The sequence below is a fragment of the Salvelinus namaycush genome, chromosome 15 (genome assembly GCF_016432855.1).
Source record: "Salvelinus namaycush isolate Seneca chromosome 15, SaNama_1.0, whole genome shotgun sequence".
Lineage (NCBI taxonomy): Eukaryota > Metazoa > Chordata > Actinopteri > Salmoniformes > Salmonidae > Salvelinus > Salvelinus namaycush.
The window spans coordinates 22929953-22997076 of record NC_052321.1 but is presented as its reverse complement, the minus strand read 5'-3'; the positions used below and the strand labels follow the sequence as shown (position 1 = coordinate 22997076).

General features: G+C 44.8%; 2 protein-coding genes across 3 annotated transcripts; one reads left to right on the top strand and one right to left on the bottom strand.

Annotated features, from left to right (window-relative positions):
• The first annotated feature begins 6616 nt into the window (after positions 1 to 6616).
• Positions 6617 to 38475, top strand: LOC120060317 (transmembrane protein 260-like). Its single transcript, XM_039009519.1, has 17 exons — positions 6617 to 6681; positions 7044 to 7159; positions 11709 to 11740; positions 13412 to 13575; positions 25020 to 25197; positions 25451 to 25564; positions 25685 to 25864; positions 25985 to 26025; positions 27099 to 27185; positions 29427 to 29535; positions 29675 to 29847; positions 30563 to 30734; positions 30941 to 31080; positions 33558 to 33734; positions 35917 to 35970; positions 36271 to 36355; positions 36450 to 38475. Exons 2-17 carry the CDS (start codon positions 7054 to 7056, stop codon positions 36702 to 36704), a joined length of 2067 nt encoding a protein of 688 aa, XP_038865447.1. The 5' UTR covers positions 6617 to 6681; positions 7044 to 7053; the 3' UTR covers positions 36705 to 38475.
• A 25094-nt stretch (positions 38476 to 63569) lies between these two features.
• On the bottom strand, positions 63570 to 65241 carry LOC120059890 (homeobox protein OTX2). 2 transcript variants are annotated; one of them, XM_039008958.1, is made up of 4 exons: positions 65122 to 65241; position 65060; positions 64554 to 64705; positions 63570 to 64193 (listed from the first exon to the last, which is right to left on the bottom strand). In XM_039008958.1, the coding sequence occupies exons 1-4, from the start codon at positions 65239 to 65241 to the stop codon at positions 63570 to 63572; spliced, it is 897 nt and encodes a 298-aa protein (XP_038864886.1). The 2 variants fall into 2 exon arrangements, with proteins under 2 accessions (XP_038864886.1, XP_038864887.1); XM_039008959.1 differs by lacking the exon at position 65060 and having other exon boundaries at positions 65145 to 65241.
• Between the last annotated feature and the right edge of the window lie 1883 nt (positions 65242 to 67124).

Below are 67124 nucleotides of genomic sequence, written 5' to 3'. Positions count from 1 at the left end.
CCCAGAACAGACATCTGAGTCTTTGTCATCTCCCTTCTGATAACCATGACTACATCACTCCTCCCTTTTCTGTTGCACCAAAACATTTTGAAGTTATGAGGTGAACAGTGTTTGATGAGTAGGGAGTGGTGTGTTTTAACAGCTGTTGGACAGGTAGGTGAGGAGAAGCTGGCAGTAGGTGAGGAGGGTGGGGGCAGTTTTGAGAGGAGATCTGTTACACGGAGTGGAAGAGGGAAACCCAAGAGCAGACTCAGACGAGGAGACTGGGATGAAGTAACAAAGGTATTTATTGAAACGCAGGGGGGAGATGGAGTGCAGGCCAGGGGAAGCTCAGGCGGGTTGCAGGAAACCAGGTGCAGAGGCTGAGGCTGGAGCGAGAGGGGTTGGGACAGGGTAAGCAGGTCCGGAGGGAAATCCAAGGGAGCAGTAGAGTGGGGAATCCAGGGCAGAGTAGCAGGATGAGGAGACGTGAGACAGGGACCAGAGTCAGAGAGGACAGAACTGTAGCGGAGAGGCAAACCGTGTCAGGCAACGAAAACGGGCACAACAGGATCTAAATAGTAACTAACAGCTAGAAACATAGACTGACTGAGCAGAGATTACAATCTGGCAGTGTGGAAGTGGCAGGACTGAGTATTTGTAGAGGTCTTGATTATGGAACAGATTGCAGCTGGTGGGGATCTGCTCTGACTCCAGCACACCTGTCTCCTCCCACACAATCACACACACAGAGAGAGAGGGAGAGAGTACTGGGGGAGTGGCGGCAGGTCAAGGAGACACCGGATGAGCAGTAGAGGGCATGGCAGGAGCAGATGTAACAAGATCAGAAGATGTCAATGTAACGATCGTTTTTGGGTGAGAGAGTGGACCAAGGCGCAGCGGGTGATGAATACATAATGATTTATTTGACAAGACGAACACTGACACGAAATACACTATATAATTACAAAATAACAAACGCACGTAGACAGACCTGAACTAACGAACTTACATATACACGAAGAACGCATGAACAGGAACAGACTACATAAAATGAACGAACAAACCGAAACAGTCCCGTGTGGTGCATAGACACAGACACAGGAGACAACCACCCACAACAAACAATGTGAAACAACCTACCTTAATATGGCTCTCAATCAGAGGAAACGTAAACCACCTGCCTCTAATTGAGAACCATATCAGGTAACCCATTAACCAACATAGATACACATAACATAGAATGCCCACCCCAACTCACGCCCTGACCGACTAAACACATACAAAACAACAGAAAACAGGTCAGGAACGTGACAGTCAACTTCAGTGAATGGTGGGTAATGACACTGGGAGGATGGTGTGGGTATCATGAATTATCATTTGCAGTCCATTACAAAACCACTCAAATTAATTTGATAATATCCATCTTATTATAGAAAAATGTGAGTCTAAACAAGATATCAATTGATGCCACTGCTACATATTTAGGAGGAAAATAGGTGGTGGTGAATGACAATAATCAAATAGTAGGGGAGAGCGGGAAAATGCTAGGCCTTACTTGAAAATGGTTTAGAAGATGACCATGTGGCATGGTGAGGGACAGCATATGCAATGTATTGCCATTCAGCTATGTTGTCATGTAAACCTTATTATCCCAGCAGGAGACGGCATATCTCTTGCTGTGTCTGAACGGTGTAACCGTCATTTATCTTTTTCTCCTCATCTATTTTCTGTCCAAGACCCGGTGAACTGGCATGCGAAATGCCACAGGTGGCTGGAGGCTGCACGCCAAGCTATCAATAGGACACCTTAGCTGGCGACTTGAAGGCTGTGATATTTACCTATGTCCCAGCGTGCTACCGAGGCAAATAATATGCAGATCGTCGTCTGTAAACAAGAGATAGGGTTATCCCCTTCGCTTTAAATGAAGTAACAACACGCGCGCACCGTCACACGCACAAACACAACAAGACGCACGTTTGTTTCCCCGCTTTTTAATTTAGTAAACTTGGCAGTCGTTTTAATCTCCCGGCAAATTGAACCGGTAGGGGATCATGGCAAGCGTTGGATGAATATTATTAATTGCTGGCTATATCTGTCTTGCGCAATTAGTCACTGTTTGCCGCAGAAAACGTCTCATTAATTATCCAAACCCGTTATTCAGCTATAACTGAAGTTACATTTACCTTGAAATAGTGCCAGGCAGAGGTCCACGCTTCCCTGGGCCCCATGGTCGAGCACCTCTGCAAATAAATCAGGGGTAGAGAGGGTATTTGAAATAATGTTTTAATTCCTGAACTCTCAACCTCCTATTTTCCTTGATATATGCAACAGCAGAATCCTGGTTCCCAAAAACAGGCCTACTCCAGGTGTAGTTTGAATGTTAAATATTGCATATTGCTCTAGGACTGTTTTTTAATGTCACATTTGTCCCTTGTTACATTTGTCCCCACTCTCCCCTATGACCTATGCCTGTTGGAACTCAAAACAGGCCCAACCTGGTGAAGAAGACCTTGACTTTGATTATGACCTTTGTGCTGTTACTGGGCATGCTCTGTGCATGTTTGTCATCAACTAAATTTGTTTGTGGGCAGATGGCCTTTCTTCTTCTGATTTACCACTCTCTCTCGCCCTTCTTTCTCTTCTCTGTCACTCCCCCCTTCTCCAATTTCCTTTTTTGTGGAAGCTGTGGCATATAGCCTACTCATCCCAACAAGGGGACAAATTACTTTAATTACAGAGTAATTGCAGAGTCGTGTGTTAATTAAATCTTTATCAGTTTAAGTAAGTGGATTGCTCCCACATGGAAACCATGCTGTGACGTGCTGTCTCTCTCTCCCTCCTGTTATTTCTAAATTCTTCACACCGCAGTCCTAGACCATCTTATTTCCTTTATTCTCACTCTCCCCCCATTCTCTCTATCTCACACACTCCTCTCTCTAACTTCATTGTGTAGGATTAGTGCCACGTTGGAGCGGTAGTTTGGACCTACTCTGTCAGTAGCCAGCTGCTTTTCTAAAATGCCATAACAAACATGATAGAAACCAAAGTGAGGTAGTGGCCTTCACTGCAAACCGAGATACAAGATTTATCTTCAGGTTCCTGTTGTTTTGCAAAATTGAATCCTCAAATGTTAATTGGTCTCCATTAGGTGTACTGCTCTGGGCGATTGGAACAAGGACTCACTTTGTTGTCCTCTGTTCTCCCAAACCCATTGTGTTCCATTGTGCAAAATGTTGATTATGATTTGTTTATCCTTTCCATCTAGCGGTCTAGTTTAGGAACATTTTCTAAACCAAATGGTGCAAAGGGAAAACGGCTAACGTTAGCTTTAGTCTACAACATCCTTGTTATTCAGTTGATACACAAGTGCGTTGGGAGCAGTGTGTATTTTGTTTCCCCTGTCAACAGACTTATATTGAGAGTGGTAGCTAAATAGCTTTTCAATCACAACCACATCAGTAAGAATCCTGTCTGAAATAGCTTTGCCACCTGCAGTGTTTAGACCACCTATCAGTACCCACTAGGAAAGACTCTGGATCATAAAAGATTAGTTTCTCTGGTGTAGTCCCTGTGCAGCTTTAGTGTTGTGTACGTGATCACTACGTTCACGGTGCTATATAAAAGCAGCAGCAAAGTATGAGGCCGACTTTCTGCTTGTTTGCATTTGATCTCTATGGATATACACAGTGTGGATAGTGTCAGTTAGTCTGTGTGTGCAACTGTTTGGCGGGAGGACGAACAATTCTATTATGACTGTGAAGCATATTTCACAGGGGCTTTAGTGGATTACACAGGGTTTGCAGGATGCTTAAAGTAAGATTAAAATAGATAATATAGTAAATCACAGTAAGAGAGAAATCAGACCAAATAGATATATTTGAGTAGCCACTTCTTTGGATGAGAGTGTGTATATGCGCTCTGTATGTGTATTTGTCAATGTAAGACATACAGTACGTTGTGGATATTAATGGTGGGCTTCACTCTTTACAAGGGCAGGGAGAGCACCAGTGTCATCAGACTCTCCTGAATGCTTACCTTTGCATAGAAAAAAAGCCTAAACATTTTTGAAAAACAACACGACCAAGTACCCATGCAATACTATCAAGAGTGCACTTTCCATTTTCAACATATGGCTCTTCGTCACATTCAGAGGCCATTGATTATTCCATCCTATTGAGATTGTAGAGCAGCTTAGAATGTACCAATGGACATTTTGTACAAGAGAATGGTGCTATAACAAGATTGACAAAAACACACATAATTACAGTACAGAGACAGATGTCAGACATTAACCCGCTAGCTAGCCTACTTTATCTAAGGCCCCTAACCCCCACTACCATTTATGATGGATGCCCTTTCCTTATCACTGCACTTTACAAATCACCATTGCTAACACATTAACTTTCTTTCTGTACACACAGGCTAACTGCAAAGATAATGAACGTAATACCACAGCCATTACAGACTAGTATTATTTGCTAATAGCTTGGCGCCATATGGAACCGGGGATTCACCCATGTGGGTAATTCCCATCGTTGGACAAGCTGTCAATAAAAAAGTATTACATTTTCAGCAAGCATGGGGGGAGGGACAGGGAGGGGGCTGTGGATGCTGTATAATCCCTCAGGCTCTGGGATGAGTTCTCTGTGTCACTAATGTGGCCTGCCAGCCTGCCACATACAGTACAGACATGCCTCTGTATTTTGTGCAGGCAGTTGAGTTTGTAGCTACAGTAGCAGCCTAGCATGGGCTGTCTACAAAGTTCAGAAATGCAGAATGAGACAAATAGAAAGGTGAGTTGTTGTGGTGGCTGGTGGTCCAATCTGGGTTTCCTGGCCTAGAAAGACATTTTAAACTAGCTAATAAAACATGTTTCAAGCTCAAAAAAGGGAAAATACAGAGTAGCAACAGTGCTGTATTGTCCAACGATCCCCTTGGAGGATTCCTCTGTTGACAACCCTCTTGTTCGGTTGTTTGGGGGAGAACTTGAATCTGTGTGTATGCTAAATACACCACGATGCATCTGTGCATCTATAAGGCCTGCCATAAATCCTCCTTTTCTATGTGCCGGGATTTGTGAGAGTAATGGAACACTCCAACTTCCCTCTTCTCCCTCCTCATATCCCTCTGCCAGCGCTGCAGCCCAGCGGATAACCAAGCGTGGATTAAGAGTGACATTACAGTGAAGAGATGGCTGAGCTGAGAGTGAAGAAGGATGAGTGCTGGTGTGTGTGTATATATGCTGGATGTGAGTGTGAGTGTGTGTGTTTAAGACTGATTAGACAGTACGGGTGTTGGTGAGGGGAGAGAGGATTAGAGAACCATCTCTGAGTTCACTCCACCTCGCCAAGGGCTCAATTTACTGAGGGATCAGACCAATTTATGATATAGTGGGATTATTATCAGTTCAATAGGGCAATTTCTTTATTAGGGTAACCCTTCAACTTGGGAATGTGGAAACTTGTGAGACATTTAGGGGTGCATGTACACCTCATTTCAGTATCATTGCACATTAGCCCACATTTGAACATATACTGTGATGTAGCTGGACTTATAGAAGAAGGAATCTATGCAGCTATAAAATATAAGAGAAAGGAGAAGTATATAAATGTGTCCCTACAATTATGTGTCAACACTTCCCTCTCCAGTCATGATTTAATGCCTAAAGTGAACCAAACACTTTTATCATTTTAGTACATTTTATGGACAGATTTGTAGAGCTTTTGAAACAAGAATATCTGCACCATCTACATTCTACACCAGTGAAAATATTATTTGATCTGAGATGTTGACATGATCATCTGCTGTATGTTAGTGTTATTCATATATTACTGAGGATGCTAATCTTTCCTCTCTCCATCATTTACAAGAACCTAACACCTCACAGGTTGACCGTGGCGTATAGCTTCTTTCAAAAGGCTCCAAATCCAATAAGGCGGCTGGCTATGTTTGAGTTTAAGTTTACCTGGTTTGTCAACATTCTTAAGCTGGCCCAGTGTATTGGCTCCCTTGTAATGCATTGTACTTCCTCCTCTGGCTGATACAGAGTAGTCCATCATTGAGCATGTGATTACACTCAAAATCAGGTTAGAAGAAACAACAAAAAATGACAGAAGTCATGGTCCCCTTAGGTTTTTCTCAGCATATTGAGCAGGGCAATTTAATCTTGCTCTATCCTTCCAGAATCACTTTAAAACACCTAGGTTACAAACATATTCAATGTTCAACCAAAAAACATTTTATGGAGCCTTATGATGACCATAGGTCGGGATGAAGTATCAGATTATATCATAATGATGCCTGTCAATCAATCTCGAAAATAGCAGGCAAATGTTACATTTTCAAATAGATGTGCAAGATGTGGATGTTTGTGTGTGTTTGCCAAATGTTCAGACATTTTAACAGGATTACTGAGTACTAGCAGGCTCTGGTAAAAGTGTAGGGTATCACACACGTACTCTATTCCCTCTTGTTGGATGTGCCCTAGACTAACCCTAACCCATTTTTCTCCCCAAATCTCCATCTGTCAAAACTGCAGTTCCCTCTGGTTGTCCCCCTGTCCCTTGGAGAATGCTGCTGATGGGCAGACCAGGAAGTGAAATCACCAGTGTGACTATTGTCATTTGAACTTTATACGGAATAACCTGTTGTGGACTATGCAAGTATTTTTGGAAGCTAGCTATTGATTTGTTTCTTACAGTAAGACATTTAATCAATAATACCTAATATGCACGAGTCAATATGAATGGCGCGTCTTTGTAGCGGAGAAATAGAATGCGCATGGCATGGGTCTGGAGTAGTTACCAGTATCTTGGACATTACTTTCAATGAATAGGCTAGCTAGCTACCGTAGCTGGCTAGGCTACGTTAGCTAGGCTGTGCTTTAAAATTAAAATAGCTAACGTTACTTTGGCACAACAAAAAAACATTTGTAAATAGACGTTGGGGTGTTAGCATTGAAACCTAGCGCTAGCTACTCATTGTTTCAGTGCTAGCTTGGCTTTCCGGCTAATTGTGCATGCTAGCTAGCTAACAATTCGTGTTTTTCCCTCTCTATCTAGCTAACTAGCCATGGTGGTGGAGCAGAGAAGCTGGGTGCTGACTGGCGCCACTGTCGCCTTTGTCGCAGCGCTTTACCTGCCCTGCACGCAGAAGGCTGTCCCCGGTGGAGACTCAGGTAAAGCTTATGAACTTGTCAGGCAGCCAATCGTGTATGGTTTATGACGAGTGACTGACTGGTGGTGACGTCTCATCTACCGGTGATCTGACTAATAATACAGGTACTGTATGTAGTAGCATTGCCCATGTTAAGGATACAACTTAATCACAGTATATCATGGTTTGTGAGCAAATAACTTTTGCATACACCTTTTCAGTGTGCATGCAGAAGTAGTTAATGTCAGTTCCATACTCTTTACATTCAAAATGTTCTCTACTTACCCATATATAACTTGTTACTCAGTTACATCCAAAAACGTTCATATTACATTCAGTGTACACTTTTCTGGTGGCAACATTCCAGTGCATTGAATCTTCTCATTATATGAGGTGCCTGGATACAGCTCTGTTCAGTGGCATTGGTGTTGAATAAGCCATCAAGTCCTTTGTTTTAGTTTGTACTGTACTGTCCATGATGCTGAATGTTTGTTTTCATCCGTCCTACAGTAAACATCTATGCAGTTCTATAGGCCTATTTGATAACATTTGCAAATATTCTTCTATTTGTTTAGTATATCTTGTGCATACTCAGTCTCTTATAGATTGTCTCTTTAACCATCACAAACAAACAGTAAAATTGTATGTAGTTTTATAGGCCTACTTAACAAAATGTGAAATGTTTCCACTATTTTTGGTCAGAACATTGTTCTGTTTCTCTTGTGCTTCCTCTGTCTCTTCCTATCAGAGGAGATTATTTTGGCATGAAGTGAAGATTGGCAGTGCGTATTTATTTAGTGATAAAGTAAAATTGTCATTCAAATTATGACAATGAAGCGACAATGAACTGCGTTTTAAAGTTGTTTAGTAATGTATTCAGCAGGTAGTGGTGTGTCTCTGCTTGCCTGCAGACTGAGACAGGGAATTACTCCAGTGTCAGGATTACTGATTCATAGATAATCATGGATGGGGGACTGTGACATTCACATCTGCCACAATACTTTTGTCAAGCTTTGGTGTCAAAAGTCTCCTCTCCTCCACCATTTGCATTGTTATGAACATAATGTGGGTATATTTCCTAAAGAGAAACAGATCCAAATGTTTCTCTTTAAGAAAAACGGTTTTGTGTTGGCTAGTAGTTTACTAAGTTTAACATTCACTTTTGATGTACAGTAGTTACTAAAATAAGAAATGCCTCATGATATGCCTTGTTATTGCAGAGAGCAATGGTTAATTAGTGTAGGTAATATATAGTTTATATGTTGTTGCAGGGATAATTGCAGCTACTCTTGACCCATGGTAACAAATTTCCATACTAAATCCTCTTTTTATTATGATTTTCACGACATTCATTTAATGCATTTCATGAAGTAATGGCCTGTGTAAGTAGGCTACAAACTGTGCTTAGATATATCATACCGGTATGTACACTACATGACAAAAAATATGTGGACACCTGCTCGTCAAACACCTCTCCTGCTATACCAGCCTCCACTCTTCTGGGAAGGCTTTACACTAGATGTTGGAACATTGCTGCGGGGACTTGTTTCCATTCAGCCACAAGAGCATTAGTGATGTTAGGGACTAATGTTGGGTGATTAGGCCTGGCTCACAGTCAGCGTTACAATTCATCCCAAAGGTGTTCGATGGGGTTGAGGTCAGGGCTCTGTGCAGGCCAGTCAAGATCTTCGACACCGATCTCAACAAACCATTTCTGTATGGACCTCTCTTTGTGCATAGGGGCATTGTCATGCTGAAACAGGAAAGGGCCTTCCCCAAACTGTTGCCACAAAGTTGAAAGCACAGAATCGTCTAGAATGTCATTGTATGCTGGAACTAAGGGGTCTTGCCCGGACCATGAAAAATAGCCCCAGACCATTATTCCTCCTCCACCAAACTTTACAGTCGGCACTATGCATTGGGGCAGGTAGCTTTCTCCTGGCATCCTGCAAACCCAGATTCGTTCGTCGGACTGCCAGATGATGAAGCGGGATTTATCACTCCAGAGAATGCTATTCCACTGCTCAATAGTCCAATGGTGGCGAGCTTTACACCACACTGCGCATGGTGATCTTAGGTTTGTGTGCGGCTGCTCGGCCATGGAAACCCATTTCATGAAGCCCCCGATGAACAGTTCTTGTGCTGACGTGGCTTCCAGAGGCAGTTTGGAACTCTATAGTGAGTGTTTCAACTGAGGACAGATGCTTCAGCACTCGGCGGTCTCATTCTGTGAGCTTGTGTGGCCTACCACTTCGCGGCTGAGCTGTTGTTGCTCCTAGACATTTCCACTTCACAATAACAGCACTTACAGTTGACCGGGCAGCTCCAGCAGGGCAGAAATATGACGAACTGACTTGATAGAAAGGTGGCATCCTATAGTAAGGCCATTCAGTAAGGCCATTCTACTGCCAATGTTGTCTATGGAGGCTGTGTGCTCGATTTTATACACCTGTCAGCAACGGATGTGGCTGAAAAAGTCAAAGCCACTGATTTGAAGGGGTGTCCACATACTATTGTGTATATATAGTGTAGGTTCAGCTACAGTGAAAGTGGATTTGGGGGCATGAATGCTTTGCTCAGTAGGTTTGTGTTGTTCTGGCATACATTCTGCAAAGGGGAAATACATTGAAACTGCATTTTGCAAGATGGAACCATTTGAAAAGCCTGGGCCAGATATGGGGGAGTAGGGGAGAGTACAGGAGAAAAGCCCTGAGTAGCCCTGCTGGTTGTGATGCTGCCGAGCGGCCTGGGCCTTTGAAAAAACGTCCAGCCCCTTCTCCACAGCGTTTAGGGACGGTGCAGGATGCCCGCTCCTATAGTGCCAGCTGAACACCCTTTCCCAATTCTCCAGGTCTCCGTTTCCATGTTCTAATCTCTTTAGGTGTGATGCGCCCCAGAGAAGCTTGAGCACACCCTGCGGGAACGCTGTTGTCTAGGAATGTGGTGTGTGGAAGTGACAGGGATTATGGGAAGGCTGGTGTGGGTGCCTGTGCTCTGCTATAACAAAGACTCTTGGCGTCCACGCTGCTACCCTGTCGACTCATATATTTTCCCATTTTAGTAATGGGACAGCAGCACTGCTGCATCTCTGTGCCTCTGCCACTCTGATGTTGTGGCCCCATATTATTTAGAATTTTATGTTGGTGTGTACAATATGGAATATGTAGTGTGAAATGGAAGATGAGACAGAGTGATGAAAAATGATGACAGGTAGTTCTCATGCCAGGTGAAATGGACCAATGGAAACATTTGAGCTGTGCAATTGAAGAGGTTTCGGGTTTCATGGCCTATTAAACTGATAAGAGGGAGGGCGCTTCATGCGCCAGAAAGTCAAACATGATAATGCACTGTATCACAGAGGTTAAATGCAGAAAATAGAGGCAGGCGGCCAACTGTTTGAAATTATACTGCAATGTTCTGTAATTTTGGTATTGCATCAAAACCCCAGTTCTTGCAATTCTACAGTAATTTTGTATGTTTATGTGCGTTACTGATATTTATAAAAATCATATTTCTCAACTGAAAAATGTATTTTAATTCAGTCAATATGGCCAAACATTAATTATAGCACAGAGCTAGAATAACCATTTCCAACTATATAGCCTACCTTTATTGCAAATTGGCCACATTTAACACCATCAGTACAATTTATATAGACATATTTGCAAATACTCTTATACACAAATGTATCAGTCAAGTTATATTTCATACAAAACCTTGATGCAAAAATTACAATTCTCTTTTCTTAATCTGTTTTTATGTAGAAAAATAATGTCATTGAATTGTACCCCAGAGAAAACAATATCTGATTTATCTATATTCGGCCAGCAGAGGGTGCTGTGTAGGGCACACGCATTTATCAATTACATTTAATCTGAACAAAATTTCAATTTTCATGAGTGGGAGATGCAAACATTGGGTGAAAAATCTGTGTAATTGGAAACGCTTTGGATAGATTCTGGCACAAATGGGTTTGTGCCCAAAATGATCTGATGCATCCTGAAATAGCGTTTAGGGGGATGAATGCAGTTTATGCTGCACCCCACACAGAGGTAGAGACAGTCATAAACCTTGCAACCAGCTCCTGTGTCCTTAAGCTTACCTCATCATGCTCTCATTGTCACCAACACTGCCTCCATCTATGTGTCCTCTCTGGACCAAAGGAGAGGCTGGGAGTGTGGGAACAGAGAGAAAAGGATGGAAAGACAAAAGAGAAGGGACCTGGTGCATGGGGAGGTTTGGAACAGGAGCGATACTCTCAGATCAGCCTACGTGTGTGCCTGTGTGGCGAAGCATTGGGGAGGAAGTGTTATGGTGCGTTTGTGTGTGTGTGGCGGAGATGGGAGTAGTTTTGCTGTGTGTGTGTGGGGAGGGGGGAGAATCGAGAGATGAAGAGAATGAGCGTGCCGCTTAGGAAATGTCACACTGGGAAGATTTGCAGGTTTTGATCCAGGCAAATTAATGCAAAACCCCAGTGCAAGTATTTGATTTGGGAAAACTTTGGAGCAGACTTGTCTCTTAATAATAATTATTGGGTTTACATTCATTTCCTCCCCTATTGTCTTCCACAGGAGAGCTGATCACCGCTGCTTGTGAGCTGGGGGTAAGCGTTAGCCGTATTGTTTAATCAATTCACTCATTAACTCCTTTAAGCATTACGGAAGTTTAATTAAGCATGGGCAGAAAGCAGATTAATTTACTTTCAGTCCACAGGTTTTTCCCTTCTTTCTATACACTTATTTGACTAAGTTGGAAGTAGAGAATGCTATAATTTGCAACCCGTTTTTTAAATCCAATTAAAGTCAATGGTAAGGCGATGGCTTTCTTAGGCTCTGCCTTATGTACGGTATAAGGCTCATTATATATTTTTTGTGTGTGTATAAGCTGGGAAGAATGAACTAAATCGGGTTAACAGTTATAATAAGTTTTATTATTTAATAAAGTTTATTACGCTGCTGTGATCCTTTTAGGGAGGCTGTGTCGGTGTCACTATGCCAGTAATCCTGCCGTTAGTGCCGCAGTCCGTGTGGCCTGCGTGTCAGGCCTCCCCAGTGTACGGAGGTCCTCCCTGGGCCCGGGTACGCCGGCCCTCCCCTCTGATCCCCTGAGCTCTGGAGCTCTCTCTCCCCACAGCTCCCAGTGGCCTTGGTGTCCCCCCGCTGTCCTTTAGCTCTTTAACCATGAGCCGGTCCATCTGGATTTGCCCCCACATCCCGTCTTTCCTACCTCCACCTCATGTTCACCTGTGTGGTGCTGTCTGACCCAACCATCTGTTTATCAAACTGGGATTTTTCACTGTCTCCCTTCACCCCTTCTTTTTCTTTCTCTCTATCTCTCTCGGACTCCTCCCCTTTCACTGTGCATTTTTACTGCCCACATTTCTTCTCCTTCTGTCTTTCCATTTGACCTCCCTTTGACCTCCCGAGCTTTAAAAGCTCCTCCAGTCTCTCCCCACTCTCCTCAGACCTAGCTGAGGCTGGTTGTTGTGGACATACCCAGGGATCCAGTGAGCCTCGGCCGTGTCCGTGATGATTGGTGGTGCAATCGCTCTCTCACCTCTCAGTGGCGGCTCCATTTGAAGGGCTGCCCCTGCTCTACGGCTGACCCAGCCTTATCAGTGTCAGGGAAGGAGTCTGTGTGTAATGACTGAGCCCTTATCGGCCTGGAGGAGACTTAGCGGCTAATTGCAGTGATTGCTGGGATCCCCCGGGTGAGAGTGGCTGCGGCTCTGAGGTGATTTGGGGGGCTTGTGCACCACGTGCTGCAGCACGGACCCCAGAGAGTTGCCTTGTCCTTGGGAAGGGAGGAAGAGGAGGAGGAATGATTTGTGTAGAGAGACGAAAGAGGGTTGGGAGGCCCGCACATAGCAGAGTCAGTCAGTCAGCGGTCAGGTCACAGTAACAGTATGGCTGTCTAGGCCTGCCACTCCATCCCTTCACCTCCACCACCACTCCCCCTGGGACACTCAGGTACAGCACTGGTGGAATTGGGGCTAATTAAAATGACAGGCTTTCATTACCCTGCTACCACCTCTCCCTTTCATCCTGCCTCAGCACCGTGCCCCCACTCTGTATAGTTCCACCACACTTATTTAAACATTTCCCACTCCTCAAACTCTTTAGCCTGATATCCAGGGCCAGGAGTATTTCCTGAACGGGCCAGGAAATCTTCTACCTATACACTGATGTCCTCAGGATAGTGGGCTCCCTCCTGTTGCTCTCCTCATCTTCCCTCCCCCGGTTACTGTCCTCTCTCTCTCTCTCTGTTGGTGCAGGTGGCTCACCCCCCGGGATACCCAGTCTTCACCCTCCTAGCCTGGCTGGCTCTGTCCCTGCTGCCCTATCTCTCCCTCTCCGTGTCTCCGGCCCATATTGTCAACCTGCTGAGCAGCTTGCTGGGGGCCGGGGCCAGCGGGGCCCTCTGCTTCACTGTCTGCAGGTAAGACTACAGCACATCGCTAGGGCCAGGTGACTATCCTGGTCAGGTCACCTAGTCAGGAAAAACTCCAGGTCCTTCTTTCTAATTATAATCAACATGGTTAGTGTCTGCTGCATCCAATAGTGCTGTAATTCTGCTATTCTGCATGTTTGTCAATGATATAGATCAGTGGTTCCCAAACCTTTTATAGTCCCGTACCCCTTCAAACATTCAACCTCCAGCTGCGTACCCCCTCTAGCACCAGGGTCAGCTCACTCTCAAATGTAGTTTTTGCCGTCATTGACGGCCTGCCACACACACATTATACGATACATTTATTAAACATAATAATTAGTTTTTGTCACAACCCGGCTCGTGGGAAGTGACAGAGAGCTCTTATAGGACCAGGGCACAGATAATAATCTAATAATAATCAATAATTTTGCTCTTTACTTAGCCATCTTACATATAAAACCTTATTTGTTCTTCAAAATGTGTGAACAACTCACCACAGGTTAATGAGAAGGGCGTGCTTGAAAGGATGCACGTAACTCTGCAATGTTGGGTTGTATTGGAGCGTCTGTCTTTTTCCACACACAGTCTGTGCCTGTATTTACTTTTCATGCTAATGAGGGCCGAGAATCCACTCTCACATAGGCACGTGGTAGCAAAGGGCATCAGTGTCTTAACAGCGCGATTTGTCAAGGCAGGATACTCTGAGCGCAGCCCAATTCAAATATCTGGCAGTGGCTTCTGATTTAAATTCAATTTTCACAGAACCGCTTGTTGCAATTTCAATGAGGCTCTCTTGTTCAGATATCGGTAAGTGGACTGGAGGCAGGGAATGAAAGGGATAACGAATCCAGTTGTTTGTGTCATCTCTTTCGGGAAAGTACCTGGGTATATTGCGCACCCAACTCACTCAGGTGCTACGCTATATCACATTTGACTTTGTCCATAAGCTTGAGTTCATTTGCGCACAGAAAATCATACAATGATGGAAAGACCTGTGTGTTGTCCTTGATAATGCAGACAGAGAAGAGCTCCAGCTTCTTAATCATAGCCTGAATTTTGTCCCGCACATTGAAAGTAGTTGTGGAGAGTCCCTGTAATCCTAGATTCAGATCATTCATGCGAGAAAAAACATCACCCAGATAGATAGGTCAGTCGTGTGAGAAACTCGTCATCATGCAAGCGGTCAGACAAGTGAAAAATATGGTCAGTAAAGAAAACTTTAAGCTCGTCTCTCAATACAAAAAACGTGCCAATACTTTGCCCCTTGATAACCAGCGCACTTCTGTATGTTGTAAAAGCTTCACATGGTCGCTGCCCATATCATTGCATAGTGCAGAAAATACACAAAAGTTCAGGGGCCTTGCTTTAACAAAGTTAACCATTTTCACTGTAGTGTCCAAAACGTATTTCAAGCTGTCAGGCATTCCCTTGGCATCAAGAGTCTCTCAGTGGATGCTACAGTGTACCCAAGTGGCATCGGGAGGAACTGCTTGCACGCGCATTACCACTCCACTATGTCTACCTGTCATGGTTTTTACACCATCATTACAGATACCAACACATCTTGACCACCAAAGTCCATTTGATGTCACAAAGCTGTCCAGTGCTTTAAAAATATCCTCTCCAATTGTCCTGGTTTCCAGTGGTTTGCAGAAGAGGATGTCTTCCTTAATTGACCCCCATAAACGTGACGGACATATACCAGGAGCTGTGCCAGGCCGGCCACGTCTGTTGACTCATCCAGCTGTAATGCATATAATTCACTGGCTTGTATGCGAAGCAGTAATTGTTTTAAAACATCTCCTGCCATGTCACTGATCCGTCGTGAAACAGTGTTGTTTGATGAAGGCATTGCCTGTATAGTGTTTTGGGCCTTTTCCCCTAGCATTGTCCCAGCCATATCCGCGGCAGCAGGAAGAATTAAGTCCTCCACAATAGTATGGGACTTGCCTGTCCTAGCCACTCACCATATAAGACACTTCTAGCCCCTTCTTATTAATGGTATCTGTTGCTTTTATACATGTCTTACTACTCGAAAGTCATCTTAATTTTTCCTCAAACTCCTGTGGCTTATTTTTCAAATCGTCATGTTTTGTTTCTAAATGTCTGCGCAATAGTGAAGGTTTCATCGAGTTGTGAGACAGTACTTTTGCACATATAACACACTGTGGCTTAGGAAAGGCACTACTCTCAATATAATTGAACCCCAAATCAATGTAGTTCTCATCATATTTGTGCCTCTTCGATGATCCAACGTCCCTGTCTGTTGTTCGGTGCTTTCCCGGTTAAGGGGGCAGTAGCTCTTCGGCTGCATCAGATTCACAACTGTCAGTGTCCATGCTAGCTGGGCTAACAATGAATTACTGATGCTAGCATTGGATGTGCTCGTGGAAGCAGAAAAACTTGTGTCATCGACAGGTGCAGGTGTAGTACCGCTGGTAGTAGCAGTATTACCAGTAGAGCTGGTATGTGTCTCTATGGACACGGGCCTTACTTTTTTTAACCATTTATCAATTTTCGAGAAAATGGAACGAGCAGCAGCTACGTTTGGCTACATATACGGACCCTTAGTGGAATTCCCGTGAGGGAGTAACAGTTAATGTGATTGGATGTTAATTATTTGGCTAGGTTACCTGTATTTGACATTGTGTTATTTCACTGAACACTATATGGTTTAATTTTATTTTTGGCAGTGAAACAAGGCTACTCAGGCGAGGAAAAAAACCTCACCCAAAGGTTGGAAAATATAAATGGACTGTTTGAAAATGTGATTAAAAATATATATACTTTTTTTTATTTAAAAAAAAAAGTGAATCACATTTTTATTTGGCGTACCCCCTGACGGCATTGCCCGTACCCCTATTTGGGAATACCTGATATAGATAATAACTAAATGGATAATTACTAAATGAGCCAACAAATGGGTTTTTAGCACAAAATTTAAACTCTTCATAGCACAATTCTGTAATCCCTGAACATTTTCCAACTGACGTTTGCATCTTGCTGCTTGGTGAAAGGACTGGGGATATTTTTGGGTCGTTTCTGACTGGCAGTGGTGTTCCTGATCCCCCTGTTCTGTATTCAGAGCGGAGTCCCACCACACTCCTCCCCCACAAACACAACCAGCCTGTTTACTCATCGCCTACCCGTTGTGTGTGTGTGTCACACAGTCACAGCCCCCTCCAAGTGCCTGACACCTCCCATCACCCAGCATGCTCCCAATTCTGACATGGCACGATTTCTAATCTCCCCCTTCTGCACTCCTGGGTCTAAAAGGGACAGGATCTTCCCTCCCTCCAATCAGGACCTCAGAATGTTAGCCACTGTGTCTCTGTACATTCCCATGCCACCCTGCATACGGCCCTCCTCCTGCAGCTCTGCCTGCCTGCCTGCTGACCCCACCATGTAAGGAGTCTTTTCCCCCCTCTCTCTCTTTGTGTGCTTTTATCTCACACTGTCGCCTGGCCTATCTTACATCGACCGTTTGCTGATTTTGGTAGTTTCCTACATGTTTGCTCTATGCACCATTGGTGGCAGCTTAATTTCAGACGTTTTCCCCATTTACATGGCCCATTTATGCATGCAGTGCTATGCTATTTTGAGTATGTACTGTGCACCGTGTTAGATTTACCATTCCAACAAATTAATTGTGGCGTATGTTAAAAACTGTGCCATTTGTAGCACAGATACAGAACCAGCAAGCTGTTTTGGGCCGGAGAAAGCAGGTGATACAGGGCTGGTAAAGGGAGTGTCACTGCTCCCATGTGGGCTGCAGTGGGCTGGGTCCATTTCCTGTGTGCTTGGCCGGTGGTGGCAGGTGGGCTGAAGGGGGTCAGGGTACAGGGTCAGCCCTGCTGGAGCAGGACAGGGGCTGGGGAGGAAGTGCTCTCTCCATGTGGACTGGCCCTCAGCCCGGACTGACTGACTTCAGCCTCACTCTCAGCCCCTGTCCTGCCTCCTCCTCTCTTCAGAGGTGACTCATAACCTGAAACCGGCTGGCCTCCCAAGAGAGGACAGAGGAGAGGAAAATCCTTATTATTTCTTTCCACTCTCACTCACTCCAAAAATCCCAGTATGTTAGTGGCTAGCCAGAGCTTAGTGAAATGGTGCGATTGATAGTTTATGAAACAAATTCCAAAACGTAGTTGAGTCCATATCGGAGACAGAGACCGAGAGAATGAGAACCACAGAGGGAACAACTACTCTCTAGCTGTTCCCTCTGTGGATTGTTGCTCTGTGGATCTCATTCTCTCGGTCTCTGTCTCCGATATGGACTCAACTGCGTTTTGGAATTTGTTTCATAAACGATCAATCGCACCATTTCACTAAGCTCTGGCTAGCCACTAACATACTGAGATTTTGGAGACAGCATCTATGCATGCTGTCTGAAGATATTTGGACCACAACACATGGAAAGTGCTGCCCTGTTTGTAATCTCTAAGGATTTAGATCAAATTTTGGATTATAATTAAACTAAGTGAAAAGTCATTATGAGGACCCCCCTAATGGGCTGATGGGCACTGAGGACTTCAGCCAGAGCACCCAGTCATATCCTCTAAGCTTTTAAGTATGAATGTATAATTTACGCTTTTCAATTTGAAAAATAAGCATAAAGGTTTTAGTCATTATCTGTCTGGAGCATGATTTGGGTTGAGGCTGTGGCTGGAGTTCAGCTGGCAGACTTGGTATGGTACTGATAGGGCTTAAGGGGGCAAGGGGGGTAGATGGTTTCCGGAATGGTCGCTGGGGGCACTGGGTGCTTCGCCCGTGCCCGGTAGGGTGGCAGAGATGACATGCCACGCCCCTGTGGGGGTCCCTCCGGCCAGACCTGGCCCTCAGACTAAATGCCAAGACTGACCAGTCTGCACTCCCTCCTGCTCAGCCCTCTCAGGAACATTTTAGCTAATCTCACTAAGTTGAACTGTAGTAATATCTATTCTATGTCTGTGATTGACATTTCCCCTGGTTTGTATGCAATCTCCATATAACTTTTGTTTGTATCACAGCAGTATTTTGAGAGTGGTTATGCAAGTGGTTGCACCAGAGGAATAGTCCGTTTCAAATGCGTAGGGACTTATTGCATTGAAGTTATTACATGATATCCACTTTGATTTTTTTATGGACTTGAAGGCAGTTCCTCCAAAACAGTAAATTGCAAGACCTTGAAATTTGTCTGTAATATTCCCAACATAGCAAGCCTTTGATGTATCAATTTAAATTAGTCGGACAGATTGCTGTTTTTTAATGTGGTGGAATGTAAATTGATAGACTTGGAAGCCATTTCTCCCTAAACTGCAAGTTGCGTAAGTGTAAAATGTAGCACTTAGCTTCCCTTTGATTTGTCAATTACAGCGCACTTGGCTTAATCACATGGTTTGATGGCCAAATTGCCCGTCTCCTATGTTATCACACCAGGACTAAACAAGCCTTTAAGGATGGTGGCCATAATGATAATAATTAGTAAATCAAATGTTTTTTGTCACATGCTTCATAAACAACAGGTGTAAACTAACAGTGAAATGCATACTTATGAGCCCTTCCCACAATGCAGAGAGAAAAATAGAAAAACAATAACACAAGGAATAAATAAATACACAATGAGTAACGATAACTTGGCTATATACACGGGGTACCAGTACCGAGTGGATGTGCAGGGGTATGATTGTACTTGAAACTTCCTAGGAATAATATATGACCCTATCAGTCCTACAAAAGTCCTCTATACAGTGAGTCTCAGGAGGACTTTAAGAACGTGTGTACCCTGTGAAAGAGGATAATCCAGAGAGCTCAGTATTTGGTGCTCCCTCATTTCACAGTTTATCTACTAAAGCTCCTCTGAATCTGTGCTACCTGAGAGGAATGTCTCTCACGCCGTTCCTATAGTAATCCTGAGACCAGAGACAGACGGAGTACACTGACACAGCCAGTGGAACGCTAAAACAACAAAAACACTGTCACCACCAACATCCAACAATCAGCACTTTTGACACGTCGTGTGATCGTACGATTACATAACAACAGGATTCGTGAGGCGCACCAAATATGCCCCATCCCCTCCCTCCCCCATCCCAAAGGCGCACCGGCGAGACACTCACCTGCCAAGAGCGGGCCTGTGTGGACCAGCTGATACGTCAGTGGACCGCAGGACGGGCGGTGTGCCAGACCATGCCTAGTGCCCAGTGATGTGGCCCAGGCTCCTTATAGGGCCTCCACCATATGGCCCTGATGGTGCTCCCCCTCCCTACTCCCCGCTGCTGCTCACTGAGGTGGCTTGTTTTTCCACTGGGCTGGGGCTGCTGGAGGGACATGTGTGGCGGGGTCATCACTGGATCAGTGTGTGTGTGTGTGTGTGTGTGTGTGTGTGTGTGTGTGTGTGTGTGTGTGTGTGTGTGTGTGTGTGTGTGTGTGTGTGTGTGTGTGTGTGTGTGTGTGTGTGTAGTTTTATAGGGATGAATGGGGTGGGGGGAAACAGCTGAGCATCCCCCTTTCTCCATCCGCTACCCCCCTGCCGGTGGCCAGGCAGCCCCTCCCTTTCACATCTGTTGTGGTCAGGTAGAATCTACATCAAGGCACTCAGCGTTCAGAGCCATACTTCTCTCAACCATAGATTGACGAGGGTAGTTGTATTGGTATTGTTTAAAAGCTCCTATGTTTGGACCTTTGCCCTGTCTGTATGATATCCTACTGTGTCCTAGGACATGAGGCCTCCCTGCTCCTCTCACCCCCCATCCTCAGCATGACCAATGGTTCCCCCTAGGATTCATCCTGTAATACAGTTAAACAGATGTTTAATGAAGATGTTATTTCCTCATTACAGGCAGTGGGATGGGGATAGAGGGGGGTATAAGGGGGGTAGATAGACAGCATAACAAAGTACCAGTTTAATATTCCGCTCGCCTGTGGCCCTGAGATTGTGTCTGCCTCGGACGTAAATTTTACATCCCTCACCCACCACAGGCAGTCTTAATAAGGCACCAGGCTAGTAGACGGATCAGACTCGGCAATTACAATTCAGCCAGAATTAGTTAATGGAATCTATAGAGTAACATTTATATATCAGTGGTGGCTGCCTAATGACTTTGTTGAAATAGCTGCAGCAGCAGCATAAAAATGGCTTTCTGTGAATCACATAAGCACAGGATTTCTGTAATTTGTTTTTTTCTGTTTTGTGTAATTTTTGTGTGTTGGGCTGGAGATTAAGATGGCATTCTGGGAGAAATTGTCATGTCAGTGGCTGCATTGTTTGAGCGGGATTGTGGTGATTAATTTTGCATGTAGTCGGGAGCGTTGGGGCGGGCGGGTGCTCTCCTGGAGGAGGGGTGACTGAGGCATGCTCCACTCTCTGGTCCTGATTTACCACTCCTCTTCTCTCCTATCTGCTGCTGTGGTTGCTGCTTCTGCCTGATTGGGGAATTTAAACAGGAATGTGTGCACATTTAGGAAGGTCCGTTTGCTAGCTGCTGGAAGGCTAGGTATTATGAATAAATTCATAACATTTTTATAATGATATATGTAGCACCCATAATATCATGTGTATGATCTACTTGTGTAATATATGCTTTATAGTAGATAGTTAAATTGTTACCTCTATTTTACCTAGCTTGGCCCAAAAACAGGGTTGCATGTCTGTTTCCCAAATGTGATGCAACAGAGCAGTTAGCCAGAAACACTGTCATATTATCTAAAGATCCTCAATGTTCAGCCCACTGTCCTGTCCTGGCCACATCTAAACCCTGGGGTGCCAGTGTTACTGAGCCAAGGCCAGCTGGAACCCTCTGTCACACCAGACCAGGCCAGGCCAGGCCAGGGCACCACTTCATGGGCTTCATCCTAGCCTCTTCAGGAATGTGTGGTTCTTTTCCAGCCATGTCTCTCCCAAAGCGCCACTCACGGAGTGAGAGAACAGTGGAGGGCTGATCTGTGATGGCACGGCTGTGGCATTATATGTGTCAGTCCATCCCCTGGTCTGGCCCTTTGTGTTGCCTCATTCCCTACACATTCACTACAGACAGGCTGCTGATGGCCCTTTGTGTTGCCTCATTCCCTACACATTCACTACAGACAGGCTGCTTGTGGCCCTTTGTGTTGCCTCATTCCCTACACATTCACTACAGACAGGCTGCTTGTGGCCCTTTGTGTTGCCTCATTCCCTACACATTCACTACAGACAGGCTGCTGGTGGCCCTTTGTGTTGCCTCATTCCCTACACATTCACTACAGACAGGCTGCTTGTGGCCCTTTGTGTTGCCTCATTCCCTACACATTCACTACAGACAGGCTGCTGGTGGCCCTTTGTGTTGCCTCATTCCCTACACATTCACTACAGACAGGCTGCTGGTGGCCCTTTGTGTTGCCTCATTCCCTACACATTCACTACAGACAGGCTGCTGGTGGCCCTTTGTGTTGCCTCATTCCCTACACATTCACTACAGACAGGCTGCTGGTGGCCCTTTGTGTTGCCTCATTCCCTACACATTCACTACAGACAGGCTGCTGGTGGCCCTTTGTGTTGCCTCATTCCCTACACATTCACTACAGACAGGCTGCTTGTGGCCCTTTGTGTTGCCTCATTCCCTACACATTCACTACAGACAGGCTGCTGGTGGCCCTTTGTGTTGCCTCATTCCCTACACATTCACTACAGACAGGCTGCTGGTGGCCCTTTGTGTTGCCTCATTCCCTACACATTCACTACAGACAGGCTGCTGGTGGCCCTTTGTGTTGCCTCATTCCCTACACATTCACTACAGACAGGCTGCTGGTGGCCCTTTGTGTTGCCTCATTCCCTACACATTCACTACAGACAGGCTGCTGGTGGCCCTTTGTGTTGCCTCATTCCCTACACATTCACTACAGACAGGCTGCTGGTGGCCCTTTGTGTTGCGTTATTGAGGCCAGCCCAGACAAGCGCAAGGCAGGCAGGTGTTTGGTGCTGGGCTTCAGTGCAGTGCTGGCAAGCCTCTGGCCCATGTTTAGGAACTGAGGGGGTAAATGAGGTAGGTTTTGCTTTGACTCTTCAAAGTGACATTGGCAAGCTATTTGTGTCCTACTGTCTGTCCCCGTAGAGGCACTGGGAACTATATCTGTGTTGGTTTGAGGACATGGATTGTGGACATGGAGTATTTGTGGTATTTGTGTTTACCTTGAATGTATATTTTCTTCTTCTGCTTACTGACCTACAGTTATTACTCTATTTAGGATATTTCTAATTTAGAGCATGAACTGTTGTACGATTTTGGTAGATGTATTTTACTTCAGTAAGAGCTTGATGATTATTGTTCAAATTTCCAGGATTCTTTCCTCTTAAATGGTCTGTATGTTTCTTTAGCAGGGCAATGATCTCCCAATATCTTCATGAAATACATAGAATTTCTGTACAGCATTTCTGTTTAGAATTCCTTTGTCATCCAGTGAATTACCCCAGTGATGAGACTGAGACATTCTGGCACACGAGATCAGTTCAGGGTAAAATAGCCTCACTGAGAACATATTATTCTCCTGCCATGTCTCAACCAGACAGCTATTGTCAGTGAGCCACAACATTACAGCACAGCAGCATCCTGCAGCACACTGAGCTTTGATAACAGGAAACATGGCCAAAATGGAGTCAGAGTCCCTTCCTCTTCATCTCTCTACCATGGGAGCAGCCAGCCCCAGACTTAGCCCAGAGAAGGAGCCACGGAGAGGCTAAAAGACTGACTGGGAACCCAGGTGGTCCTCTGCAGACAGACAGGTAATTTAAACCTGAGAGTACACACATCACTGGGTTGTTACACACTGACAGGCCCTAGGAGAGAGATGTGTCAGTCTCTCAGAAGGAATAAAGGGCCAGGGGACAGGAATGTGGTTGTGTGTATGTGGGAGTGTGGGAGTGTGCTTGTCAGGCAGGTCTGTAGAAGCCAAAGCAAGCCTGGTGTAATATCCACATTACTTCCAGGGACCCCCACTACTGCGCAGCACCCTGCTCTACCTCAAAACCAGCCCCCCTGCTAAGCGTGTGGGCTGGGGTTAATTGCCGCGCAGGGGGGTAGAATTGAGGGTGCGGGGAGTCCCTGCCCTTCAACAAAAGTCCCCATCTGCCCCCCACCCCTTCCTCCTACCCTTCAAGTTACAACTAATTCCTGGATCGGTGCAGTGAGAAAGACGCTGCTATCTCTTACTAAGACTGAACCCACCCCCACCCCCACACCCAGACATCCCTTCAACACCCCCCACTACAACCCTGCATCACATAGAACACAGAGCAAAAAGACTGGAGGATAGGAGAGGTATTTTTTACTCTCCTCTCCCTCTTTTTTCTTGATTTACCGCGCTTTCCTCAGAAAGCTCCATTGTTCCCCTAGCCTAAGTCTCATCAGGCCTTTTGTGGCTGACTATCACAGCGGCAGGCAGCGAGCTGGAAATGTATAAATGGTATCATGCCTTGTGATTAATGGCGGTGCTTATGAGTCAGGTCTGATAACGGGCCTGCTCTCTACTCAATTTCAGATACCGTTAATGGAATCTGTCTTCTGCGATTGTAATGTGAGAGCGCCTAATTTGCTATGGAGCTTGAAGCTGTCACCGGCAAGGGATTGTGGGGTCATAAGGGACCTGGCAGCCGTTTGGCCTGCAGCTTGTATCTGCCGTGCTGAATAGAGCAGCTCTCTGCCTGTCAGTTAGCTGATAGGCTGATGAGGACTCTAAGCCACTCCACACAATGGCGGAAAGGGCCATACTGCCTGACTTCCTTAATTGTGGAGCCCGCTCATATTTCAGAGCCAGCGTGCCGGGGACTAGGCGGCTTTTTTTCTTCCTCTTTCTCCCCCACAACTTTTTCCTCCATTTTCTTCATTTCATCCTCATACTCTCACCCCCCCACTCACACATCTTTTTACTATTTTTCTTTTCTTCCCCTTCTCCTCCTCATCATTTGTTGTCCCTCTTCCTTTCCCTCTGTCTCTCTTTCTAGTAAGTGGTGGGTCTTAGTATATGACGGATTATCCCAACTTTGCTTCAGTTACGACTCAAGAGATGAAGGCAGGAGAGGAAGCAGGGGGAAACTTTTGTGCACACGTTATTGAAGTAAAGGACCATATCTCCCATAATGGTTATTTATGTCAGGCTGCTCTGGTGCTGCTGGAGAGGACGGTTGAAGGATAGGTATGGGAATGGCCTAGATTTTAGATAGTACCTATAGCTACGCAAATATACGATTTATTGCAATGACAAGTACTCCATAATTAACAAAAATGTGCCAATGATTTTTTGAGCAATCATATGGTCAATCCTAAATATGATTTTCAGATCTAGCTTTGGGATAATTACTCATGCCCACATTGCCCGGAGCTGCTCATACCTATGATTGGACAGTTACTCTACAATTAAAAACGGGAAAAAATGCTATGATTTCTTGAGCAGTTAAATTTGTGTGTTAACCCCTGTGCCTCACCCGCTTCCCTCTACTCTAGACTGGCAGGCTCAGGGCCGGGTGCGGTGCTGGCTGGGGGCGTGTTTGCTGTGTCCAGGCTCAGCTGGCAGTGGTCGGTGGTGGCTGAGGTCTTCTCCCTCAACAACCTCTTTGTTGGGCTCCTCTTCTCCCTGACTACCAGCTTCCACTGTGCTGACAGTGCCCCCCAGAGGAGGAAGGTAACCCAGCCCTCGGCACACACTCCCTCCACAGCTTCCACCCTCACACGGGACAGAACATGCATATCAGCCACATCTCCCAGACCAGATAGACTGTTCCATGGTGATATCACAACTGTCTGCCTCAGGAAACTTTACCGTACAACCTATAGAAATATGGTTTCATGTTTCGTCATTTGATTTATATATTTTTTTCAATGACAGAAATGCTATATATAATATGAGGAATTAAGTCTCCTCTTTTTATTGTCAGGTTTCCCATTGGGGGGCGCTGTGCTGTGGCCTGGGTCTGTGTAACCAGCACACTCTGGTGTTGTACGTGGTGGTCATCATTCCCTGGGTCCTGCTCCAACTCTACTCTCACAGAGTAAGTTTAACAACAAGCTCTTCTCCATCTGAGTGGCCATAGAGACGTAACATAACCAGGTAGAAGAACTGGCCCATCTGAAAGGATGCTGAATAGATGTTTATTGTGTGATTGTGTCAGGAGCTGTCTGTCTGTGGGCTGATGTCTCTGGGACTGTGTTTCCTGGGGGGTCTACTGCCCTACGTCTACCTGCCTATCTCCTCCTACCTGAACACAGCTCGCTGGAGCTGGGGAGACCAGACTTCCCTCTCAGGCCTCTTTACTCACCTACTGAGGACTGAATACGGCACCTTCAGCCTGGTACATACTTCTATACATGTACCTGTACCAACGTACATTATCTTTGAGCTTGACCACAAACTCTAGTGTGGGACGTGTAGTGGTGATTGATGTGGTTGTTTCTTTAATATGTGACCCTAGGCCAAGGCAGAAGGTACCGGGAACCTCACCATGATGCTAAAGTGAGTATGCCCATCTTTATTAGAATAGTCATTCACTTTATTTTACACATGAAGTCATTGCTATAGCATGAATTGTTCTGGCGTCTTGCTTTTAAATGTTGTGCATTTGAAGGTCATTCATTGGATGATGTGATCTGTAGAAGTGACAGAGTGGGTTTTCTCATGGTTTTGGCTCTAGACAGACCGGTTTAAACATCACACAAAAACCCATCAGTTCTGTTCTGAAGGAGGGAGCCCATCCATCGCCAGTACTGGTGCCCGTCTCTCTCCTCTCTCTCCAGCTTTTGTTCTTCCCTCTCTCCCATCAAAGCAGAACTGAACCTGCTTAGAGGGCCAAATCCCTGTGTTCTGTTTCTCCAGCAGTTTGAAATGATCACTCTGCTCTGGTGTTTAAGCGTGACAAGCTGTGATGACAGACACTGCAATATAGCGGAGAGATTTGTTTTCCTCCAACAACCCCCTCCATCTCCCCCCTCCGTCATCCAACTTCTGTAATTGTCTATGGCTGACGACGGGTGGGGAGTATGCTTCTTAAGACCCCCCACCACCAGCCCCCCCGTCTGGCCCCCGCCCCCTTCCATCACCCCTGCTGGTTGATGGACAAGCACACCTTCAAGACAAGGGAGAGGCAAGCATGACAAGCATGTCACATCGGGGATGTAAACTCCGCTAGACAAGCTGACACACAAACACACACACTCTCTCTCTCTCTCTCTCTCTCTCTCTCTCGCTCGCTCGCTCATATAGAGACTCAATAAGCCATCAAATAGAGATGGGTATTAAAGAAGATGCTCTGAGAAAGTGTCTCTGTGACTGACAGGCACTCTGACAGGGGTTGAGTAGAGGACACATCCATTGGTGTCTATTGCTCGAATGGAAGGGTGGGGACTGGGGGTGCATAGAGTCAACAGGGTTAGTCTGTTTGATCGAGGGGGGGGGGGGGGGGGGGCACAGTTACTGGTGTATTCCAATCTGATGAGGAGGAAATGAGAGGACATTCAGTAATTGGTGTCCTTCAGTTTGGTGGAGGTTAGAGGGATGCGGCCATCAGAGGTTTTGTGTGTGTGTGTCAGGGCTCAGCTGGACCACTGTATGGCTGACCTGTCCCTCCCTGTGCTGGTCCTGGCTGGACTTGGCCTGTTCCTCGTCTCCTGGGACAGGTAAGGAAACACCTGGCAGACCAACCTTGCCTCAGGGCAATTATTAGCATTTGGGATGTAAATTTGAATCCCTTGATTTAGATATGTTACATTACATTACGAATGGACAATATCATATGAATTGAAGGACATATAGTATCATACTTCTTTCTCTGAGACCAGGCTGCTTGTTGCATGTAGGAGAATTTAAGATGCTGGTTAGGAGAACTAATGACAAAGGTTAAGAGAATTTATGCAAAAGGTTAGGAGAATTAGGTTAAGGTTAGGGGAAGGGTTAGCTAAAATGCTACAGTTGTCCCTTGATGCCACTTGAACATGCAACCTTCGGATTACTAGACGGTTGCGGTATACAGCCAACCTTCCTCCTGACCAACCTGTCTTAAATAACCAGACCTTTATTCAATTTGTAACATAACATGTCATACTTAATAGAGGTACAAACATTTATGTAAAATAGCAAACGTCTGAATTATGAGTTCAGTCTGGGCACATCATTCTCTCAGACAATCTAAAGTTCGTTGATCTCAACATGAGGCTAAAAGCTGTCGTGCTGTCAAGGCGCTGTACAATATAAAGAAGAAAAGGAGATTTTGATGTGTGTTTTTTGTATGTCTACTAGTTGTAATGATGTGTATGTGAAATGTATGTATCTGTATGTAGCAGTGCTCTCTGATGCAGTAATTCATTACAGTAGTGGCTATGTTGGGGTCTGTTGGGTGCCACTGATAAGGCAGAGCAGAGCCAGGGAAACCCATGAGCAGGGCTGTCCCCAGGGCACTGCCCAACACCCCCTGCCTCCCCCTACCCACCTGCCTTCCCCTACCCACCCCTGCCTCCCCCTACCCACCCCTGCCTCAGCCTACCCACCCTCTGCCTCCCCCTACCCCCCTGCCTTCCCCTACCCACCCTCTGCCTTCCCCTATCCACCCTCTGCCTTCCCCTATCCACTCCCTGCCTTCCCCTATCCACCCTCTGCCTTCCCCTATCCACTCCCTGCCTTCCCCTATCCACTCCCTGCCTTCCCCTATCCACTCCCTGCCTTCCCCTATCCACTCCCTGCCTTCCCCTATCCACTCTCTGCCTTCCCCTATCCACTCCCTGCCTTCCCCTATCCACTCCCTGCCTTCCACTATCCACCCTCTGCCTTCCCCTATCCACTCCCTGCCTTCCCCTATCCACTCCCTGCCTTCCCCTATCCACCCTCTGCCTTCCCCTATCCACCCTCTGCCTTCCCCTATCCACCCTCTGCCTTCCCCTATCCACTCCCTGCCTTCCCCTATCCACTCCCTGCCTTCCCCTATCCACCCTCTGCCTTCCCCTATCCACCCTCTGCCTTCCCCTATCCACTCCCTGCCTTCCCCTATCCACTCCCTGCCTTCCCCTATCCACTCCCTGCCTTCCCCTATCCACTCCCTGCCTTCCCCTATCCACTCCCTGCCTCACCCTACCAACCCCCTGCCTCCCCATATCCATTCCCTGCCTCACCCTACCCACCTGCCTCACCCTACCCACCCCTACCCCCCTGCCTCACCCTACCCACCCCTGCCTCCCCCTACCCCCCTGCCTCCACCTACCCCCCTGCCTCACCCTACCCACCCCTGCTTCCCCCTACCCCCCTGCCTCCCCCTACCCCCCTGCCTCCACCTACCCCCCTGCCTCACCCTACCCACCCCTGCCTCCCCCTACCCCCCTGCCTCACCCTACCCACCCCTGCCTCCCCCTACCCCCCTGCCTCCACCTACCCCCCTGCCTCACCCTACCCACCCCTGCTTCCCCCTACCCCCCTGCCTCACCCTACCCACCCCTGCCTCCCCCTACCCCCCTGCCTCCCCCTACCCACCCTATGCCTCCCCATATCCATTCCCTGCCTCACCCTACCCACCCCCTGCCTCACCCTACCCACCCCCTACCCACCCTCTGCCTCCCCCTACCCCCCTGCCTTTCCTGCCTCCCCTTGCCTTCCCCTGCCTCTCCTGGGGGGCACGTTGATACACTTGGCTTTACACACAGACACACAAGCATGTATGTACGTGAACGCGTGCACACACACGCAAACATACGTGGGTCATTCCATTGATATTCCATGGAAAGGCAAGTTTCCTGAAATACAGCACAATAAATATGCTATTTTTTCCAATTCTTATTTCCATTCACATAATTGTGTTTTGATTACCGGTATTTCTGTGTATATGTCTGTGTAAGGCCAGTTCTCTCATGGCGATGCCTGTCCTTCTACTCTAGGAGGCGCCGTGTTGTTCCCTGGCTACTGACGACCATGCTGCTACTCTACTCCCTGTTCTTTGCCTGGAGAGCCAACCTGGACATCAGCAGACCCCTACTGCTGGGAGTGGTGAGTGATGGGCCATGGGGCTTAGTTAGGGCAGGCAGGGAAAACAGGCAGGGAGGCTACTGGATGGGCCTGAGTTGAGATGCCACAGTCTCCTCTGACCCAGGTAAAAGGCTGTGTTGTGTGTTTGATCTCTCTGCAGGTGGAGCGGTTCTGGCTTCAGAGCGATGCTGTGGTGTGTGTGATGGCTGGGCTGGGCCTGAGTTGGACACACACAGGCCTGGAGAGGAGGCTAGGCCATGGGGGTCTGTGGAGGGCCGGAGGCTGGCTCTTCACCGTAGGTGTCCTGGCACACATGGTCCACTCCAACCATCGGTAAGCATCATAACCTGTCAACTGACTTAGGCTTGATGGCACATCCTGTGTGTGGGGTTATAACATTGTAGTATCTATACCACCAACTGTTTTCAAGATTTGCCGTACAAACTAGAAAATACATGTTGTCTTATAGGTTGGGGGTCGCACACAACGTGTTGAGTATTTTACTCCCAAAACTCCCCCCACACTAGTCTCACCTGAGCTAACCCAACAGTTGTCTCTGTACTTCAAACTGGAGCCTGCACTCCACATGGCAGGTATTTTATTCTCCCGTCTCTCCTCACCCCATGGTAGGGGCTAAAGAGAGGCACGGTTAGCACATAGATTTCACTGTGAATGCTGAGTGTGAGATGTTAGCCATGAGAGGCAGCAGATTACACCAGCATGGTGCTGCGCTCTGCCTGGCAGGCTGGGGCCGCTATCACACAGCTGCTTTGATCAGGAGGAGAGCCTGGCCTACACTGTCAGACCCATTGCACCTGTCTACCCACGATTAGATAGGCAGAGCTGGGGCTGTGACAACTTACCACAGAGCAACTTGAAAGCATGCATACAGTACATGAATGCACACACACAATCCTCAGAAGTGAAGACCTACAAACACAACCTCGCTGCTGTGTACACAAACGTACACTTGTTATGTGTCAGTGAGGTTAGAGAAAATATGTTAGCTCCCGTTGACTTGTAAAGGTTTGTGTTGCATCCCTCCCAGGGAGTGTGATCAGAGCATTAACAGTGTTGTGGAGCGGTTCGGCAGGGAGCTTCTGGCCTCTGTCCCTCCAGACTCTATCATCCTGACCCGGGGAGACCTCCCAGGGAACTCCCTGCGCTACCTCCACTACTGCCAGGGGGTCCGGCCTGACGTACACCTCGTTGACCAGGAGGTTAGTACTGAGCCTTATATTGGGTTTATTTAGGCCCAAGACACCTTGCCTAGCTTTATTAAATTATAATTAGAGCTATATTATAATAGATTTGGAAATGAATCTGAACCTGATACTGAAGACAGGCCATACAGGTTAGACAATAGAGTTGCGATGATGATGATCTCAGTAAGGCTCCTATTCATTACTACTCTCTCCCCCTCCAGATGATGACGTACAGCTGGTACGTGGCCAAGCTGGGCCAGCATCACCCTGGGGTTCATTTCCCTGGGCTCTGGTGGGACCCGGTCCACACTGAGGAGAAGGACACCTTCAGTCTGGAGCAGTTCCTCTCTCACAACACACAGTGAGTGAGAGAGTGAGAGAGTGAGTGAGTTGAGAGAACTGGTGAGGTTGAATGGGAGCACTGAGTGGTTGATACAATGATCAGTGCATTGAGGAAATAAGACTTATAACTGCTGCCTCAAGAGTAACAATGCTTCAGCCATATGTGGGAAAGACTGCAGAGAAATACTGAATACATAATGAGTAGATATGATTTACTGTGTGACTACTGTGTCCATCTGACTATAGTAGTCTGGGGAAACAGAGATCAAATGGGTTGGACAGGAGTCCTTAAAATGCCAAGCCCACCAGGGGGCAGTGTTTGCTTGGCCAACATGAACTTCTCTAAGGGGGGCAACACTGGCCAGTGGGATCAACCCTGTAGGGCACAGCACTGGAGAGGAGAGTGAAGCGGAGCAGTAGGAATGGGAGAGAGTTGAATGGTGTGTGTGCATATGCTCGTCTGTGTATTTGTTGGGTAAGAGTGGAGGCATACAGTACCAGTCAAGAGTTTGGACACACCTACTCATTCAAGGGTTTTTCTTTATTTGTACTATTTTCTCCTTTGTAGAATAATAGTGAAGACATCAAAACTATGAAATAACACATATGGAATCATGTACTAACCAAAAAACTGTTAAACAAATCAAAATAGATTTTAGATTTTAGATTCTTCAAAGTAGCCACCCTTTGCCTTGATGACAGCTTTGCACAGTCTCTCAACCAGCTTGGCATTCTCTCAACCAGCTTCACCTCCTTCAAGACTTTTCCAACAGTCTTGAAGGAGTTCCCACATATGCTGAGCACTTGTTAGCCTCTTTTCCTTCACTCTGAGGTCCAACTCATCCCAAACCATCTCAATTGGGTTGAGGTCAGGTAATTGTGGAGGCCAGGTCATCTGATGCAGCACTCCATCACTCTCCTTCTTGGTCAAATAGCCCTTACACAGCCTGGAGGTGTGTTGGGTCATTGTCCTGTTGAAAAACAAATGATAGTCCCGCTAAGCACAAACCAGATGGGATGGCATATTGCTGCAGAATGCTGTGGTAGCCATGCTGGTTAAGTGTGCCTTGAATTCTAAGTGAATCACCAACAGTGTCACCAGCAAAGCACACATCACACCACCTCCTCCATGCTTCACGGTGGGAAACACACATGCAGAGATCATCCGTTCACCTACTCTCTGTCTCACAAAGAACCAAAAATCTCAGATTTGGACTCATCAGACCAATGGACAGATTTCCACCGGTCTTATTGCTCGTGTTTCTTGGCCCAAGCAAGTCTCTTCTTATTGGTGTCCTTTAGTAGTGGTTTCTTTGCAGCAATTTGACCATGAAGGCCTGATTCACGCAGTCACATCTGAACAGTTGATGTTGAGATGTGTCTGTTTCTTGAACTCTGTGAAGCATTTATTTGGGCTGCAATTTCTGAGGCTGGTAACTCTAATGCACATATCCTCTGCAGCAGAGGTAACTCTGTGTCTTCCTTTCCTGTGGCGGTCCTCATGAGAGCCAGTTTCATCATAGCGCTTGATGGTTTTTGCGACTGCACTTGAGTAAACTTTCAAAGTTCTTGAAATGTTCCTTATTGACTGACCTTCATGTCTTAAAGTAATGATGGACTGTCGTTTCTCTTTGCTTATTTGAGCTGTTCTTGCCATAATATGGACTTGGTCTTTTACCAAATAGGGCTATCTTCTGTATACCACCCCTACCTTGTCACAACACAACTGATTGGCTCAAACGCATTAAGAAGGAAATAATTTCCACAAATTAACTTTTAACAAGGCACACCTGTTCATTGAAATGCATTCCAGGTGACTACCTCATGAAGCTGGTTGAGATAATGCCAAGAGTGTGCAAAGCTGTCATCAAGGCAAAGGGTGGCTACTTTGAAGAACCTAAAATATAAAATATATTTTGATTTGTTTAACACTTTTGGTTACTACATGATTCCATATGTGTTATTTCATAGTTTTGATGTCTTCACTATTCTACAATGTAGAAAATAGTAAAAAATAAAGAAAAACCCTTGAATGAGTTGGGGTGTCCAAACCTTTGACTGGTACTATATATAAAAAGTATTTAGACGCCCCTTCAAATTAGTAGATTTGGCTATTTCAACAACACCCGTTGCTGACAAGTGTATAAAATTGAGCACACAGACATGCAAACTCCATAGACAAACATTGGCAATAGAATGGCCTTACTGAAGAGCACAGTAAAAATAAAGAAAAACTCTTGAATGAGTAGGTGTGTCCAAACTTTTGACTGTACTGTATGTGCTTCCCATGTATGCCTATTCAGTTCTATCAGCAGCCACCTGGGCTGAGAGTGAGTAGTGTTTGAGGGGAGAGTGAGTAGTGTTTGAGGGGAGAGTGAGTAGTGTTTGAGGGGAGATGGACAGCTGGGGTTAGGTCCCTTCAGAGGTTTCCAGCCTTGTGGTTGTTCTCTGCCCACTTCAGAAGCACTGTGCCTGCCTGATTGTGTGTGTCTGCAGGGGGGCTGTGCTGGCCTGTATCGGGCTGCCTAACGGGGACCCCAGCTGGGAGAGGAGCTTCTCTCGCTGGCCCCTAGGCGTGTGTGACCACCTGGTGCCTGCCCAGGAGCACTTCCACCCGGAGGAGTGGGCCCGTCGCACCCGCTACATCTATAACTGGACCGAGCCACACAACAGGTACAAAGTACATTACACACAAAGCCCAGAGGGCCCACTGGAGGGGTGGGGGGCCCTGCTCAGCAGGAGAAGCCTACACTCCATGGGGAGTCTATGGGATTCTGCTAGTCGCCATGGAAATGGTCATACTGTAGACCAGATATCAAACTCATTCCACAGAGGGCTGAGTGTCTGTGAGTGTTCATCCTCCCTTGTACTTCATTGATGAATTAAGGTCACTGATTAGTAAGGAACTCCTCTCACCTGGTTGTCTAGGTCTTAATTGAAAGGCAAAACCAGCAGACGCTAGGCCCTCCATGGAATTAGTTTGACACCCCTGCTGGAGGCCTATGCCATAGCATTTCTGTACACTTACTGTATGTTTGTTTCTACCATGACAAACATGCTAGTTAGGAATCCATTGAGGAATCTTATGATCAGAGATACTCTTTGGTGTTGACTATTCCTTCTCTATGTGGTCTTTCACTGGCAGAGAACCGACGTTCCTACAGCAAGGTTTCCTCTGTTTTCCATGCTCTGATCCAGAAGCTCTTTCTGCATTATACCAAAGCAAGACATTAGGCCTTTAGCTATTTGAAATGAGACTGAAGATGAAACATAATGAGTTTCTTATTGCGTTTTGTCAATAAGTGTGTCAAAAGTGGAATTAGTCAAAGCTCCATATTCTGTTGCCGTTGCCAGCAGCCCCTCATTCACTGCGATAATCATGGCTGAATACTGTGACATTATTTCCCTCGCCCTCACAAGCGTGTCCGTCGATGCCCACAAGCCAAATATTAGCTCAGAACCCTGTTAAAATATCATTTTGAAGAAGAAGTCAAGTGTTTATACGCAACAAAATGGAAAAGGATATATGGGTTATTCCATGTCTAATGTGTTGGTATTGTTGCTCTGCCGTCTGATGTTTTGACAGTACTGTATATATTCACATTAGATTTGTGAAAACCTAAACCTGCATACTTGGTTGAACAATATACTCTGAACATAAATATAAATGCAACATCTAAAGTGTTGGCCCCATGTTTTATGAGCTGAAATAGAAGATCCCAGAAATTTTGCAAACGCACCAAAAGCTTATTTCTCTCAAATTTTGTGCACAAATTTGTTTACATCCCTGTGAGCATTTATCCTTTGCCAAGATAATTCTTCCACCTGACAGGTGTGACGTATCAAGAAGCTGATTAAATAGCATGATCATTACACAGGTGCACCTTGTGCTGGGGACAATAAAAGGCCGCTCTAAAATGTGCAGTTTTGTCACACAACACAATGCCACAGATGTCTCAAGTTTTTTGAGGAAGCGTGCAATTGGCATGCTGACTGCAGGAATATCCACCAGAGCTGTTTCCAGAGAATTGAATGTTAATTTCTCTACCATAAGTCGCCTCCAACGTTGTTTTAAAGAATTTGTCATTACATCCAACCGGCCTCATAACCGCAGACCACATTTATGGTGTCGTGTGGGCAAGCGGTTTGCTGATATCAACGTTGTGAACAGAGTGCCCCATGGTGGCGGTGGGGTTATGGTAAGGGCAGGCATAAGCTATGGACAATGAACAGAATTGCATTTTATCGATGGCAATTTGAATGCACAGAGATACCGTGACAAGATCCTGAGGCCCATTGTTGTGCCATTCATCCGCCGCCATCACCAAGTGTTTCAGCATGATAGGCTAATGCACGGCCCCATGTCGCAAGGTTCTGTTTACAATTCCTGGAAGCTGAAAATGTCCCAGTTCTTCCATGGCCTGCATACTCACCAGACATGTCACCCATTGAGCATGTTTGGGATGCTCTGGATCGTCGTGTACGACAGCATGTTCCAGTTCCCGCCAATATCCAGCAACTTTGCACAGCCATTGAAGAGGAGTGGGACAACATTACCAGGCAACTACCCTTTTTTTAAAGGTATCTGTGACCAACAGGTGCATATCTGTATTCCCAGTCATGTGAAATCCATAGATTAGGGCCTGAATAATTTATTTGAATTAACCGATTTTACTTATATGAACTGTAACTCAGTAAAATCTTTGAAATTGTTGCAAGTCGCGTTTATATTTTTGTTCAGTATATATTAAAACCAATAGTGATACAGAATGAATATGATAGTGTGGAAGGAATGATGCATAAGAAAAGCCCCAGAGGTGTTGAGATAAAGAGCTGTTTTTGTGTCTGGTTCCAGCTTCCACCCAGGGTCCTGGGAGAGGGTGGCTAATGAGGAGATGTGGCAGGCCAGGTACAGTAAAGAGTTAACCCTGAAGACACTGACTCCTTCTTCTCTGTTACGGTCACTGTATATGTATAGTTTACAGATAGAGCCTCTATGACAGATCACCCTTGTCTGCTAGCTTAAACAAATACATAACCCAGTCTGGTGTGGTAGAGCACCAGCTATTCTACATGAAATGCTGTTGTGTAGCTAGCATCTACATAAATCACTCTATTCTGATAGTGCATCTCTGCAGATAGATCTCTACGGTTCATCCATCCATCCAGAACTTAGCCCTGAGCCTGTGATGTATCCTCTTTGTTTCAGGATGAAGACGGCTTTCTTTATGTTTGACCTGGCTGAGAGGATCCAGGGAGAGGGGAAAGCTCGCCTGTTTGAGCTCTCCTACACTGTGAGTCAGTCCTCCCATAGTAAACATAGGAGTATGAGCATAAACCAATAGATTATGGTTATTGTGTACAAGTTGTGTTCTTTGTGATTGACAGCTGTATAAGGAGATCGTGGAGAGGCATACAGACTACCCTCCCAACTGGGATAAAAACCTGGCCCTGGCCAGCGAGAGGCTCCTGCGTTCAGGGAAGCAGGGCCACAGCCCTGACAGCCTGCTGACCTGCAGCATCCAGCACTTCAGCCTGTACCTGGACAAGGAGCCCACGGACTCCCAGGCCCCCGCTATCCGCACCGCCGTCTCCCACCTGCTGCAGGAGAGGACCAGGCTCCGGCAGAAACACACCCCGTGAGGGAGGGGAGTGTCAGATAGAGCAGGCATACAGGAAGTACTGCAGGACACCATGGAGACTCTCTGACGAGGAGAGGTCCTCTCAATGAGTGTGGCAGCCAGGGGATGTTGACTGACCTACAGGCTGCGTCTGGTGCTCTAGTGGTTGGGATGAAGGGTTTTCTCAGGGGTTGAACACGCCCAGTACAGTGGAGAGTAGACTGGGCTCTACCGGCATTCATCATGGAAAAATGTATGTATGATGACCTGGGAAATTCTGTGATGAAGTAGGGCAGGAAAAACATCCCTTGTCAAATACTTGGCTACAACATGGGACCTAATATGGAGGTAGTGCTGGTGATGGAGCTCTCTGTGATGAGGTGGGGTTGTCCAGACAAGCAGGAACCAGGCTGCACCTCACACTGCAGCAATGTTTTCCACTGGGGACATTACATGACTTTTGCAGCCTGGATTGAACCCAATCAAGCTGTTCAAGTCTCCCACACATACACACTTTTATTTACTATTTCCCCGTCTCATTTTTCTGTCTCTCTCTGTATCTCTTTCTCTCTCACTGCTTTTAACGTTATGATTATGTGGCCGTGGCCACCTGCTGATTTAGTTATCTTTTTCTCCCATTAGGTGGCAGGGCTGAGATTGAGGGAAACCCAATTTGGGCGCAGAAATGGGGGATTAGAGCAGGCTCTTAATCTGTGACGGACTTGTGCATTGCCGCGCTGTCCTGGGCTCTGGGCTCTTAGCGTGACCCTGGCTCCCAGTCGCCACCACTGCCCACCGACTATCCATCCATCTGAGTTGGTCCTTTAAAAACGAATGGATTCAATTAGCTTTTTTTTCTCCCTTTGACGACAGAGCTATAATCCCTCATAGATTTAAATTAAATATGAAATGTTACAATGCCAGGGACCCTTTTAGAGTGGTGTGTGTGTGTGTGTGTGTGTATGTGTGTGTATGTGTGTGTGTGTGTGTGTGTGTGTGTGTGTGTGTGTGTGTGTGTGTGTGTGTGTGTGTGTGTGTGTGTGTGTGTGCCCCTCCAGTGATACGCAGAGAGGAAAATCACACGCACCGAGCAGTGGAGCGCTTTCATCTCCAGAGAGACATTCCGTCACGCAGACATCGAGTCACAGCCACAGTCACGCAGACACTCAGAGACGTTGCATCCAGGCATGCAAAGGTCCTCAGCAGCACGACCCACACTCCTGGATAGATGGACTCAGTCACTTGAGGCTGGTCTGAGAGACATGGTGATTCAGTACACTTGATTACATCTTTAACTACTTTACTTTTCATTCCTTCTCCCCTCTGTTCTCGCATAGACTTTCTACCTAATTTACCGTACACATTCTCAGTCTGTGAACATACTATTTCACTCTTTCGGGGCTGGTGTGTTTGATATTTGGGCGCCACTGATTTCTATGAGACCTGGTCCATAGCCACTCCTGTGTCCACAGCCACTCCTGTGTCCACAGCCAGCCTAGCCTGTGTCCTGTCCTGTCATCTGCTCTCATTGTACTTTTAATGGCATGGACAGAGAGGACAGAGCACTAGAAGTGCTGCTCCGGTCCTCTCAGAAAACAACCTGCCCTCTGCTCTGTCCACAGGGCTGGCTGATGAGAATTGGCCTAGAACAGGTGGCTCATCTCTCTCTCAGAAAAAAGTGTTTTTCTGTTCTCCAAAGATTAAAATACTCTTAAGAAATACTTTTTTTTTTCAGAGCTTTACTTTACTGTTTCTACTGTGTTAGTTAATTTTTTCTATGAGACATTTTATTTCTGGTGTAAGTATATTTACTGATTTATACAAATATATACAAATCAGTATTAAAAGGAGATGCAAAAAAATCACCAAAAATCTATTTGAAGCTGTTTGAATCTGCCATTTATATTTTTTGTGTTTTTCTCTCTCTGCCACCTTACTGTATTGTTAGCCTTTTCTCATCTCACGTCCTCAGTTCTGCTTTATTCTCCCTCTCTGTCATCGTTTCTGTCTCCCTCCCTCTCTAACACCCCTCTGTCCCCCTGTCTCTTGCCCTCCCGGCCCCCTGTCTCTGAGATTCAGTTGCCCACCCCAAATCAGCAAGCTGCCGAAGGATTGTAGGAACCCATGGAAACGCCATGACCACGGATGCAGGCAGGGAGCCACGGCAATGCTGGAATGTGGGGCGTCTGAGGAGATAAGAGCTGTGAGCCCTGCCAGGGAGTGGGGAGCGATGGAGGGAGAGGGGGGAAAGAGACAGGGAGGGTGAAAGAGAGAAGCAATCCTGTGAATGGGAGACCGAGACGACAGAGAAATAGGGGAGGGGGGAGAACGAGAGAGAGACAGAGAGGGGGGGGGGGGCATAGGGGGCACACTGGAGATGGGAAGCCAGCCTTATTCCTCTTTGCATTTCATTTACATCCCTGGCCGTATCGACCAATCGGATTGGGAGCAAAGCCCAGGGCTTAGGAGGGGAATAAAAAGACAAAATGCCTTTGCTGCTCTCATCCCTCCCTGATAATACCCCTTCTGTTTTTCTTTTCTCTTTTTCTCCGTCTATAAGTAGATACTGTCCGAAATGCCAGCGGAAAAGCGACACCTCCGCTTTCTGTGTATCTCAGATAGACCGAACGGGAGCAGGGGCTGAAAAAACAGCTTTAGTGGCTGGGTCTATCTCCTCTGCTCTCTGGCTGGATGGAGAAGGTTGGAGGGGGGTAGGGGGACTGGTGTTTGGTAACAGAATGGGGGGTTGGAGAGACATAATGTACTGAGCTGGCCACAGATTGTGCCGCATATTACACTGAAAAACTTCCCTGCAGATCAGTTTTCTAAACAGGGAAACCTGTTTCATGGGTGTTTACTCTGCGCGACCCATTTCTGTGATCCTGGCCAATGGCCGTGACTGAACTTACTGTGCTAAAACATATTTTTAGCACAGGATTGTTCTTGTTATTCATCCATACTTGCAGGTTTATCTAATGCGGTGGCTCTTGTCGGTTGGTTTTGCACCGTAGGTCTTATAGACGGCAGTATGGAGTGGAGTGTCCCCATAGGCATGACTAAGACTCCAAGGTGCCTTAGCGTCATACAGACTAGCTGGGATATTCAAGTTGTTTCCACCTTTTGTCGTTTGCTGTTTTTATACTGTAAGCACAACACAACAAGCCAAGTCAAATAGGACACTTATGGGTCCAAGCCTGTTCCTTTGTGTTATGCTATAGGTTATTTTCCTCTGTGGGAATGACTGTTGTTATGTGTGAATTGCCTTACAGATTAAGTTTGCCATTGCCTTCATGAGTGTGTGTCAGTGTGTGACGGGTGTTGTTTGAAACCCTGCAAGTACAGTGTGTTTGTGGGTTTACAGAGTGTCTGTTTGTACAGGTGCTAGCAGCTCTCTCCATTGTCTTTATGTGCTTGTGTTGGTTTGTTTATCTCCTGTTTACGGAAAGTCTCAAATTTGTATTCTCCGCCTTTAAGTGTCCCTGCCTGGTTTTAAATGGATTAAGTCATTGTGTTGATGAGTACTTTGTCCATGTATTTTTGTAAGAATATTAGGTCTATTGTGTTGTCACAGGCCCTTGTGTTGTTGCTGCTGCTGATATAGAGCTTATTGAAAGGGCTTGTTGTTGAACAGATGAGAATCCTTCACAACAGTGGCCTGCTGCAAAGCATGTAGACACAGGGAGGGAGGCCCTGTTACCTGCTTCCACCAGAAGCCTGGTGAAGATAAAGTCACCTCAGGACCCCCATTACTACACCTCCACAGCATTTTCCTCCTCCACCTCCTTCTCCACCTCCACCTCCTCATCGTCTCTTTAATAAAGACCTCAACAATAGGGACAGATATGGGAGGGATTAGGGGTCAGGGGGTTGGGGGATTTGGCCATCTACATTTCCAGGATCAATCTTGAACCCTTGCTTATCTCTGGCCCCAGCCCCCATATACCTCCGGTGGGCTGCCTGGCCCTAGCCTGGGTGAGGCCTGGCCCTGCCTGGCTGTGTTGCTCCTCTAGCAGGGCATGGGGGGCTGGTGGTGCCTGGCTGATAGGAGAGGATCCATGGCTTCTCTGTCCAGGCTGGGGAGGTGGGGAGGGATAAAGGCTTTACCCAGGCAGCCAGGGGCATGGAGGACCACAGGGGATTTGTGGACAAAGGGTTCTTACACTCTGTCTCTATAGTACACCTCCGCCTCTAAAGCTCCACTGACAGGTGTGTGGGTGTTTTGAGTCTATTTGTGTATGTACTTTAAATGTGTATTTTAGTATTCCAGTATTGCAAATGTGAAATAACCTCTTGGAGTTATACTCTGCTAACTGAATTTTATCCTAAGTTCCCGTTATCTTGCATACACACATTTGTTTATTTGATACAGCCCCTCTCCACCACTGCATTTTCTTATATCAAAGACAAAACAGTGCAGAGCGTAATTGAAAATGGCTAACGTGGAGAAAGGACTCTCTCCGCATTGACTACAGAGAGTCAGAAAAAGCCCCTTTCTCCGCTCTCTTCTTAGATCTATTTAAATAATTGAGGAGTAAACTGACAATGTAGGCCCTTTTATGGACGCCCCTGGCCTTTCAGGGGTCTCTCCATTTGCCCTATACAAGATGGTGCCACTGGGCATGGGATAATATCTTTGTTTGCTTCAAGAGGGGCTGAAGGAGGGGGATTGGTGGGGAGCGGGCCAGAAGCAGTTTTGCCAATCAAGCAGGCAACACTTTCTCCCCCAGGTTCTAATTTTGGGCCACATTAGAGAGCTCGGCCTCCATTTAGGACACAGAGGTATTTTCATAATTTGCCGCGTCTCTCGGCTCACTTGGGGTGCCACTCCTTCTCTCTCACTCCGTGTCTGAATGAGAGGCCTGGGGAAGAAGAGTGATTCATGCCCTTGGTTTCTGTCAGCTGACTGTTTCTGCATAAAGCAGCTGGTATTAGGTGAGGATACGGTAATAGTAATCATTATAAACAAGCTCTGTTTAGGACTAAATTGCAAGTTAAAACATTGTGTTTAATGTCAAGTGTACATCAATATAAATGATGTATCATCAACTCACAATAATAAGTAAAACAACATGACCCTATTAGAAATCAGCTCACATTGTTTCTAAACACGTGTTGTGACAGGTTAAAGTGGATGGTTTTTCTTGTGCTTGACACCACTGGTTCATGCACAGCACCAGCATGCGTAAGCAATGATTCACATGTGATTGGTCACATAATTCACTATCTCAGGGGGGCATTTCACCACTGACAGACAGGCAAGCTAATCTAAAATCCCTCAATTTACAAATGGAAATCCCACCATCCAATTGAGCTAATAGAGGGACATGAATGGGATAATAAGATGTGGTGTAATACTGTGTAAAAAGCCTGTAATGTTGTGTTGGTGTATGAGCCTTTGTGACTGCGTGTTTGACTGTCTGCAGTGATTACCGGGGCCTGCGGGCATGGCGGCAGCTCCATGGCTGGGACAGGGTGCTCCTCTCTGGGCTGGAAGACATGCCTGTCTACCCCTGGTGGTGGAGCCTTCGGTACTGGACCAGAGGTGCAGGAATGAGAGTTACCCTGCGCTCTGATTTCTCTCGGTTTCTCTCTATAACTGCTTCGCTTGCTTTATCGCTCACTGTCTGTCTGTCTGTCTGTCTGTCTGTCTGTCTGTCTGTCTGTCTGTCTGTCTGTCTGTCTGTCTGTCTCTGCTGATGCTGCAGTGCTCGCAGATGTGCACAAACAAGGGAGGATTAAAGCAAAACGAATCTAAACAGACAAACGGAATTAGAGTGATGGGTGTCGGTGGGCTGGTTCAGAGTGATAAACATAATGATGCTGTGTGTGTGTGTGTGCCAGTGTCTGGGGGATTATATCTGGTTAGGTGTGTATGGCTGGGTGACCGCTTCTGGGTGTCTTTGTGTGTTTGCCTCTCCGTCTATGTTTTTGTAATTATGTGTGTGTATATTTACTCGGGTTTTACTTGTGTATGTGACAAATGTGTTACTGCAACTTACCTCAAACCCCAGTCTGTGCCCTCTGCTTGTGACTATGTGTATGTCTCTCCTCTGCTTGTGACTGTGTATGTCTCTCCTCTGCTTGTGACTGTGTATGTCTCTCCTCTGCTTGTGACTATGTGTATGTCTCTCCTCTGCTTGTGACTGTGTATGTCTCTCCTCTGCTTGTGACTATGTGTATGTCTCTCCTCTGCTTGTGACTATGTGTATGTCTCTCCTCTGCTTGTGACTATGTGTATGTCTCTCCTCTGCTTGTGACTATGTGTATGTCTCTCCTCTGCCTGTCGGTGCTTGTTTGGATCATGTTTTCCTTTTTGTTTATCACAGTGTAGGTCTGTGTACAGCTGTTAATTCCAGACAGACAGAACTGCTTTTGTCTACTGGATATATGATAGGCTACACATGTACACACATCTACAGTGTGTATAATGATATTTATGTGTACTGGCCATATAAACCAGGGATGGGAAACTCTAGTCCTCGGGGGCCTGATTGGTGTCACTTTTGCACCAGTTAACACACCTGACTCCAATAATCAACTAATCATGATCTTTAGTTTAGAATGCAATTACTTTAAATCAGCTGTGTTTGCTAGGGATGGGGATAAAGTGTGACACAGCTCCGGCAGCAGGCTATGTGTGTGCTGAGGAGTAGGAGATGAGTGGAGAGGAACCAGTGGGGGGTTCTGATCAGCAGTCTGGGGCTCCCCTGCTGAGGGGCTCTGGAATTAGACCTAAACCCTGCCCTGCCAGATGGCACCAGCACCACATCAGCCCCACCACCACCCACCTTAGACGTCAGGGCCAGGCTGAGCCCTGCTCCCCCTGGCCTGCACTGGGCCCTGAGGACCAGACACTAGGGAGATGGGACCCCTGGGGGAGCTCAGAGGGTATGGTTCTCCTCACCACAGGGAGGTAATGCTGATAATAAATAATGTTGATTGTGATGATATTGAATTTGGAATATACATTTTCCCCCCAATAGCTGTGGCCTTTAGCCCTGGCCCTGGAACTGTCCTACACTGCTAGCTTACAAGACTCCTACTGTACTTGCAAACAAAATGAGGGACATCTGTGACAGCAGGAGAAGCCTGAGGTGAGGTGGACTGTTTAAAGATTCTGATAGTGGCTGGCCAGTATAGTGGCCAGTCAGCAGAACTAGAGTGGTGTAGTAATATGATGTGGAAATAGGGCTCATGGTGAGTTGTTTTGATCTACCTGTCTGGGTAATATGTCTGGAGGCAACACTTCAGGGGTGGAGTTTGTTGTAAGTTTGTGTGTGTTGTTTGAACATGCTGGCTCAGGTGTGTATGTTGCATGCCCTCTGCACATACCTGCTTGGAAGTAACTCAAGAAAATAATGCACCCCTTTTCTATGTGTTAGTCTGGGTTTCTCATTTTTACTTTAACTAAAGTGTTCAATAATACATTATTCAACTGGTGTTAAATCAGACTAATTGCACTGGATGTATTATTAAGGGAAAATAGGAAATATTAATACTTCAAAATTACGAGTGGTTAAAAAAAAAGAGTGGGTAATTTGTATACATTTTAAGAGTCCTCCCTGGCAAGCAGACAATGCTAAAATATCTACAACAATGGTAGTATTTCCCCACCTGGATCAGTTATCCACAGCCTCTCCGGCAATGTTACTTAGGAAATCTTCTCTGAATTACTAGTAAGTAGATTACATGAGAGAAGTGTACAAACAAATAAAAGATTAAAGGCTGTGAACATGTTCAGTCTAATGCCCTTTCAACAAGCTGTGCTCCACACAATGCCTTTCTCTCCCCGAGCTAAATGTGGATTTCTCCCTAAATATTCACCCCTGCTGACCAGCCATGTCTTCTTCCAGGAGCTATGAGCAGTAACTCAGCAGCACCTCTGTAATGACAGTGTTCCATGCCACTGGCCTGTCTCCTCAACTGGTACTAGCTAGGCTTTGGAGTTCAAGTGACTACAGGGTTTAGACACAGATTTTTTTTTAAAGGGAAGAAAGAAAATCTGGCTGTTCTTGAAAAGCTGTGTTTATCCAGGATTAGAGACACCAACATGTTAATAATTGTTTCTCACAGAACTGCAAAGAAGTACTTTCCTGTAATCCCCTAATCAGGCATTACACCTCTGAGCGGAGCCACAACGCAGGCGCATGCTGGCTGTGACGCAGCACACCCACAGTATACAGTAATACACCCACTTTTCAAAACACACCACACCCACACTGTATAAAACACCCACATTTCCCCTAACTTATCACGTCCACTTTAGACAACCACCACCACACTTCTTGCATCATGTCTTAAACAGTACAACGTGTAAATTTCATATGAAGTGCAATATAGTGAGAATAGGATTTCTGCATCTTGATGAATGGTGTAAAGGTGATTAGACTACCTGAGTTTAGACAAGCGTTATTGCCCCACAGTGCAGGACGTCCAATAGACATGCTAACATGAAGAGGCCACAGCGGGGTGGTCTGACTGTAGACTGGCTGTTCTGACAGCCCACTTCCTGGTCCTCAGAGGTCAGGCACTCTGCCGTGTATACCAGACTGCTCTGGGACTGGAGGTTATTGCTTTGTTTGACTTGATAGACACTTGATAGTCTGGCCCTAATGTGCCCTCAGACTCTGGTTAATAAACACTATTGTTTCTGTTGTTGATTGTGGTGTGATTTTTAAATGACAGCCACAACATTCAGTGTAGGGGGTAGAGAGATGTCACCTACCAGCCCTAATGCTAAAAAAAAAACAAGATTTGTGTGAGCCTCCAACATCTTGGTTGGCATCATATTATAGACAGAGGCTAATGTTACGCCTCTTATTGGAGTTGAGGAGGTCACCAAAAACACCCTCAGAATGCCTATTTCCCTCTGTGTTGGGAGCCACAGGGTCAGACATAGGGCCACTTATGAGCAATGAATGCTGGGAGAATAACAGGGCCAAGGCCCATCTCAGTGGGTGAGGTGCAGGACTTCACACCCCTGGCCGGGACCAGGCCAGAGGGCAGATACACACGGCAGGTTAAGAGTAGCAATGCACTGATTAATAGGAAAGTTATTCCACATACAGTTGAAGTCGGAAGTTTACATACACCTTAGCCAAATACATTTAAACTCAGTTTTTCACAATTCCTGACATTTAATCCTAGTAAAAATTCCCTGTCTTAGGTCAGTTAGGATCACCACTTTATTTTAAGAATGTGAAATGTCAGAATAATAGTAGAAAGAATTATTTATTTCAGCTTTTATTTCTTTCATCACATTCCCAGTGGGTCAGAAGTTTACATACGCTCAATTAGTATTTGGTAGCATTGCCTTTAAATTGTTTAACTTGGGTCAAACGTTTCGGGTAGCCTTCCACAAGTTTCCCACAATAATTTGGGTGAATTTTGGCCCATTCCTCACAGAGCTGGTGTAACTGAGTCAGGTTTGTAGGCCTCCTTGCTCGCACACGCTTCTTCAGTTCTGCCCACAAATTATATATAGGATTGAGGTCAGGGCTTTGTGACGGCCACTCCAATACCTTGACCTTGTTGTCCTTAAGCCATTTTGCCACAGCTTTGGAAGTATGCTTGGGGTCATTGTCTATTTGGAAGACCCATTTGCGACCAAGCTTTAACTTCCTGACTGATGTCTTGAGATGTTGCTTCAATATATCCACATCATTTTCCATCCTCATGACACCACTCCCTCCTGCAGCAAAGCACCCCTACAACATGATGCTGCCACCCCCGTGCTTCACGATTGGGATGGTGTTCTTCAGCTTGCAAGCATCCCCATTTTTCCTCCAAACATAATGATGGTCATTATGGCCAAACAGTTCTATTTTTGTTTCATCAGACCAGAGGACATTTCTCCAAAAAGTACGATCTTTGTCCCCATGTGCAGTTTCAAACCGCAGTCTGGCTTTTTTATGCTGGTTTTGGAGCAGTGGCTTCTTCCTTGCTGAGCGGCCTTTCAGGTTATGTTGATATATGACTCGTTTTACTGTGGATATAGATACTTTTGTACCTGTTTCCTCCAGCATCTTCACAAGGTCCTTTGCTGTTGTTCTGGGATTGATTTGCACTTTTCGCACCAAAGTACGTTCATCTCTAGGAGACAGAACACCTCTCCTTCCTGAGCGGTATGAAGGCTGCGTGGTCCCATGGTGTTTATACTTGCGTACAATTGTTTGTACAGATGAATGTGGTACCTTCAATCGTTTGGAAATTGCTCCCAAGGATGAACCAGACTTGTGGAGGTCTACAAAAAAAATTCTGAGGTCTTGGCTGATTTCTTTTGATTTTCCCATGATGTCAAGCAAAGAGGCACAGAGTTTGAAGGTAGGCCTTGAAATACATCCATAGGCACACCTCCAATTGACTCAAATTATGTCAATTAGCATATCAGAAGCTTCTAAAGCCATGACATAATTTTCTGGAATTTTCCAAGCTGTTTAAAGGCACAGTCAACTTAGTGTATGTAAACTTCTGACACACTGGAATTGTGATACAGTGAATTATAAGTGAAATAATCTGTCTGTAAACAGTTGTTGAAAAAATGACTTGTGTCATGCACAAAGTAGATGTCCCAACCGACTTTCCAAAACTATAGTTTGTTAACTAGAAATTTGTGGAGTGGTTGAAAAACGAGTTTTAATGACTCCAACCTAAGTGTATTTAAACTTCTGACTTCAACTGTAGCTATAATATATAATAAAATGAGTTGGACAGAAGGCAGTGGTTGGCAAAATTAATTATTAACTGAGCTGAGAGAGTATCTTTGTTTGGACATATACAGGACATCCTTTGAATTCTGTCTGTATTGCATGTATACAGTAGCTCTACATCTCAGTACAGAAGAGGCCATGTGGGCTAATGGCTATTGTTCAGGATGTTTTAGCATGTTAACAGCTTGGTCATATTAACATATGTCAATAGTGGCAGGTGTTTGTCTCTGTGTTCTGTTTGACGTGTTTCGTTTAAGTGCTTGTTTATAAAGATGCATTTCATGAAACATACGCACAATACAGTAGGGCTATGCCGTTCCAAGCACACCCATCTTGCCATCTATTGTTTCATTATTTCACTTTGCTTTTTTACCGTCCTTTTGTCTTCTCTTGCTTGCGACCATTGTAGCTGTTTAAATTATCACGTTTATTGTTTGTTCTCCCTCCCCCTCTCCTCTCTCTCTCCTTGCAGGGACTGGCTGGAGAGTGTGATGAGTTGATCGGCAGGGATTAACCTGGGGAATTTAATTAGTGGAGCTGTCGTCCCTGCCCTTAACAGTTCAATTTCCCTCTCTCTCCCTGCCTGCCTGGCAGGCTAGCTGGGGCCTGGCGCCGTGGGGAGGGTAGGCAGACAGAGGCAGGACACACATTTCACAAACAGATCAGTCCACCAGCCCTGAGTGGCCCTGATGGAGGGATGGGATGGGGAGATCCAGGTGGTGTTTTTCCTGTTGTAGAGGATGAGCGGTTGACTGGCCGTGTGCCTGGACTCGCCGTGACCGGTGGCCTGGCCACAACCATCCCCAGTTGTTGAAAGTGGGCAGTAGAGGAGGAGTAGGGGGGTTTAGACAGTGTGCGCTTGGGGTAATCGTTACTCAATCTGAAACCGGCACTGTTGCATTGTAATCCTGATGCTAAACTTCCCATTAACCCATCTGGGACCCCCAACCCCACACCCCCTGCAAGACAAACACACACTCGCCAGGGTTGTGGTGGTTGTGTGCTAGAAGTGTGCCTGGCTGTGCCCAGATCACCTGATGGGGAGCATGTCCAGCCAGATCACATTAAAGACCTGCTAAAGGAATGTCCCCAACTCCCCAGCACTGCCCTGCCCAGTCCCCTGACCTACTGGTCACTGGTGATCCCCTGTTAATATTCCACACACACTCGTCTGTCTCTGGGGACTGGTCCCTCTGCCCCCCTATGGGGCTGCTGATAATTCAAGTCAAACATGATGTCTCGCTTGTTTGTCACACTTAGTGTTTCATTCGGTCAGGGTGGGCAGGGTCAATGTCCTAACCTTGCAAGATATCAATGGCACACTGTGTTTATAGGATAATCAACTCAGTTTGAAAGAGTTCCCCTGTCATTTAAAAAACATTCGACAGAGATAGAGTGAATGAATTTATGGACTCCTATGTTGCGTTTCGGGGGTGCACTAGATAGATTTGATGATGTTCAGGTATAAAAGAGGGAAGGGAGGTGCAACAGTATGCTTCTTGTTTACTCCGTCTGCCTCCAACCCCCCCCGCGCTTCTTCTCCTCCTGCTCCCTTCTCCCCAGTGTGCCCCCCCCATCCCCCGCTGGGCCTGCGCTGTGTCAGTGTGCCACTAATTAAGGACTCTTAAAGCTATGGCCTACACTCATTAGTAAACTGTAGCATCCTTACTGTCCAGGGAGGGGGGGGGGGGGGGGCAGCAAACTCAACAGCTGATTCAGTTTGAGGACCTGCTGTCACCTGTGGCAAACACTTCTGTTGGGGTCCATAAGGTCATGAAGAACAACTATTGCGTTAAAATATGTATTTATTTGACATTGTTCTTTCTTTTTGTTATTGTGGTCTTCTTCCATCCAGATTAGTAGCATGTATTATCATTTATGTTTCTGATGAAAACTGCTCCTTCCAAAGAAAATACTGGACCAATGCTGGAGCATTTGTTGAGGGCTTGTTAGTTTTATTTCATTGTGCTGTTATCTTTTGTTCATTATTCACTGCCTATTAAAATTGACTAAGGCAGCGTTAATCAGAGTTGCATTTTGTTGTTGCTCGATTCATGTGAGTACTGTTCGTCAGCTCTTTTAGGTGTCGCCATTGTTGTCGCTATTGTTCTTGTTGTTAAACTCCATCACTCCTCCTCCCTCTCCCCCAACGTTCAGCTGCCCCTCCCACTTGCCGCTTTGTTTATTCCTTTTTCATGGAAATTAAGAACTAAACAAATGTGTTGTTGTTAATGAAAGTAGGCCAAACAACTGCTGACAAACAAGAGGGGTAGTTGTAGGTCAGTACGGCACAAGCCATGCGTTACTGTGTCAGAGGACAGGCTGTCGTCGGTCGGCCACAATAGACAATAACATGAGAGCTACATGCATGCTCGCCCTCTGAGAGGATGTAGACTGGGCACATACACGTCATCAACAGAATTATTATCAACAAGTCAACATAACTCAGAATACGAGGGGTCACAACCACTCATAATCCACAAATATACCAACAACAAAAAACTCCCGGACTGGATCATTTGGATTATATTATGGCAGATAGAATGGAAATATAAAGTGCAATTGAAAATAGAAACACTCACGTTAAGGTGACAGTTAAATCAGACTTTGATACAAATTCTTGGTTTACAGTCTGAAACAAAGCACTGCAAAACTTAAACTTAGTTTACTTACAAGCCAGAGTGTTGAATAAAATGTGATGTGAACTTACTGTAAGGTCTGTCGATTCGGTTGGCCCTTCGGTGGGTCGAAATTTGAGACCGTACCCACAGGAAAGTATTATTTACCCTGACTTTTTAGTGCACCGGTACTGCCGTTGAAATTTCTATCACCTGGTACATGAGCAAAACCATGTAAACAACACCTGCAAGACGGTTAGTATGCATGCATCACATGCATGTACTTCCGTCTTGTGCACGTGCCTTAGGTCTGCAACAAACTAATCTTGATTGCCACACACAGAGACCCACGTTTTGAAGTCTGTTTAATAATACTTTCCTGTGGATATTTTGACTCAAATTTCGACCGACTAAAGGACCAGCCCCACAGACAATTGGCAGAGTAAGTTCAAATATAGATTTTATTCAACATTCGTGACAGACAAAGGACGTTTATGTTTCTATGCCTACACAATGGAAGGCGTCGCCACAATTGATACTAAGGTGACAGCTACACTAACTGCTTCTACTCACCCAACGTACAAAGATGTTGTTGATAATTGGCATGTTCCAGGACTCCGTATTTGACTAGTTGTTTGATACTTTGTTTAATTTTTCAGTTGACCTGGAGGTTAGGATCTTCATCATCACAACCAAGAGGGACTTGACCTCAGTGACTCCTAGATGCTTCTGAAACTACCCCAATAACCTGTCGCAGATTGAAGGAGTTAATAAATCAAAGACCAACACAAGCACTTCATTTCATCTGTTTTATTCATCTGTGAAACAACAATCTTTTCCTATGAGTGAATAAGGCATTATCCCTACTGCCCTGAAGCAGCAGCCCATGGTTGAAGTACAGGTGTGACTAATTACCTTGTTATTACAGGAAGCAATCACATTGATTAATTGAATGTTCCCTACCTGTATTTAAACCCCCCTGTTTTTGTGTTCTAGGCGGCCACCCACAGGAAGTCATGATGTCTGGCATGGTGGACCCTTTGTGCAGCTATGCTTGGTGAGAGCAAATGGATTTTGGGTTGAAAGTTATAATGGAGAAAACGGCACCTGCCTGCTGGGCTTGCTGCACTTCCTGTGCCCCTTTTTGTTTCATGTTGGTTTTGTATTTGTGATTTCAATTAGCAGGGTTTTTAAAGTAAAATAATGGAAATGGAGTAACTGATAAGTGGAGGCAAAGTATGGACAACTCAATGAATTGATGGTTAACATTTGAAATGTTTAATGGAGAAAGCCATGCCTTCAAAATAAATGTTAAAAACTGATCCACTGTTGTCTGCCTCCAGCCTACTTCACGCTGCCTGCTCAACCTAGATCCTAAGAACCTCTCACTTTTTCACCTCGTGACATACACAGAGACTCCATCCTTTGGTGAAAACCTCTGGGGGATCAGCCATCAGCAGGCTATAGAGGCCCAGTTCAGACAGGTCTTGAATCAGGGGCTGAATACCCCAGGCTACAGAATGAGGGGATTGGACTGAAAACTGTTTCAACTAGGGGGTGCTGGAGGACTGTGGGAGGGTTCCCAAATGTATAGAATGCCTGCTGTATTTATTGAACTTCATTCATTAGTTATGTTTCAGCATGTATGGCACCTCATACTGACGCTGTATCAGTAAAGGGATTACGATAGTTGCCTACTACTCTATACTATAATAGATAGCAATCAGTAATAAAAATACAACAATAAAACCCAATACCCTATAACTGCACTATTAAACAGCAGTAACTGACAGCCGTGTGTATGTCAACAGCAGTGGAGATTGACCTGTTATGAGTGGGCAACGCTAGAGCCCACAATGCATTTCTTTGAAGACCTCATTTAATCATAATGGATACAATTGTTTTTAAACACTCCCAGTCCCCTCCCTTTCCCCTATGCCCCCCCCCCCCCCCCTCCCTGGCCCCCCTCAACCCCTCCATGGCATAATACCTCGGGTGACACACACACACACACACACACATAACAGATGCCCCCTGACGCTCACACACACAAGCGGGCACGTGATTCAGGAGCCTGCGGCCACAGGCCCGCCAGCCTCATGGCATTGTGTTCCCCCTGGGCAGGCAGGCTGCCCCCGGCCTGCCTAAATACCCTTTTGTCTGGGGTGGGATAATAACTGGTGGCCAAGCCGCTGGTATGGCACATGTGCGGCCGCTCAGCCCTAATTTTTGGCCCAAACAGGTGGGTAGGGGAGGCGAGGGGAGATAGCGAGAGGGGAGGGAAGAGGCTGCATCTGTCCCTATACCCAACGACTCCCTCGCCTCACCCAGCCCCAGCTACCACCCCATAAGGTCTCACGAGAGAGGGAGGCAAACCAGAGACAAACAGGTGGAGGGGAATGGGGGGATTAGAAGAGGTAGATGGAAGACATTGGAAAACTGTCAAATAGGCCTTATAAGTAAGATTTCACTATTCTTGTAAGATTTCACTTGAATCAGACCAGTACCCCTAAGCCATATTAAATGCTTGGCCTTCAGTAAGTGATGCCCTGTTGTCTTGTCTGGGCTCAGTGGCCTGTCATACTGGCTCATAGACCCAGAGAACATGAGACAGATACTATACATGACATGGCAATGTGTTTGTTGGCTCCACTTCCAAGCCAAAACACTGGCGTATTTATGCAGTGGGAATAGAGTCGGCTGGAACGGAGAACTAATTGAGAAAACAAAAGCCAAAAAGGGCAGGAGTTTGATGAACTGATGAGGAACACATATCATTTATTCAATGTTGTAAAGTGGAATGGGACTCAGCTTTTTGGATGTTTATTACATTTGTATTTGATTTATTACATTTTTATTGTGTTGTTTCTGTGTAATAAAATGCATATACTAATGTGTTTATCAAAAAGACTTCCATCAGTTAGTTATATTAATATCTGTGCCTGGTTTAGCCTACCATAACTACACCTGGCTGAGCCTCTGCAAGCATTATGCTGGTGACTGGTTATGGTCTGCTGTGGTGTGGGCAGGCCCAGTAGGACATGGGGTCTGAATCCAGCAGTAGTGTTGGATGGGCCAAGGAGGGTAATAGGAGGGCAGAGCAGTAAGATGATTGGGAGCAGAGCGGAGTGGAGCAGGGCACGCAGACTGGGCTTTCCTCATTCTGTCTAATTCTCCCTTAGCTCAGCAGCATGGTGGACCTGGGCCTGCGTGGGTTACAGCTGATAGTATTGTGACAGCTGGAGCAGCTTCTCCTGATCCTGCACTGTAAAATAAAAAAAAGAAATTATTCAAGGTGTCCTGGAGGTGGGAACAGGGTCTGAAGGGAGGGATGTGAGGGACAATGTTGATGGAAGTGGTCTCTCTCTGTGTTTCCTCCATTCTCCTTTGACACACTGCTCTTATACTTGTTACATTGCGACTAATATTCTTTACTTAGCCTAAATGACAGTAAGCACTTTGTACATTTCACATCTTTAATATTCACAAAAATGTGTTGTGCTCAGCTGTGCACCCCTATACTCCACAGGGACATGGTGGTACATGAAGCTTTAGGGGAAGGGTGTGAGTCATGAGGGTCAAATGTCCGATTACCCCAGTCACTGTGGTAGAGAGGGATCAAGGCACTGGTTGCCAAAACGCACTGTTCTATATCCAGCCTCAATAATCCGACCCTATTCATAGGTTGCACGTTTCGTCACAATAATGTTTTTAACGTTTGTTTTAGGACTAATGCCCAGCTGAGCATTCTACTCAATGCAGTCTCAATGGGCGCCGATGAAGATTTTGTCTAAAGAGCATTACTGTGGCTTGGAAACACAGGATATTTCAAAAGGCAGCCTGGTCTCATAGACTAGACATAACATAGTAAATGTAAATCCGGGACACTCAAATTAGGCTGAACGAACCTAAAGGTCAAGAACAACTTTAGCATTATTGGCAAATTACCAACTTTGGAACTACTTACTACTTTTTAGCTAATTTGCAACTACTTAGCATAGTAACTAACCCTTCCCCTATCCCTTTAACCTAACTCCTAACCCTTATCCCCTAGCCTAGCTCACATTAGCCACCTAGCTAACGTTAGCCACAACAAATTGGAATTCGTAACATATCATACATTTAACAAATTCGTAATATATTGTACTAAATTCATAACATATACAAAATGGATGATGGACATCCGCAAATTAATACATACCATATGAAACGTAACATATTATACTAATTGGTGTTGCGAATTTGCATTTACTATGTAATGTCTACCCCTGAGTCCAGGTTGCAAAGAATAAGTAATTAGTAGGACAAGCTTTTGTCATCATTGTGATGTCTCCAGATTGACAGATTGACTTTAGATGCAGTATAACTTTAGCTAGCTAGCTAAGATTGAGAGCGCCAAAAATTGCGACCAAGTGACAAAGGTGCAACCCATGAATTCTCTCTCAACCATTGAGAAGTAAACAGTGAAACTGGCCTTGGAACAGTGCTTTGGGTAACATACCCTCTACACCACGAAGAACACAATTCAACCTTGAATGCGGGATCAGATTTCTCCTGCCTTTGATCAAGATAATGGGGTGGTCCAGTGAGGGCTCAGTCACCTTTTCTCCTAACAATTCGATGCAATCTGAGCCTTTGTGGACGTATTATGAAGTAGGCCTACAGAACAAGAAACAGAGTTGAATAACAGTGAGAGGGGCTTGGAGGACAGCAAGTCCTTTCCTTTCCCTTATCATGTGCCCACATTGATAACAATAACCTCTCAGTGAATATGAGATTTTCATCTTGAAGCAAAGAATAAGTGAAAAGGCTCTGATCTGAGTGGAAAAGTGGATAAGTATTGGTGTTCTAGAATTTCAGTGAAAAAAGTTATGCTTTCGCTTCCCATAATAGATATTCAAAGCACGTTGGGTGCATAGTTGTGCGCCATGACTTCAAAAAGGCTTAGACTCTGTCTGGATGACAACTCGAAACAGTTCATTGATGTATAACACTTAATGGGGAAAAAATGAAATAAAAGGAGCTGTAGTGCTGTCTGTCGGGGGTGCTCTACATTAACCTCATCCCATTCCCAACTTCTAGTCTCGTTACTAACCGCTGTCCATCTAGGGGGGTCTCTCAACTGTAATCTGTTGGTTTCAGCTAATTAATTTCTGGTTCCTTGTACACTTTCACACAAGGGTATCTTGTTTGCTGGAGATTAAGAGCTGCCGAGAGTTCGTTAGAAAGGTGTAGCCTTAATTATCAGAGGCCTCATCGCGTGCACCTGCCTAATTGCCATAATGAGGTGTCTCAGTGGGATCATGTGGGAGAGAGAAGTGCCTCGCTCACTGGGACGCGCTTTGGGTGAGAGTGTAGTGGTGAGCCATCCAGCATCGAATCATGAATCTGTTTTCTTATGTTTGTTTAGATCAAAGCCTTCATGTGTTGGATATAGTCTGCATCACCATTTTTCTCTAGTTTCCCTGTCGAGTTGATTGATGGATGATGCTTAGGTAGGCCTGTACACTTTTATACAGGCCTAAGTGACGTTATAGATTTCTAGGATTAGAGAACATATGTGGAGGATAATATGAATTTCGCATGACCTTTCCAAACACAGCTGATGTCTACAGTTAAATCATATTAATATATGGCTTGTGGCCACACCAACGACCATTAGGGTTGTCAGTTCTGGGAATATTTGTTGATGAGGCGATTATCATTTCGCATTCCACCTCATTTCGAGCACTTTAGTCCCCTTCAAGCCGCTGCGTGGAGGACATTAGATACATGTAATCCACCATAAAAGTATTTCCATTTGTCTCTTAAGGAGATTTTTTATTTATGGTTTGTTAGTCAAAGGGGGGTTGATAGATGTTTCCTCTCATGGAATGCTCTGTTAATCCAAGAGCTGTTAAATCCCTGGTCCTACATGGACTCTATGTTTAGTTCTAACTAGGTAGACATTAACTAACTAGGTATTAACTTGACCAATATACATAATAACATGTGGTTTTATTATAACATATGCTGAGATCCTGTAATCATCTTTTGGAGTTGAGTTTTCCAACAAAATATGATTCTTCCTAATGTAATGGATCACGCTACCCCCCTTCAAACCCACCTATCATACAAGTAGGTCGAGGCTACATCATGTTCTAATGAGAAACACCGCCAACGCCTTGAAAAGGCCCTAGCAACTGGCCCGATAAACTTCCATATTAATCTTCTGTGAGGGAACAGAAGACAAGCAGGGTAAGAAACTTACTGGCCCCTGACATCAATAGCCTGTGAATGTTATCAGTTTTTAATGACTTAACAAACCATGTAGTATTTAGTGAAATAGTGCTGCATCCCAGCAACTGTTCAGAGAGGAATACAACATTTGTTATTGATTTGCACATAGATATTATTAGCTACAGCTAGCAAATATTATTTTTCACTTTTTGATCTGACTTTTGGACCTCAATGGAATATGTGTTAGTATGCACCTTTAATCTCTGAAACTATTTTGATCATTCAAATGAATAATAACAAGTAAGTCAAAAACCTTGGTCTGCTCAGTAAAAAGTATTCATTGTAGCTTATAACCAGGCATGAGCAATATGTTACAGTAGGACTATGTGAAAAGAATGTGTGATCTTCTGCTTTATCAGACCTCCAACTAGTCCTGCTGTACTATTATCAGACCTCCAACTAGTCCTGCTGTACTATTATCAGACCTCCAACTAGTCCTGCTGTACTATTATCAGACCTCCAACTAGTCCTGCTGTACTATTATCAGACCTCCAACTAGTCCTGCTGTACTATTATCAGACCTCCAACTAGTCCTGCTGTACTATCATCAGACCTCCAACTACTCCTGCTGTACTATTATCAGACCTCCAACTAGTCCTGCTGTACTATTATCAGACCTCCAACTAGTCCTGCTGTACTATTATCAGACCTCCAACTAGTCCTGCTGTACTATTATCAGACCTCCAACTAGTCCTGCTGTACTATTATCAGACCTCCAACTAGTCCTGCTGTACTATTATCAGACCTCCAACTAGTCCTGCTGTACTATTATCAGACCTCCAACTAGTCCTGCTGTACTATTATCAGACCTCCAACTAGTCCTGCTGTACTATTATCAGACCTCCAACTAGTCCTGCTGTACTATTATCAGACCTCCAACTAGTCCTGCTGTACTATTATCAGACCTCCAACTAGTCCTGCTGTACTATTATCAGACCTCCAACTAGTCCTGCTGTACTATTATCAGACCTCCAACTAGTCCTGCTGTACTATTATCAGTTCCAGATCTCTGTAAATCCACGGATTTGTGTGAGCAGTCGAACAAATTAAAATCACATGCTTTTTAGTGGTTTACTCCAATCCTGTTAGATTTCATTTTAAAACATCTAAATCTGTTATTATGGGTACAAAACCCTTTTTAATGTAATCTTTGGCAAGAATATCAAATTCACTGATGATGTTACAAACTTAAATAAGTAATGCAGAAAATATAGGGCTGTGTTTGCTGAGCCTGGATAAGAGGGATAGTGCTGAATTAATGTTTGATATTATTATTATTATTATTGTACTTTAGTAGTAGTAGTAGTAATAGTAGTAGTAGTAGTAGTAGTAGTAGTAGTAGTAGTAGTAATAGCAGTAGTAATAGTAATAGTAGTAGTAGTAGTAGTTGTAGTAGTAACACCAACGACTCCCCCTAACACCAACGACTCCCTCTAACACCAACGACTCTGCCTAACACCAACGACTCCCCCTAACACCAACGACTCCCCCTAACAACAACGACTCTCCCTAACACCAAAGAATCTGCCTAACACCAACGACTCTCCCCAACACCAACGACTCTCCCTAACACCAACGACTCTCCCCAACACCAACGACTCTCCCCAACACCAACGACTCTCCCTAACACCAACGACTCACCCTAACACCATTCATCTTTTTTTTCCGTTTTTCTTGAATCATTAAACATTTGCCAAAAGGTCTCATTGATGGTTCAAGTCGAATTCTGCACAAATCTCATCATGATTGGTTGAGAGTGTCTTATAATTATATATTTTTTTTTTCTCCAAATCGCTAATTTGCGAGGTCTGCATGTGTAGCATACGGATAGTGTGCCAGTTTTTCATTGCTCAAAGTAAATGATGGGTGTTTTGTTTACATGTAGCCATATATGCAGTATTTCTCGACAGTATATATGTTCCAAGCCATAGAGGATTTGTATCCATACCCGAGACTGATGGAAAGGACAAAAGAAAAGGGGGAACAAATTGAAGCTTTTCGAACTGATAATGAGAAAGTCTTTTGCATACTATTTTTGCAGGATGGTTCTTTTAAGCTGTTGCTTGCCAACATTTGGAATTAGGGACACATTAGCCTACTCCCACTTTCCAGACCATATTCTTGCCTAAATAAATCTGTCTGGAATATAATGTCCTTCCTAAACGGTATATCGTCTGATATATGAAAAAGTTCAACCAAAAGAATATAGCAATAATTGTCATTGTCAGCACAATAGTGGACGCGGTTGTCATAAATGTAAACTCATTATCGTGGTCCTCATTCCTAAATCGTTATCAACTGATAACGGTTGACTTGACTTCTAATAAACTACCAATAGCCCTATACATAGTACGCTATCATTAATTATATTAATAATACACATTTACATTTGGATATTGTCGTTTTTATTTATTTTATGAATGAATGTCCAATAATAGTTGATCCTGTCTAAAAGAAGGTGCTCATCACCTGTTTCTTTGTTGAAGCGTCAGTCGATGGCCTCGTAGCCTGTAATCAGAGATCATGTTCACTTACTTTGAGGTAATAATTTGGGAATGCGTTTTAGGTGTAAAATTTGTAACATTTGTAAAATTTTTCCCAACATCACGCGGGCCACTCACGCGTCTTGCGCAGGTTGCATCCGGGCGTCTCCAGTGAGCACTTGGTGTGGGCCTTCCCGACGGTGGTTATGGTGATGCGGTGCATGGCTGGCAGGACCAGGAGTGCTGTAGGCTAAGTGCAGCCTATTGTTGTGATGTTAACAAAAGATCGGAGGGATTAATGCAGCGTCTGCCGGTCCCATATGCTCTTCAGTGCGGCTTGCTTTTTATTAAAACTCCGAGTCTGACTGTAGGAATGGGGTCTTCAATACGGGGTATGCGCACCTGGCGTCTAATCTCACCGTCACTTGTGCACGCTTAAAATATCACTTTCAAAAGTTATAACCCTCAGTGAGCCTGTTGTGCCTCAGAATGTCACTGCACTTATCAACAAGACCTGATTATTAGTGCATTGTTTAGGTGAATGATTTATCTTGCGTCTTCCTTAGATCTCGATGATTAAACACATTAGGAAGGTAAATAAATCCCATCCTTCATATGGATGAACACATATGGATAGTTAGTGGCTCATTTATTTTAATGATAGGTCTACAAATGCAATGGGTGTTTTGCACAAGCATGTGACATAGCAAGATTGAATCCTGTATTTTAAACCTAATCCAGAAATGAGAATTGCACCAAAAATGAAAGCAACTGTCTACGGATGGTGTTGGACCATCTGACATAAAAAGAACAGGAGACAGTTGGATGAAAAAGCTTTAGATGATGGTGATGGTTGTGATTTTGTCTTCTTAGTATTATTAATTAGTATTATTTTTAGCATTATTATTATTATTCTCATTGGGTCTATTCTTTTTATTGTTATCATCAGTTATCACCATGGTGTGCATGTGCGTAAATTTGTGCGTAAAGTTTCCCTGCTTAGAGTTTCTCCTCAACGGAATATGTCAACCCTACTGTACTACACTGTCTGACCAGCCAGCCAGCTACAGCCCAGCCACAGCCCAACCACAGCCCAGCCACAGCCCAGCCCAGCCTGGTCTGACAGTTATTTAGCAGCCGATTTGACCTCTAAAATAATATTTGTTGAGTATGAGCATTCATAGATAGTATACATGTTGTTATTTAACTTGTGTTAACCCTAATTACAAAGGGGTTTTATTGCATTGTATGAGTTAGTTGATTTTTGTTATATTTCCATTAGAATCTCTCATGAATAGCTTATGTGCTGTGAATCAATCAAATGTATTTATAAAGCCATTTTTACATCAGCAGTTGTCACAAAGTGATTATACAGAAACACAGGCTAAAACCCCAAAGAGCAAACAGTGACGAAACCTAGAGCGGAACCAGGCTCTGTGCGCTAGGGCCCAATCCGAATCCTTAATTCCTGCGCCTAAAATTAATTCCACACTTTACACACATATCCAAATTACGTGCGCTTATATTTGGGATTTCCCCTTATGAACACTGATCATTTATGGTCAAACCAAATGCTTATAGCCGACCGAAAGTTGTCCGTTTTTATATAAATCTTCCTGCAAGTGACCTTCAATTTCAAACATGGAAACACATTGTACAGTCTGGAGGGCAGAGGCCAGTTGACACTGCACGAGGAGACGCAATCTCTTTAACATGCATGCCACAGACAACTGCATCTATTGTTTACATTTGAATGATTATTGTTTCATTGTTTGTTACATATACGTTTTTTAAATGTATTATTATATATTTTTTTACAATTACTAGGCTTCTTGCACTCAACTAGACCTTTAGGTTGATACAACTGAACTTTCACTTACATCTAAACTAACCATCTATTATAGCTGATAATAATGATGATTTAAATTACACACACGAACACCAACACGCACACACAAACACGCGCGCGCACACACACGCACACACGGTTCAGTCACCACTTTTTCTGAACTAAGGGATAAAATGGAATAAAAAGAATGAAATCCAAATCTTTAGCCCTCTTTTTAATGGTTTAATTATTTCAAACCCGGGTTTTAATTAGTGTGTTTCTTTTACTGAGGACTCGAATGAAAGAGAGATTATTGGCAATGTCAAGGATGCTAATTGAATGTTCGACTTCTAACAATTACTGCATAGGCATGGAGTAATTAAAGATTCGATTGCCTGTCTGACTTTGCCTCAGTCAACTCACAATAACGTTAAATACTCAGAGTCAGACTTTCAAAAATAACCCGGAGCCGACGGTAAAACCCTTTCCCCACCCACTTTCTTTGCCTTCGCCAGATTTAGTTTTGTAGAAGTTCTCCATTGAGCTCCAGAGGACTCCGGGGTGCCAATTGTTCTCAAACAGTGCACCCCCTAAATCAGATTCTTAAAAAAATAAAAAATACTATCAAGGCAGGCTTGAAACTTTGTGCAATGACGAGTCGTAGTAGAACTTTCCAGAGAGCTGTGTTTCAAGATATTTGAATAACTTAACTAATCAGACATCTTTTGTTGCCCTTTAATTGATTTCGGAAAAAGTTTGCAGAATATGGGCAGCTTCAGTTTAACAATCTGCAATTAGAGGTTCTTAAAATACATCCATATTATTACTAAGTGGCATGAATCGTTGCTATAACCTCATTATTTTTTGTAGAGATCGAGTCAATCCATGAGTTGAAAAAAACTCAGTCAAAGTGTGTTTGTAGAGAGGCTGCTTTTAACGAACTGGTACGGTAGGCCAGCTTTTGGAATGCAGGGTTGGGCAGAAGCATGCGGCGGTCTTTGAATGACTGTGCCCTAAAGAAACCCCGCTAGTAAAATATTGGGATTAGTTTCTTTTTGAGGCCAGGATTAACACTCCTTTCCCAAGAAGCACATTCCTGTCGCTGAGATTATCTGAAATGAGGGACCGGAAACTAAGAAAAAGCAACATATAAAAAATGTGCTATACCCTGGCTGTTGCAGAAATACATAGGCCCTAAACTCTTATTTTGTATAGCAAAAATAAACGACGCAGGCTGTTCACTGTCATCGTAGCCTATTTGTGTTGGTTTTAACGTGGAAGAGTCAAATCCATGTTTTGTGTCTGTGGGTTTGACAAAGAAAAGAGCAACAACTATATTGTATGACTTGAAATAGGCCTACTCTGGTATTATTTATCCAATGTATGACTGAAACACCAGCAAAATGTTTTATTTATTATAATAATGGTCAATGTAGACAGTAGGCTGCGTGTTTACCGTTTGAGACTGATTGGAGGATATTGAACGGCCAAGTGTGGCTAATGATTGCTTACTAAGATAGCAATTACAGACCTAATTAACACACCTCAATTCAATTCGTTCATTAATTTCGTTTAGAAAATATCGTAATCTGGGGTAAAATAATATCATGGCATAGGCCTCCTGCAATATATTTTGGCTACCAAGATTTTGCTTGAATTTTTGCTTGAAAGGCTGAAGTCAAGTCAATATTTTGCAATAAACATATCCAACGTGCATTCTCTGTCAATTCATCCAATAAATAGTATTATGGCTCTTCCTATGAATATTTATTTGTTCAATTCAAGGTGAGGGAACATACATATAAACCTACTTCCACAGGGTTTAATCCATATCTGATGTCCACGGATGACGTTGTAAAATACATAAATATGTATCAACACACACACACACACAGTCAATAGTGAATCCATATTTAGTTCATTGATAAATGAGGGGGTCTGATCTCAGGACCTTTATTTATGTCTGTTCAGCGGTGGGGTCACACCATTTTTGGAGCCATGTTAGGGATCCACAATCAACGTGAGTGATCAATGGATAGGGACGCGCTAGGCTAAGTCCAGAGAGGTCTCAGCAATCGAATTTCTTTTCCAGTATCCCCTCAGATGTTCTACCATATGTTTGGACAGTCAGGTTGTCTCTTGCAATAATCATTATTTAACCATTATCCATTATTTTCTTGTTGTTCAAAAAGTTACAAATCTATTAAAATCACAGCAGAGAGTCATCGCTGATGCGAGGGAGCTCACAAATTGCATACAATACAACAGATCACAGTTTCGAAGGCTAGCACAGATTTTAAAAAACAAACACATATGTACCATTTATATAAGACACACACTGATTGTCTCTTAGAAACTACATTTTGATTCCTTATAAACACTTTTTCTTAAATAAAGTAGTCAATCCGTGTCGCCTCGGGGGAGCGCAGTCCACACAACATTCCTGGTCAAAGTGTTCCTCCGCCAATAGGTCGGCAAGTTGTAAGAGGCTTAAATGAAGCCTGTCCATCCCAAGCACTTAACCAAAAGATTGGCTCCTCTAGCAATGTTGTTCTTGAATAAGGATTTGTCCGTGGCTGTGATGTACCATAAGTTACTACGAGTCGACTTCAAGTTTTCCTTCAATTAACCAACAGGTGCTGTACTGTAAGCATAGAGGTACATACACACTGACAGACAGGTGAGATGGCTTCAACCTGTGAGGTTAATGAAAATAAAATATCTTTGCCAGTGCTAAAATAAATTATAACTTCTCTTCTGCTGGACCGGGCTAAACTTCATGCCAACAACACGAGCCGCTACGGAGAGTCGCCCCCCCCCCCTCTCTCTCTTTCTCTCTCGAAGTTCCTTACCCGCGACACGAATAATCAGTCTTTTACGGATATATCTTATTGAAGGATGGCAGGGCTATATGTTTGATTTACCATCATTATCATCGTTTGAATAGTTTACATAGCCATATTGTTCTTTTCACAGGACTTGGAACTTCCACGATGAAGTCTGGTCTTTATAATCCAAGCAATCGGCATTGAAATTCAGCTTCCAGGATGCCGCTTGGTCTTTATAATCCAAGCAGTCCGCCGTGGAGTTGAAGCCTAGCCCCGAGGCTCCGTAGCCCTGAGTGGAGAGGGATGCAGGGGACTGGTTCAGATGGCTTGTGACGGCGTTGGTGCTCATAGGACTGAGTGTCGTCCCGGGGCCAGACAACTGGTGGTGCATGGGTGTAAGGTAAGAACCGCAGTCCATTCCGCCGAAGTATGACGTTGATCCGGCATAGCCTTGGCTGTATCCCGAGGCCTGTGTGTAGGTCATTGGGTAGGATCTTTGCATGCAGGAGGAGGATGTAGAAAGAGGGTCAGCCAGTGGAGAGATGGAAGCTGGACTCCAAATAGATACCGGTGCGGTGCTGGTTGATATGGAAGGGACTGAAGTAGTACTTGAGGGCGGTGTGAACTGGCCACTCGCCCCGCTCTCAGAGCTCGCTTCCCTGGCTGGAGAACTTTTCTTTTTGGCTGGTCGCACTTTGTTCTGCCCCCCGTTCTGCTGCTGCTGTTGTTGCTGGCGGCACTTTGCCCTTCGGTTCTTAAACCAAACCTAAAATAAACACAAAATAGCAAACACAATTAATCACCCAAACAGTAAGGAAAGGTTCACACGTAAAAGCCTATTTGCGTCACATAATAGGCTTTTACGTATGAACCAGATCATTTTGAAAAAGTGTGTTGTGTTGATCATAGACTTCGGAGATGTGTTATTATACTGATGTTGAAAAGCACTGCTTGACACAGTAAACGTAGTCTGAGTAGTAGTCTATTTTGTTTTTCAAAGCTTCTGTTTATGAATGCCATGCCAATTACTGTTATGGCCATCTGTCTCCTCTCGTTTGAGTTGCCACAAACAGCGGAAATTTATTATTCAGTGATAGGGAGTATTTGTGCCTGTGTCAACACTCACCTGTACACGAGACTCTGGCAGATTGATTTTCAGTGCTACCTCCTCGCGCATGAATATATCAGGATATCGAGTTTTGCCGAACAGTGCCTCTAAAACGTCAAGTTGGGCGCGTGTGAAAGTCGTCCTTTCTCGTCTCTGCTTGCGGGGCGTCGCTGTTGAAAATAAACATATGCACATAACTAAAAATGTTAATTCTACCCACATAAGATTATCAGAATATAAAGTAGGGATATTGAGACACAACTGTGAAACAACATTGTTTAATAACATGTATTTGCTATGCAGGGCTAAGACGAATTCAGGACCAATGACATTTTACAAACATTTAGTGAAATAAGAATTTTCAAGTCAGTACAACAGAATGCAAAATTTAGTTGATGTCTTGCCTCATTTCAGCATTATGATAATGCATTATTAACATTAATCCCTTGGTGTTAAAAAGCATGTTTTAGATATAAATCAGTAACCAGAGGCATTATATCCATGATGGCTTTACGTGATTTGACCCTAATTGGAAAATCTAATCAAATGAAGAGTTGACATAAATTATTAAAGCATCCATGCACACGCGTAAAAAGTCCTGGAACTTACCTGGGTAGCCCACGGATGGATGCAGAAGGTCCATTCCGGAGGTCGTTAAGCTCAGTCCATTGACTGTGTAAGGTGGTTGCTTGAGATACGACATCATGCTAATGTTGGACTGGGGGGTAAAGTTGGAGAAAATGTTGAAAATTGGGTATGGCCCGTAGATGTCCTTGGTTGTTTATTGGTTCTTTTTCTCGACGTCTCGATTTTGCCGCTGAATGCCTATTCCAAAATCATAAAAAGAGAAGAAATTGAGCAAAGCAAGTTGCATCCAGTTTAAATAGCATTTGATGGACTCAGCGCTGTGATTAGTTGGCAATAAACCCTATCCAACCGCAGTGTGCTCTTAAAACAGTCCCAGAGCCCCAGCTGTCCTCTTCAAGAGAGCGTGGCTCATCTTGACAAACGTTCCTCCCTCCCCCCACTCCCCCCACTCCCCCCTCCAACACCCCAGGCCAAAAAAGCAACATCCTTAATTGCAACAAGTACTCTCAAAGAACAAAACACAGTCGCTCAAATGCACACACATTGGGACGCAGCAAGGATCATCATTTACATAGAGCCCAGCTAATTGTCTCAAATATAAGGGAATTGATTGGGGGCCATTTGCCGAGACAAAGACACTGTAGGCCTGATAAATGAGACTGATAACAAAAAACCCTTTGGCGAAAAGTAGCTAACAATGCAGTCAACTTATCGGGCCCATTTTGTACTGTAGCCATTTCACTAGGCCAAGCTTTTCACCCTGCCTCTTGGTTTTGTCCGCACCAGTAATCGCTGTAAACGTGAATAGGATGCCATTCAAATGTGAAAAAAGAAGGCTACTTCAGCTAACAATTTAAAAGTAGTATGGAACTCGACTGTGCCCAATAGGTTCTTCTCAATTTCCATCCTAATTAATTGCTCTCTGTAATTAGATTTACAAGGTTGAATAACGTTCAGAAGGCAATCGAAATGTTTTAATAACGAGGCCCACGCTTAGGGGACTTGAGTTAACCAAACAGGCAACCAACCCTATTAGCAGTTATAGGCTAACTCCCTCCCCCTATCTCCCACTGTCAAAACGCCTCTTGACTCATTTAAGGTGTTAAAACCCATTAAAAAACCCTCAGCCTTGGGCTGTAGGAAACATCAGCCCTGCCAATCAAACTGCTATAAAGTAACCTATTTAGACAATGTAGATGATTCATGAAGGGCCTGGAGTATATATGCCTAGTTCCTTTTAATTGGCCTAAATAATGTCATTTATTGGTAAATACATGCTTCATTAATGATTTATTGACATTGGTTATGAATCAATCAAAAAATAATATTACTCTCGGAAATATGCAGTTGTTGAACTGACTAATACCACAGCACAGGACTAACTTGAATGTATTTGATAGTAGGTTATGCACTCTCTTCAGGTAGCCTATAGAGCATGGACATTTCCATTTGAGTAATTTAGCAGACGCTCTTATCCAGAGAGACTTACAGTAGTGAGTGCATTCATTTTCATACTTTTTTCGTTCTGGTCCCCCGCAGAAATTGAATCCAAAACCCTGGCGTTGCAAGCGCCATGGTTGTGGAAAAACACTTTCTCAATGACTTTAAATATGTCTGATTTAAAGAGAGACGTTAACAACTTAGTTCCATGAGTATCTTCATAAAGATTGAACAATTCTATACTATTGGAATATTTAAACCTGGAGAACTGGTTTAAATAACATTTATGGTACCCCCCCCCTCCCCAGTGTCTCTTGATTATTCGACCGGAGTGGCATTTTTTAATATCCATCCAACGGTTTTTTCCCCTCCACTCAATCTGTCACACTTTAAACAGACTTCGTCTACCAGTTGCACACCCGCTCAATAATAATTACCCTGTCCAAGAATTAATTATGATAAATGTTTATGTTGATGAATTAACGAGATAATCCGTGTGGCACGCGCAGCCTAATTACAGGACGCTATCCTCAACTCTGCACTGCATTCAGTCATAATAAT

Coding starts and splice junctions, on each gene's coding strand:
- LOC120059890 (XM_039008958.1), bottom strand. CDS start 65,241: ATGATGTCGTATCTCAAGCAACCACCTTACACAGTCAATGGACTGAGC. Junction 64,194..64,553: donor TGCCAGAGTCTCGTGTACAG/GTGAGTGTTGAC, acceptor TGTTTATTTTAG/GTTTGGTTTAAGAACCGAAG.
- LOC120060317 (XM_039009519.1), top strand. CDS start 7,054: ATGGTGGTGGAGCAGAGAAGCTGGGTGCTGACTGGCGCCACTGTCGCC. Junction 11,741..13,411: donor CCGCTGCTTGTGAGCTGGGG/GTAAGCGTTAGC, acceptor CTGTTGGTGCAG/GTGGCTCACCCCCCGGGATA. Junction 35,971..36,270: donor GAGGAGATGTGGCAGGCCAG/GTACAGTAAAGA, acceptor TCTTTGTTTCAG/GATGAAGACGGCTTTCTTTA.